Raw genomic sequence first — 57,668 nt, forward strand, 5'->3', positions numbered from 1 at the left:
GGTGCCGGTCCCCGTGGCGGCCACGATGGCGGGCTCCGCCTGCTGCAGCAGCCACTCGATGGTCTCGCCGTCCGTCTTGTGGCCCAGCTCCCGCGTGAGCTGGAACACCCGCGCCGCGCACAGCGCCGGCATCCGTATCCGCCGCCCGCGGCCCTCCACCTTGGTGTGCCGGTCCTTGGTGGGCCGCTTGCTGCCGCTCCCGGCCCCCGCCGCAGGCACCACGGCCACGGCCGCCTTGTTCTTCTTGTCCGCCGCGGCAGCAGCAGCGCCACCGCCGCCGGACGATCCTGCTGCAGGCGCCGCCGCCGACTGCTGCGCCAGCTGCTGCACCTCCCCCGCGCCGCCCCCGGCGGCGGCGGGCGCGATGGCCAGCGACCCCATGAACGGCGCCATCCCGGCCGCGTTTGCTGCTGCGGCGTAGTAGAACGGGTGGTGCGCCACCGCCTGCTGCTGCTGCTGGTGGTGGTGGTGGCGGTTCTGCTGCTGCTGCTGGTGGTGCTGCTCGGAGGCGCTCCGGCTGCTGTTGGTGCTCGTGCTCGTGCTGCTCGACGGCGCGTCCATGGTGCTGCTCGAGCGAAAGAAGCTACCTTTGGAGACAGATGAGAGCTAGCTACCGCTTTTGTTCTCCCGGCATGCAGCACGAGCAGCGACGCGACGGCGGCGCGCGTCGGCTCGCCGGACGGAGCGGAGCGGAGGAGGACACGGTGTTTGTGCACCGTTGCACGTGCGTGGCAGCAGACGCGGATGGGAGTGGGGGAGATCAGAGGTGTGTGTGGGGCTGGGAGGCGAAAGAGAAAGCTAGAGAGGGGAGACGTGGTGGAGAGAGAAGAAGCAGCAGGGAGGAGAGGATGGTGATGACTGATGACACTGACGAGCGAGAGAGAGAAAGAGAGTTTGGCTGCCGTTCTCTCTCTTGATTACCCTAATTTCCTAAGCAAGCAACAAAAAAAAAAAGAAGCCATTGCTGGCCGCCGGGACCTACCTACGACATCTCTCTCTCTCTCTCTCTAAGATTTTCTGGTGTACTCCGGGGTGATGGGGGATCCATGAGCATATATCTGCAGGTCCATGAGGTTAATTTGGAGGTTAATTAATTAATTAATCAACAACGGACGGACAGCTAGCTAGCTGATGCCAAGCGTTGTTAATTTCTTGCCATTTCAGATGGGCAGCACTAGTCATCGAGTTCAAATGATGGATCCATCGGTGTGAACGCGTGCATGGTGATGTTTCAAACTTGAGAGAGAGACGGCAGAGAGAGATAATAATGTACGTACTACGTATCCGAAGTGGAAAGTTTGTACGCTTGGAGAGAGCTGTGTATGCGTAATACTGTTGCGTGCACTACTCCTTTCCATGCTTATGATTCCATCTATAAACACCCCACCTCCCCCCCGTGACAGCACATTCTTGTTCATGTTCATATCATTCATCATTTCCCTTTCATACAAATACATACATATATTTGTATATAATATATATTCCGCAATTCCAACGGAGTAATCATCTCTATATAAGTAGCTAACATGCATGCAAGGTTCATGATAACCTGCTTGACCAGAATGCATGCTTTGTATTTTTGCTAGAGTAGTCGTAAGATTGTTTTGTGCATGCATGTTTTCTTTTTTTTTATTAAGGGTCTGCTCTGATTTTTTTGAGCAACAAGGGTTAATTAACTCGCGCTAATAATAATTATATGTTTTCCAAGAAAAAGGAATTAAATAGAATCAAATAGAGATTTGGCCTGTGAAGTGAAGGAGCCATATACGGAGGGAGGGTAATTAGCAGTTCTTTTTTTTAATCACCTAATTAGCAGCTGTTAGTAGTATGGCTGCTGGTAGGCCACTCACTCGTGGGGCCTTGGAATGATGAGCCCAAAGAGGAGCTAAAGAGGGCAGAGCGGCCCCTTTTCCCTTTGAGCCGAGACACGCCTGAGAAACGCTAGAAAGCCCCCAACAAACGCAACTGTCCTTCTTCCAATCACTTATTTTACTTACCAACAACCTGTGAGCAAGAAGAGTGCTGTCAAAGAGAAAAAAAAACTGTGAGCAAGAAATTGTCCCTTGATGATGCCTTAGGATAAACTAAGACCTTATGCATTAGTACGAGTATAAAGTTAACTATAGTGAAGTTCGGTATTATTATATATAATATAATAGAGGGAGGGGGTCAAGTTTCCTCTTATAATGCACACCACTACCAATAAAAACACCGATATGTTTTTCTACTATTCTCTATTAAACATAAGTTAGTTGTATAAATCATTAACTTATTGTTCTCCCGTCATCTTTGTAGTTCCGGCCTACTCTATGTGTCAAAAAATAAAGCAACTCTAGAAATAGTACCAAATCAAAACCATCTCAATAACTTTGACTGAGTTTATAAAAAAAAATATATCAATACTTACGATACAAAATAAGTATATATCGTGGTTTGATCATGAAACGTATTTGCATAGTATCTCTATTTTTTTTGCATAGAATAGAAAAACAGTAATGAGTTTACCTAGGTTTAATGTTTCGATTAAACACAACTAGCAGTGATGAGTTTATAATAAAAAAAAAAATGCTTGACTATATAACCGTGTCTATTTTTTTTTGTTTTATATTTTTTTGTTTTATCTAATGGAATCTGAGAATAGCATGCACAACCATCATATGTGGCTTGCCTAAAAAAAAAAAAAACCATCACATGTGTGGCTTTTCTTCAATTGAATGATGGAGTATGTGTTGTTGTTGTCCGTGGGTAGACGGGAGCGGGGGTAGCGGAGCCATGGGACGGGATGGGGGCGCGGGAGACATCGCAGGTGCGGGGTGTCAGAGCGGGGAGCATCTAATGCTGCTGACAGCTCATCCCCAACCAGGTCTCTTCACTCACCTCCACACACTACCACCACCTATAGCCCCTGAGCTGAGCTGCTGCTCCCCTCTCTCTCTCTCTCCCCCAAAGTTTCAAATAGAGATGTCAGCGACCTCTTATTTTTATAAAAATATTGTTTTAAAAAAAATTATTTATATAATTTTTATATTTGTAAACTCAAATAATTTAAAAATTATTAATAATTTATATTTTCAATATTTTACCTAAATCTTTTTCAAAATTAATCACATCTAAGGCCCTGTTTAGTTCCCCACCCAAAAAATTTCCATCCATCCCATCGAATCTTTGGACACATGCATGGAACATTAAATGTAGATAAAAAAATAAACTAATTACACAGTTTAGTTGAGAATCGCGAGACGAATCTTTTAAGTCTAGTTACTCCATAATTAGCCTTAAGTGCTACAGTAACCCACATATGCTAATGACAGATTAATTATGCTTAATAAATTTGTCTTGCAGTTTCCTGACGAGCTATGTATTTTGTTTTTTATTAGTTTCTAAAAACCTCTCCCAACATCCTTCCGACACATCCGATGTGACACTCAAAATTTTTTTCGTTCCCAATCCCTAAATCTTATACGCAGTAGTACGCTATCTACAGAGAGGCAACGCATGCTACTCCTGTCGTCTCCATTTTCCAAGGATCATCATGGGTTAATAATCACGAAACGATGCTCCACTCAGCTCTGAATCATATCTAACCGGCCTTGTTTAGTTCCAATTTTTTTTCAAAATGAGCACTGTAGCACTTTCATTTGTATTTGACAAATATTGTCTAATTATAGACTAACTAAGCTCAAAAGATTCGTCTCGTCAATTCCGACCAAACTGTGCAATTAGTTTTTATTTTCGTCTATATTTAATACTCTATGCATACGTCTAAAGATTCGATGTGACGGGGAATCTGAAAAATTTTGTAAAATTTTCTGGGAAGTAAACAAGGCCCAAGTCTAGCTACCCGGCCACGGACACGGCCACAGTATAGGCTCACTCTGAATTGAAGAAATATCGATGACAAAAGTGCTTGCTATATATCTTACCTACAACCTACTACCGGCCTCTATGCCTGCATTGGCACTTCATGCTCGAGCTAGCTGTCTGTCTGGCCGGCCGGCCGGCTCCAGTAGTAGTAGTCCTCCACACACCTTGCCTTGCATCATCACTCACTCACAAAAACAATGCATACTATGTTTTTTCTTAAAAAGGAAAATCATATACTAATATACTCTCTTCGTCCATTTTTAATTGTCGCTTGTGCTTCCCGAAAAACAACTACCGACAATTATATATTAAAAAAATATTACTATTTATAATACATAATTAGTATCATTAGAAAGATCTTTGAATCTAGTTTTTTAACAAATTTATTTTGAGATACAAATGTTGCACATATTTTCTACAAATCGAGTCAAACTTATGGCACGCACACCAACTGCGACAATTAAAAAGGGACAGTACACTCATCACTGCTACAGGAAACCATCTTTTACAAATGGCGATGAATGAACAGTTAATGTACACTGCACTCCCGGTTTTTGACCTAGAACGAGATTGATGTTTGACTCATCACATTAATAGTTTGGGACTTGTATATACGTATGCTCGATTTGTGACATAATACATGTTGGAACTCTCGAATGGTATAGGAATGTAGGATCGCAAAGCATAGCCCAATAAACTGGATGCATGGCAAAGCCGTAAAATCGTATCTTAGAATCACGATTTTGATAAACTATATATATGCTATGTTTGTTGCTAAAAGAAAGTCAGAGAATGAGTTATATTTGTACGGAGAGTAGCTTGTTTGAGCTTCAGAGAGAGAAGCAAGAGCCGGTCGTATGTAGCGGCGGCAAAGGCAACCATGGAGTACTTTTTTTCTTGATGTTGAAAATATATTACTCCACACTCTAAAATTGAGTCTTTCTCCCAATGTGCCGACATCCCCATGCACAATGGGTGGTAGATATGGTGGGAGCATTGTGCCCTTATGGCCACATTTAACTTTACCTTGATAACTACTCCTTTAGACACCCCTTACTAACAACAAAGTCATCAACTTGTGCTAACTCATATGAACTTAAAAAAAGATAAAAATAGCGGAACCAACTTATATGTAATTATAAAATAATATGCGGGCATAGACACATGAGTCATAGAAAAGTGTAAGTCGTTTATCTTTTTGTGAGTTATCTTATCATTCTCTCTTCTTTTTACTAAATAAAAATTATACGAACTAGCTGTTTGAACACTTATATTGTACCTGCCTTTACAACAGCATGCAATGCTCCCGGCGGTGGGAGCGATGCAAACGGGGTTATTACAAACCGGTTACGAAGCGCGTTACTATGGTAGTTACTACGCGGTTTAAATTACGTGTAGGTTAACACAGTGCTAGCTAGCACTATACGGTAATAAAACATTCAGCAGCAGCAGCAGCGCAGCAGATGTGGGATCACAACATGCACCATTCATTTTTTACGGCCTGCAGAAACATCGAAAAGTTCACTATGTATGCTTCTGTATACCATTATATATCATCCAGTGTTATGAATTTTGTCGTCGGATCGGATCTCGTCGACGATCATCGTCGGTACGTCTGTGTTTTTGCATGCATATTGTGGTCTGCATCAGCAGGATGCATGCATGCATATGGCATGAAATGTTGGTCGATCTCCCATAGCTATAGTATAACATCTACTGTTGCTCATCATGTGCACATCACAGTAATCACTAATACATGTGTACATTGTCGTTAACTTGTCGCTCTGGATCATCATCATCAGATTCAGTTCATCCCCCATGCATCAATGTTGTTAATTAATTAGTGAACAGTAGAGATCAGCCTTGCGATCAGTTAATGCGGATGGTAGCAACATGCATGTAGTATATAGTAACTTAATTACACACACACAAAGACAAGCTACTGTTCGTTGCATCGTATATATTCGTACATATCTGGGTTAATGTCTCTCGACAGAATGCGCAGAGAAATAGGCAATAGCAAGCTGACAAGGAATGGTCCCGGCCGGCCGGTCAAACAAGCATGTCTGTCTGCTCGATCGTCAAATAATATCGATCTAACCATAATGACTGTTTGCAGTGACTGTTTTTTTTTGAAGGATCATGCAGTAACTGTAATTCGTCCATGCATGCATTAATTTATAGTTACCGTGATGGAATTCTCACCATAGCATGCATTGCTGAAAGGCAAACTGGCAGTAGTATCTTTTTCCACGCGGATGTATGTTCTTTGTATATCCCCTGTCGAAAGCTTAAAAAAGGAACTTGCATTTAGCTAGTGTATATATCTGAATTAGTATTGTAAAATGTATTTTTAATTTACTGCAACTTACAAGCATAATCACATTCCTTTTGTGCCAATTTTGTTTGAGTTAAACTCTATGTTTACCTTTCGCAAATTTTCAAGTGTGTTGTTCTATATTAAGGCGGAAAACTAAGGGCATGTTCATTCATGGTCAAGCATTGCCACGCCGCACTTTAGACATGCCACAGTAACTTAAACTGTTGTTTGACGCAATTACAAACTTATCATACTTCTGGCCCACTTGTCATTGACAAATTTCTTTTCCTAATCATGCCCAATATGTGGCTAACACATTGTTAGCTACAGATTTCACAGATTATATTTTCTACAAGAAGTGTGACAATATGTAGTCACCATTCGAACAATTAAACATCACTCCCAATAGTAACCATTACTAAAAAGCACTCATGCTGACTCATTAGGGCGCATTTAGCGTAGATCCTCTGCGGCTGCTCCGCTGCCAATGACCCTAGAAAGCATCTTCACCTCATACATGCGAAATGGCTCCGGCTCCTCTTCCAAAGGCGGAGAAGCGCTTCTCCTCTCTTAACTCTTAAACATTCAGTGCATGCAGCTCCTCCGGCTCCAGTGCCGGAGCTGCTAGCAAATCCGGAGCCAAAGTAACACCAAAAATGCCCTTGTATTAGTGTACATCACTGCACATCATCATTATATTAATGACATCAAACATTTTTCTCTTATCTACCTAGAGCTAAGTATGACAATTGTGCATCACATCTACTCACTAGACTTAACTAGGTCAAGCTACCCATTCATATTCCCCTTTATAGTACAGCCATAAGAAAAATGAAGTCCCTAATAAACTGCTCTAAGTGTCTCTCAATGCCAAACAACACTTTAAACCAGTCCATCCTTAACCTTGTCACTCATCCTTTAAAAACTGAAATGAAAATGAATCTTATAGGGGCATAAAAACCATTGATTCCCCAATAATCAATCATCATTTTGACCTAAATTATAATTCCTCCACAAATTAAAACACACATTAGTCATATTGATTATGCCATCATTAATCGCCAAAACCAATAGGGGCCTAGACACTTTCACTCATGTCTCAAATTTAGTACTAACTTTAGCCATTAAACTTTAGACCATACAACTATTTGGATCATGGACTAAAGTTTAGATCTCATTCAACCAAAAGAGACTTTGTGTCCATGCGGGAGCAACACACGCTGAGGAGGCCAACACTAAAGGAGACGAGGACAAGAGGCGAAGCTACTTGGCTGCCTTCTAGACCCGGCTAGGCAGAGCTCGATGCGGCATAGGATCTCTGCCATGACCTCCCTAGCCACCGCAACAGGTGGCCTTGGACGAGGAGAAGGGGAGGTGGTGTGGGGTAGGCTTGCAGTGGCAGTGACGTGAAGGTTGTTGGGTCTATCGAGGAATTCTACAAACACGAGGAGGCGGGAGAAGGGCACGACGACGTCACCCTATTCGCTGGGCACACGGGTGGAGTGACGAGGTCCGAATAAGTAGCCCATGTGATCGCCATGGTAGAAGTTAGTGCAAGCAGAGTAGGTGTTTGGTGAACGATGGTCGTGCGGTTTTGATTCGAGCGTGTGTGTGTGTGGGAGGGAAGAGATAAGGTGCGGGTGTAAAATCATATTTTTGTCAGAGGAACCAAAACTTTAGACCACTTTATCTCACCTTTGTTGTCTAATAGTCTAGAGTGTCTTTGGGGGGATTCGCTAAAGTTTATGTCTACCTTTGGACTACCTATTTGGAGACTTTCATATGTAAACTTAGATGAGTGGATCCAAACAGGCCCTTAGCATATGTACCAATTGCATAACTGGTTGAGTGGTTGTTATACTTAAACTAGTGGCTTGGAATAAACTTCAGGGATGAGGCTTAAAAGGTGGCACTAAGTATCTATTTGGCACAACTCGATCATACGCTGGAGACAAAGCCGGCCGGCGCAGAGCCTCAAAATGTAGGTCCTCTGCCATAAAAAAAAAATGACTCCGTCAAAAATCGGCTTGGTACAGCTCCTCCGTCCCTTTTGTTGAAGCTGTCGTGGCGAAGCTAGAGAAAATTCAAGAGGGGTGCACTTGTCTTGTAGGTGCATTGTTTTATGTCATGGGGGTGCATATATGGTGAAAAATTGGTCACTATAACTGATTATTAAAATTTTGGGGGGTGCATAGGCACCCCCTAATGACACTACAGCTTCGCCATGTTCCTTGATTACACATACTTCCTCCTTCTCAAAATCGTAAAACGTCCTCTTTTGTTTATATTCACCAACAATATAATGCCGTCTATACATCATTCACAACATATGCACAAATAATCCCAACATATATGATAACAGCATGCATGGCGAAAATTAAATTCCTCCACGGCCGGATCGCTTTTTCATCTGTCAGATCAGCTAGGTCAGGTTTGCCAATAATCCTCTGTTGATCGAGAATTGCAATCAGCGTAGCTAGGTCGTAGCTCATTATAGCTAGCTAGCACGCATATATGGCACTCATGCATGCTAGTGATAAGATGAAAAATCGAAGAAAGCGATCGTCGCATCGCATATACTACTAGTACTGTACTGTATGTTTGGAGCAGCTAAGCTAGCCAGCCAGGCCACCACATGCAGTCATGCATGCACATCCGTCGTCGACAGCGCATGAAAAGCAGCTCCCTCGCTCTCATCAGCAGCTAGCCTTGGCTGGAGTATATATCTCGCTCTCTGGCTCCTCGTCGTCCATGAACAAAAGCTCCGTCAAGATTCCTCTGCCTGCTGCATTCTTGTGTGCAGCACACTCAGAGACTGCACTCCGATACCGAGTATCAGCTCGCACGTGTGGTGTGCCTGCCTGAACACGAGTTGACGACGCGTGCCTATCCGTGCACTGCGCGTACGTACAAATGTGCATATATTGGCACTTGGCTGAATAAGAAGCTTAGAAGTTTGATCCGGGTCGGAGTGGCTGCTATATGTTGGGCAATTTAGAAATATCGAAATGATGTTATTTTTAACAAACTCAAAAATAACTCTATTATGCAGGTCATTTCCATCGCTTCTGGCCCCGCTGCAGCGTGATGAGCAAACTAAAGACATCCTCTCGACGCTAAGCAAGAATTTAGAGACGATTGCTTTAGAGATTTCTAATAGAGGATGGAAATATTTTTATTGTTTGCTTTAGTACCATGGTTCTTTGTTTTTAAGACCATGTTTGCCCTTTCCTTTTTTTCAAAACTTTGTAATAATTAGCTGTGTACATCCTCGAATGTAGAGGCCGAATATTTATATCCATTATCTACTAAAAAAGGAAACTGGCCGGGGAAACAGATATAGTCCCTGCTGACTGGTAAACCATGCATTAGCGAGCAAAATTTTGAAACCTGGCGGAAAGTTTAGACTTTCAATTTAAAGTGACGTGGATCAGTTTTGTTTTGGATAATTGAATGTTGATATGTAGTGGTTAGGGTATGTATTTTATCGGTCGATTTAAGTGATTAAGGGGAAATAAAGGAGTTAAAATTAGGCCTTGTTTACTTCTGATTTTTTTTAAATTTTAGATACGGTAGCATTTTCGTTTTTGTTTAGCAAATATTGTCTAATCATAGACTAATTAAGCTCAAAAGATTCATCTCACGATTTACAGGCAAACTGTGCAATTAGTTTTTGTTTTGGTCTATATTTAATGCTCCATGCATGTGCCGCAAAACTTGATGTGACGGAAAATCTTGAAAATTTTTTGGTTTTTGGGTGAACTAAACAAGGCCTTAATGTACAAAGTTATGGGATCTTGATCCAAATCCACGTACATATTCCTTCCGGGTTACCAAAAAGAATGGCATCTACCTTCAAAATTTTCCATCTGCTTACTCAAACCAAAGTTGCTACAAAATGTCGTAGAATAATTTGTCTCTTCCATGTGGTAGATATTAACACTCTTCTTTATAAAGTTGGCCAAAGTTAGACAATGTATTATTTTACACAATATTAGTTGGGGGATATATAAAAGGATGGTTTGGCATAACTTAGGGCATGTTGAGATCCCTTCAAAATTTTAAAAGTTTATAAGATTCTCCATCACATCGAATCTTGTGGCACATGATTGGATACTGTTTTGCCAAATACAAACGAAAGTGTCACTGTGTCAAAATCCAAAAAGTTTTTAAAGTTAAACACGCCCTAGTAACCAAATAGCCAACATTAATCTTTCTAATGAGAATATCTTTCTAGGAGCATAAATCTGATTATTGACTACCTGCATTTCCTCTAGAAATACCTTGACAGACCGCATCAAAGTTGTATGATTAATTGACCACGAAACTACACCTTTAGTTTTGAGACAAGTACGTTTCGTTACCAATTCCATTTTTTATAATAATTAATTGTTATAGAAAATCTTCTAGCACCCACCACAAAAGTGATGCTCGATGGACTGCACGCAATCCAAAATGTCGCTCTTGGTTCTGTTATTATCAGACGGACGGCATGCATCATGCATGCATGCATGTATATATATCTTCTAGCTAGACTTGTACTGACATGTTTCCACTTTCTTTACACAAAGTCTCCATCCAAAGATTCCAATTAGCCATTGTTGGGCTGCTTTAGATCTTCGTCCAACTAAAGCGTTGAAAGTAGCTAGCTAGCTAGCAGCTGCTGGAAGGGATCGAACGATGGCTTTGAAACCCAAAGGCATGCAGCAGAAGGGGCACGAACGAATCTCTCCCGGCTGCCGTCTGCCAACCGCCGGCCGGCCGGATTGCGCCGCTAGCTGTGCAGTACTAGTCCTTTGCCTTAGGCCTTGTTTAGTTTGTAAATTTTTTTTTATTTTGACTACTGTAGCACTTTCGTTTGTATTAGATAATTATTATTCAATCATATTAAAAGATTCATTTCACAAATTATAAATGGACTATGTAATTAGTTTTTGTTTCTGTCTATATATTTAATGCTCTATGCATGTTTTTAAAGATTTGATGTGATAGAGAATCATGAGATTTTTTTTACAAGCCCCTAGCTAGCTGCATGCTCTCGCAAAGTCTTGGCACACATGCATGCTTTTGTTGACCCTGGCCATCAAGGCATCGATCGACCGACCTGACGAGTCGTCGACTCGTCAAAACCTTGTTGTCATGCTTTTATTTGCACTGCTGCTCTCGCTCCGACGTACAGCTACAGCAACTCTTCCTCCTTTGGTCCTGTCGCCCGCCCAGGAGGATCTTCTCCATGTGGGCTATCTTGTGTGTGATGCCATGGCACCATGCATCTGTCTTGTTATCGGTTATTAATCTTCTTCTTTTTTTCCTTGAAACAACTGGAGAACCGTCTTCAACAGCACATCATGTTGCTATTAGGAACATCATACTATTATATATAAATTAAAGTCGATTTGCTCCCCTAAACTGAAATTAGTCGCTGCATCCTCGAACTCTCTGCACGGGTCGAGTCGCACAGCACATAGTATCCATCGTTTACGGCTAGGACTACTGGGGTCTCTAATCCCATTTGCTCCCCTAGCTTTCGTCTCTCAGTGCCTGTGTCGGCCCAGCAGAGTGCTTTCGCCGTTGGTGTTCTTTCCGATCTTAATGCATTTCACCGCTCCACCAGAAATTCCCTCTACCCCTACTGTACTCCAGCTTGGTAGTTTCCACCGCCTGTCCAGGGTTGAGCCCTGGGATTTGACGGCGGACTTGAAAAGCCACCTACAGACGCTTTATGCCCAATCATTTCGGATAACGTTTGCATCCTCTGTCTTACCGCGGCTGCTGGCACAGAGTTAGCCGATGCTTATACCAAACAACTTATTACCCCCTTAACATATCCCTTTGTCCAAAATAGTTCGTTGTGGTTTGGCCCCATATATCTTCAGTTTTTTTTAGGCATGCCATCTTTTATTGAATATTTTGGGACCTAAATGATCTCAAACAAAAAAAAACTAGAAGGTTTATAGATCTCTTCAAGCACTATAAACTTGGTATAGGGCGTGTCATCCGAGGTTGTTTGAAAACTTCAACAAAAATTAAATTTCATAACTAGAGAACTTAAAATGAATATTTGGACATCTAAAGGATCTCAAACAAAAAGGCACATTGAAATCTATAATTTTAGTCTAGACCATGTCAATGTCTAAGGTCATTTTAAAAATTCAAAAAATTGAATTTTAAAAGTGAGAAATTTAAAACGAATATTTGGGATTCTTAAGAAATGATACTATTTAAAAATGTGTCAACAGTAAAGTTATAGATTGGTTGAGCTCTACAACCGTGGTATACACCACGTCAACATCCTAGGTCGTTTGGAAAAGTGAAAAGGTTTGATAAATTAAAAATGAATATTTGAGCCTCTAAAATATATCAAGTAAAAAGATCATAACTAAAAGTTGTTGATTGCATTGAGCTCTATAATTTTGATATAAAGTTCGTCTATTTGACATGTGGGTCCTGCTACCACAGCAGCAAAATCACACAAAAAACCACTTTGAAATGACGGTTTTTTTTTTGGGGGTGGGGGTGGGGGGGGGGGGGCTGTTTGTTGTCCGGATCTAAATTGAAGTTAAATGTGGTAAGTTGTCTGGTACTGAGTTCGAGAGTGGTTTTAAAATTTTGCCATAGCTAGGTAAAATCGGACATTACTCTTACTATATGGATTATATATGACGCTCGTGGAATGCGTGCATGTGTAGATTGTAGAAAGGACAGTGGGATGGATCAGGAGCTCGATGCACCGTTGTGTACACACTAGCTAGCTCGTGTGGGTGAGTCAGTAGACAGGAGGTAGCTGAGGACAAAGGCGTCACTGTTGGCGTCAGTAGACAGGAGAGCTAGCTGACTCCATAGCAGTATATATGTGGGTTGCATGCGTTGGGGAGTCGGAGATCAGCTCCATTAGAAAGTAAAATGTGCCCTTAAAGACACGTATCCTTAGCACATGGACCATATATGATTCACATCGGTAAACAACACGTCACTCTCCATACGTACTCCATATGTATCATGTATCTAACAAAGCTATGAATTCAAACTAACAAATAAATTTGAGCTTATAAATCACTACTAAACATATATTAATTTAGATACATCATAAAAATTCTTAAATAATTAATTATTACATAATATCTTTACAACCCACTGTTGTGCCTACTTGATAGTGGGTTGTAAAGATATTATATAATAATTAATTATTTGAGACTTTTTTTGACGATGGAGGATGAAGCTAGTTACCTATAAACACGAAGAGTTGATGGCGAAGTCAAAGAAGATCACCAATGGGTGCCAGTGGCGTCGATTCAAACTATAACCATTGAATTTGAGCTAAAAAACTGGCGGCAATATCACAAAGACAAAAACAACATGAAAATAACAAGAGAGGATGAAGTTAGTTACCCCTAGACTGGGGAAAACGATGGCGGCGTCGAAGATGATCACCAATAGGCGCCGGAGATGAAGAACAAGCAAGAACAAGTAAGAACTAGCAATGGCAAGAGCAAGAACAAGCAAGAACAGCTCACTAAAATTTGAATGGGCTCGATCGGTCTCGACCAGAAAGAAGTGACCGTGATTTATAGCGTGGGCTTTTAGTCCCGGGCTGAAGAAAGAACGGAGACTAAAAGGGGTCCCTTTAGTTCCGGAGCAAGCCACCAACCGGGGCTAAATCTTTAGTTCCGGCTGGTGGCTTGCCCCGGGAATAAAGGGACCCCTTTAGTTTCGGCCCGTAACACGAAGGGGACTAAAAGGTTCCTGCCCCGACAGCCCTGCCAGGTAGTCGTTAGGTAGCCGTTGGGTAGGACCCTTTAGTCCCGGCGTATGTTACGGGCCGGGACTAAAGGTTTTTTTAACCCGGGGCAAAAAAAGCCGAGACAATTGTAGATTTTAGACATCGTCCAAAGCGTTGTTTGTCTGCATGGATGAAGGTGATGACTGGGATAGATTAATTAAGGTGTACCACGGGTTAGCAGTAGCTGTTAGCTCTACTACGTAACCATGCAAATACTCTCTCAAACTAAAAAGCAGCGCACATGTGTATGGTAAATTAAAATTCCCATCTCTCTCGCACACACACACTTACGTATCATATATATGTATATAGAGGTAGGTGCAGACATTGATCCAGAGAGTAAATAATAAAGAGTAGTAAAATATTTCAGATGCATATGCCGCATGGCTCTATTATTTCCTTGCATTTGCAGCTGCAGCATTGTGCTATCGCTGCTTCTGCATATGCTGTGATCGATCGTCGACGAGTCCACAGACCACATGCATGCAGATGCATGCAGTAGTTCACCAATAATGCATGCTGGATCCCCATGCGAGTAAATGCGAAGCACCTGGGCCTGGACTGGAGCGCCAGCGTGTGCACGGCGACTGCATGTAAAAGGCCACTGCATGCAACTGGGGCGACTGGCGAGATCGATCTTCAAGTGGTCACGTGTGGTGTGCCCACTGCTCCTGCTCTCAGGCCTTGTCTAGTTCCCAAAAAAATTTACAAAATTTTTTAAAATTTCTCGTCGTATCAAATACATGCATGTAGTATTAAATATAAATAAAAGAAATAACTAATTATACAGTTTAGCTATAATTTACGAGACGAATTTTTTAAACCTATTTAGTCTATAATAATATTTGTCAAATACAAACGAAAATACTAAGGTATACGTTTTGTCAAATTTTTTGGAACTAAACGTGACCTCAGTCTCCATAGCTATTACTCTATTATAAGGATAAGAATAGATCGGCAGATATTATTAATATCATTTTATTTTTATATTTTTGTTTGAGTTCGGATTTCAAGTACAGATAATGTGGCCTTGTTTAGTTCCGAAAAAATTTCGGATTTCGCTACTGTAACACTTTTGTTTTTATTTGACAAATATTGTCCAAAGATTCGTCTCACGATTTAACAAACTATGTAATTAGTTTTTATTTTTTTCTATATTTAAGGCTTCATGTATGTGTCGCAAGATTCGATGGACGGAGAATCTTTTTGGATTTCGGATCGAACAACAAGGCCTTATCGTATAGAATGAATGAATAGCAGCGCATCATGCATGCATGGCCGGGCCCGCGCGCGACCTGCAGGGCTGGATGTGCAGGCCGTCCTGCATGTCGCTCGACGATATCAGCTTGGATCGATTGTCAAAAGGAACCTTAATCAGCTGGCCCTTCCTCAGACCAGCCCAGCCCAGCCCAATCTCAAATCAACAACAACAACAAGGATAGTCCCAGCCCGTATTATTCGCTTCAGCTTATCTATATCTCTCTCTTTATATGTACTCTGCATGTCTCTCTTTTAAGTTTGACCAAACTATAATGTTATATCTCCAATTAAGTTTTTATGAAAATATATTTCATGACTAATCTAATAATATTTGTTACATATTATAAATGTTAATACTTTTAAAATTATATTATATATAGGTTTTTTTTATTGCACAAGGTCAACGAATATACACCACTGGTCTCCATCAACTTTGAAAGTTCATTTTTACATCCAAAACCTTGTTAAGTGGTGCATAAATAATCATATCCTTTCGTTTCACGAATAGATCTGCGGTGGCAGGCCATGTCATCAACCAGCGTGGTAGCCAAAGCCAACATCCATGCTGTGTTCTCGTTCCCCATGTCGTGCACCTCCCTTTGCTCTCTCTCTCTCTCTCTCTCCAATGCACGCTTTGCTCCATCACTTTCATCTATATTAGAGTAAACCAAACACTCCCTATTCCAAATATATCGTAGCTATAGCTACAATTACTTGTGCGACTGGCATCATTTTATTTAAGTTTTAGAATGAATACAGTAACAAGGTACTACGGTGCACCGACCACAATCTGGGAACAATGCTGTACTATAGCTTGTGTCCTGCAACCGGCTCCACCATAAGCTCCTACAATATATACCAGCACTATATTACCCTCTTTTTTTCCCTCATCTTTTTATACAGGTCATCCAGCCGACGAGCTCACACTAGCTAATAACAAATCCAACATACAGCGGAGTTATCTTACTCTTACCCTGGCTGACAAGACCACGAAAATTAAAATCCGCAGCAAAGCCAAAACCACTACTCAGTTCGTCTGACACATGTTCTCCACATGGTTCTACGACGCAACCACAGCAATCTAAAGTTTTCTTCATCACTCTGCTTATGAGGTCGCCTAATCTAACAACCCAGCAAGGATGTCAATAAATTATGTGGATGATGACAAGAGGTGCGGCTACCGTCAGCAGCTGATCTCCCCTTCCTCCGTGTCAACATCCATCAAAGGTGATACGCTGTCCACCATCTCATGTTCAGTCTCTTCAGAATCTTTCTTTGTGTCAATAACTGTGGATGGTGATATGCTGTCTACTATATCATGTTCTCTCTCTTCTTCGGAACCTTTCTTTGTCTCAATGACTGTGGATGGTGATACGCTGTCCTCCATTTCATGCCCTTCCGCTCCCTGTAAGTCATTCTTCGTGCTAGTGACCGTCACGGGTGATATGCTGTCCTGCATTTCATGCCCTACGCCTTCCTGGAAATCTTTCCTCATGTCAACGTCCATCGAGGGTGATCCGCTGTCCTCCATTTCCTGTTCCACCTCATCCTCGAAATCATTCTTCATGAACAGGCCAAGCCTCTCCAACGGGCTCCCTAACCCCGGTGGCAAGTCCCCATCAATAAAGTCCACGATTAATTTGCCAGGTGGATTCGACTGCCACGTTTCGCTGAAGTTCTCCAGCTCCTTTAGGAAGTCACTGTTGTCAATATCAACAGTCTTCTTCATCTGCACAAGAGGAGATTTATCCCTTGCATACCATCAAGCATATAAACTTGCAGGTCAGAAAACCGCAAGCAGGTAGTACCATGCGTAGTGCCAGCCGTGCCGCTTCCCTTTCACGCTCTCTCTTCATCCTCATTTCTTCATCGAACTTCCGTTGTGCAGCTGCTTCAGCAGCCTTCACCTGGGCCTCAATCCTTGCTTTCTCTGTATTACAATGAAAAAAAATGAAGCATTAACCATGTTAACATCCACAGGGGCATAGCTCATGTCTGAATATGCCACAATATAAGATTCTTAACTGTACTGATTCTATTCTTAGTCCCCCAAAACAGAACTCTGTGTAGTTATTACTGTCTCACTATTCCTGAACCTCAAGATGCCTATTATTCTAGCAAATATATGTGCATAGATCATGTTTAAAGAGCACATAAAAGTAAATATGAAGTTTCATCAGCACAAATTGGTTGGAAGGTGTAAATTTCAAGTAAGTCATTTCTCTTAACTCCAAAAAAGAATAGTCAAGAGCTACCTTAGAAGTGAAAAAAAATAATCAAGAAGCTCAGGCGGTTTGGATTGGGCCCTAGGAAAGCTGCCTGGCCCAGGCAGCAATCCCAGGCATCCATTTTTGCATGGGACTAAATTTCAGCACAGTTTCTAACATGCTTTCGGTAGCAGGTTCCCAGATTTAACCCCACCAAAGAGATTAAGTCCCATGCAAGTTAAGTATTCTAATGATGAAAACCAACAAGAACAAAAAAAAGGCAGTATGAGGTATACAGAAAATTTAGTAGTGATAGTAAAAGGCATGTCATGTGTTGAGCACGTGGATCACTGATCTCCACACTCCTAGCTGAAGTTCCCAAATCACAACTGTATCCAGTCCACTAAAAACTAGCTCATACAGTGACCTGTGACTGACTTGTTGACTGAAGGGCAGATCAATCATTGGTTACAGCACTATTCGCCTACACGACCGTTTTAGCCTGTTTACATGCTATGTAAATGCTACACTACACAATGGCTTGTCGTGTCCATTTAATCAGCCATTTAATCTGTTTAAATTGTTGTTTAGCGCAAATAAATAGCAACACGATATTTGACCGTTTAGTCCGTTTAAATGTTTAGGCTAACCCTACTTATGGATTAAGCTTATTGTGCCAGCTCAGCACTGTAGCACAAAAAACAACAGGCAAAATGATCTTTTATACACAGTTTTTCATCTTGTCCATACTTAAGGGTCTTTCTTTCACATCTAATGACCTAGTGTCGATTCAAAACCTAAATCTACAGAATCTAAACACCCAGGTGAAAATAGCATGCCTTGTACTAAGTACAAATCAATGTGACAGTTGCGCTAAACACCAGACACTGCTGATACTTAATCAGGGACATTTTTGGAAAGTTAGGATTTCTCAAAGCTAAGAGTTAAGAAAGTGTCCAAGTATTTTTAGTTAAAAAATTATTTCACAAATACAAAACTATACCCTCAGAAGCGACCAGTCTTGGTAAGAGATCTACATCAGTCTCAGTGACAGATGTATACATATAAGATATTTGTTCTACTCACAGGAATTATAGAGGTAGTAAAAAGTAAAAAACAGATCCAGATCACAGTTTTATGAGACTCCTACCTTCTTGCTGCCTCTTTTCCAGCCTCTCCTTTTCCAATTTCAATTTTACAGGGTCTATATTCTTCCCCTGGGGCATCAAAACAGTATATCAGCAAGAGCTGCATCAGTGTTCAGAGATAAACTTGTCCTCTGCAAAGCCATAGCCAAATAGAAGACCACAAAGTTCAGAACATATTTTTGAAATATTACATGATCCAAAAGTGCCTTCTGTTGAGCCTTCACGATAGTCCCAGCAAAACGACTCCTGAGCATTGCTGCACGAAGAGCTTTGCTTGGTGATAAAGGTTCATCATGAAGGTAACTTTCCTCACCTGGAATTCACATGAGAGCGTGCAGTACATTAGCCAAGAATTATATGGACAAAATCAAGTACCCTAAGCTCCTAAATGTCAAGTTTTCATTGTTTCGAGAAACAGGAATTAAAAAATAAGAAGATGAATTAAGTATGGGAGAACACACAAAATAACCTTGCGCAGAGGAAGCAAGAGGCGAAGTAGAAGTGTCATTGCATAACAACGATCCATTTCCTATGATTTCAAGTATATTAGCAAAACAGAAACCCTGGAATAACATTGTGCAGAAATGCTCAACATACCAATTGAACCAGAGCTGCGGTCAGATTCTCGTATCCTTGAAATTTTAGCATTCTCCTGAAGGTAGAAGATATGGCTTTAGATGGGGAGTTACAAATTTGTTTATACCTTGAGCAGACAATGAGTAACCAAGAATGAGAAGGAAACTCATGGTTATAACCTTCGTGCAAGGAAGAGTACAATTTAAAGATGCCTTTTTGTTGCCAGTAGGAACAGAGTGATTTAAGGACCTCTCTTTGCTACCAGCTGCTTGAACAGGTATATCTAAATGAAAAGGAAAGTATCAAACTATTAATAATCACAAGAATGATTACTTTCAATTGACCTTAGGATGAAAACTTGTCATGTAATGCAAAGTAAGAAGTTATGCCATTGACACCTTTGGAAGAGGTACGCTCAGAGCTGCGCACGGAAAATTTGATTTTTACCTGTACAAACAGCAGATATCAGTACTTTTAAAATCACATTACCACCAGAGAAACAAATCAAGTGAATAAGAGCATGTGATCTCACTTTGGAGGATAACACGTCTGTCAGTGTCTTGTTTGCAATCAAATTTGAGCAAGCTACTGGCCCTCTAGCAACCAAAGGTTTTGAATTTGAGCATGCTACCAGCTCTCTAGGAACCGTAGACTTTGAATCCATGATACCTCGAACTTTTATGGCCTTCATTGTCTGCTGCTCTTGCACAGGGTTTTGGACCCTAAATTTCCTTTCTACTGATTCCCATTCTGAATCGAATATCCCATTCAATTCTTTAGCGACCTTATGTACATCATTTTCTGGAGGATTATACTTCATAGCATTTGAAAATGTTAGCCTCACATCTGCTGCGAACTCCTCAATGCTTACATATTGTTTTTTTGTGAGTTTATTCTTTACAGTACCCAAATCCATTGGGTTGTGGATAACATCAAAGTAATCGGGAATCCCATATAGCACTGGATCAACAGGTTCTTTGAAAAGCCAGCCACCTTTGTGATCGATGAGCTTCCTTACGATATTTCCACACAGCCTTATCATCCTGCTACTTTTCATACTTGCAGCCTTGACCTTATAAGATGACTGGTGCTGGCATGTAGAAATTGATGGCACCCCAGACTTTCGACAGAGTTTGATTCCCTCAACATCAGAATCTGTATCAGAGTCTCCCGATTCACTGCTTATATAAACCCCTCTCCTCTTCTTACAGGCTTGCGTCATCATTGTGTTTGGCTAGAGAGTTTGATTTCTTGTCTGACAGCAGAGCAATAACTCAAGACTTGGTAAATGGTGAAGCCCTGTCCAAGAAGCACAGAGCACAGCTTTTCCTCAGCCAAGCCTGTAGGTGAAGAATTCAGTTAGAACCAAGCTACTCAACACACCCAAAAGAAAAAAAAAATAGGCCCATAGCACCACATCGGACATCCAATAGAGTTAAAGAAATGGATTTAAATGAGTTATTTATTTAATTTTATCCAATTCAGGGGAAAAATTAGAATTGTTGACATGTTAAAAGAACTGCATGATCACTAAATTAATGTTTAGATGTTCAAATGAATGAGGAAACTCAAATGCAGAATGAAAAGAGCAAAATGTAGATTTTCCGGAAATGCTGGAAGCTAGATGAACGAACTACACAATCCACCCAAACTAAAGACAAAAAGCACATTATCCATTTGGGTAACCCGAATTTCCAAATACCCAAACTTCAAAATATTCAGGTCAGGTAGTTCAGGTTATTTGGAAGTTCGGGTCTTACAAACTGATACCCAATTTCATTCACTGAGAAAACACTACCAAAAATTTGGGGTATACCTGATGTGCTTGAATTTGACAAAACCAGCAAAATTGACAAAATTTCAATTGGGTTTTAAAGCAGTAAACGATTTTTGCCAGCATTCAATAGAGAAAATATATAATCCATCACACAGCTAGCAAATACCAAAGTACCAAACAGCATGTCTTCGACAACTACACAAATGTTGTTCAAACAGATAAACATATACTCTCAAACACATCAAAGATCACACAAAAACATAAATTTTGGGTATTATGGACCGTAGTTCGGATAACAGGGATCAATACCCAAACTGCCCAAATTAAATTCAGGTATGTAGAGTTAGTATCCAAAAGTGTAATCGGATATTTCAGCTATGGGTAGTTCTGCTCTGGGTCAAGGTAGTTCGGGTTTAGGAATCGGGTTTTGTGCCCACCCCTATGTGCTTTTAAAATGGCAATGGGCAGAGCTCTAACCAAGTAGTGAAACATATTTTTTGTTTTAAGCAATGAAAATATCATGTGACAAGTTGCTCTTTCAGGCAGGTCGAACTCCAATTTAGAAATAATCCATCCCAATTCTATTGGTTTAGCAGCCCGTCCCAAACATTTGAGATTTCTCAATGCTATATCTGATTCTCCCAAATAGTAACGGCATCATCTCCAACTGTTAAAATAATGATATTTCCCACTAATTAATATTGCACGTTGTCATAACAGTACTGCATGTTTCCGTTTCTGTAATTATCAAAATCAGCTAACATTTCATTTGAGCCTACCCGACAATAACGGAGTAACGGTCGCCTTGCAGGAAACAGAAACAACCATGAACCATACCGAGAACCCAGACGGGAACCATCTTTCTCAGGTAAGCGAGGATTCCATATATTACTATCAGTGTTCAATAGACGTAATCAAGCCAAAAGAGGTTACCTCACATGAACCTTACAAAAGGTGTCAAAACTAGAAAAAACTATTGATCATCATATGCCAATAACATTCCAGAAAAATGAATTTGGCACTTAAGAAATGTTATATTTGATTTCGCCAGTAGAAATTTGCTCCTTTAATTTATGCACTGAATTGTTATGTGTTATTTTGTTTATGTGACCTTTTTTTTGCCATTTGGGTTTAATATTATCAGTTATTCCCATAAATGGAAGCTTTTCAGCTTATATACAATGAGCCCAAAGGATGTAAACAGAAATGATAGGTAATTTGTTTTCCACTTGCAGAGGATGTACAAGCAAAATAAAGAAATGACAAAAACAGAATAACAAAATCAGATGAGAAACGGAAGCTGCATTTGAGATTTCTCAATGGTAAATCTGATTCTCTCGAATAGTAACGGTATCATCTTCAACTGCTAAAATAATGATATTTCCATTCCCACTAATTAATATTGCACGTTGCCATAATGGTACCGCACGTTTCCGTTTCCGCTAATTATCAAAATCAGCTAATGTTTCATTTAAGCCTACCCCCACAATAACGGTAGCCATGCAGGAAACAGGAACAACTATGAACCAGACCAAGTACCCAGACAGAAACCATCTATCTCCAACGAAGTAACCATCAAAGAAGCACTGTAATGCATGCTGATGCAATTCTAAAGCACTATGGAGGAACCACAGGATAAGGCACGCAACCCATTAAGCAAACCCTAGAATCCCAAACTAGCCCTAGAGACAAACAACGATTCTAGGGAGGTCAAGGTCCCATAAACGTTGCTTTGGAATTCGCTTTGGTGAGGAATAAGGTCTGGCCCTTCTGTATTGGCCACGCAACGAGATCAATTTCCCTGCAGATCGGAAAGGAATGGGTCCATTTCGCTGATGGCACAAACAAACCAAAACCTATCTCAAAGAGCCCCAAACAAGGCACGCCAATTCCCTAATCATTCCACGCGAACCGATGGGAGAAGAACACATTCTCCCCACGCTTGGAAAATGAATACCCTAGCTAGGATGAGGACAGGATAGAAATGAAATCCTAACCATTAAAATAATGATATTTCCTTTTCCACTAATTAATATTGCACGTTGCCATAACGGTACTGCATGTTTCCGTTTCCACTAATTATCAAAATCAGCTAACGTTTCATTTGAGCCTACGCTACAATAATGGTAGCCATGCAAGAAACAGGAACAACTATGAACCAGACCACGTACCCAGATAGAAACCATCTATCTCAAAGAAGTAACCATCAAAGCACTGTAATGCATGCTGATGCAATTCTAAAGCGCTATGGTGGAACCACAGGATAAGGCACAAAGACACACAACCCATTAAGCAAACCCTAGAATCTGAAACTAGCCCTAAAGGCAAACAACGATTCTAGGGAGGTCGAGGTCCAATAAACGTGCTTTGGAATTCGGTTTGGTGAGAAATTCGGCCCAGTCTTTTCATATTAACCACGAAACGAGATCAATTTCCCCGCAGATCCGAAAGGAATGGGTCCATTTCCCTGATGACTGAAACAAACCATAACCTATCTCGAACAGCCCCGAACAAGGCACGCCAATTCCCTAATCATTCCATGCAAACCGATGGGAGAAGAACACATTCTCCCCACGCTTGGAAAATGAATCCCTAGATAGGGTGAGGACATGATAGAAATGAAATCCTAACCGTTAAAATAATGATATTTCCTTCTCCACTAATTAATATTGCACGTTGCCATTACGGTACTGCATGTTTCCGTTTCCGCTAATTATCAAAATCAGCTAACGATTCATTTGAGCCACCCCACCCCACAATAACGGTAGCCATGCAGGAAACAGGAACAACTATGAACCAGACCAAGTACCCAGACAGAAACCATCTATCTCATCAAAGAAGTACTGTAATGCATGCTGATGCAATTCTAATCTAAAGCACTATGGAGGAACCACAGGATAAGGCACGCAAGCACGCAACCCATTAAGCAAACCCTAGATAGAATCCCAAACTAGCCCTAGAGACAAACAACGATTCTAGGGAGGTCGAGGTCCCATAAACGTTGCTTTGGAATTCGGATTGGTGAGAAATTCGGTCCGGTCCTCTCGTATTGGCCACGAAACGAGATCAATCTCCCTGCAGATCCGAAAGGAACGGATCCATTTCCCTGATGGCAGGAACGAACCATACCCTATCTCGAAGAGCCCCCGAACAAGGCACGCCAATTCCCTCATCATTCGACGCGAATCGATGGGGGAAGAACGCATGACCGGAAACCCTAGCTAGGATGAGGACGTGATTGACAAAAACGAAAGCCTAGACCGCCAGCTCGAAGGAAAAGAGATACGAGGAAAGGAAGAGGAGCACACCAACCTGTGGGGGGGGGAACGCCTGGCGCTCGCCGGCGCGGACGAGAGCTGGTGCGGCCGGACGTGGCTCCCTCCCCTCCTCTCCCCTCCCAGATCCTTGGCCTCACGGTGAGGGCGGATCCGGGGTGGACGCGGGCGCCTCGCCCACGGCGCGGAGGGAGCCCGGGACGGGAAAGGGAGGGGCGCGCGTGCTCGCCGGCCACGCCGCTCGCGGCTCCCTCTCCTTTCTTCGACGGCGAGAGGCGACGGGGGGGAGGAGGGGATTAGGGTTGCGGGCCACGGGCAGGGACGGGCTCGGCCTTTCGGCGGCGGGCGGGAGGCGAAACGACGCGCGGCCAGCTCGGTTGGAGGTGGCGGTGGACGACAGACAGGTGAGGTGGGTGAGCTCGTGCGAGTCAAAGCGGTGGGCTCGAATGGCAATGACGAGGCGGTTGGAAAAAAAAATGGTTGGGCTACATTTTTTTGTTTTTTTTTTTGGAGAAAAAAAAGTTTGGGCTAGATGTGGGGAAAAACTATGCAGGCCCATAACGGCCCCTTGCACCGTCTTATAATTTCATGCTCATGTATAACTTAGTTATAGAATTATTTACGGTTTATGCTTGTTAAATCTAAATAAATTTATAACTAAGTTATACATTATCTAATGACTATAAAATTTTTATTACAGTTTAAGCATATAATAATTAGACCACCATAAAAATTTATCTAATAGGACCACGGAAACTGCAGTTGTGATTTATTCTAATTAACTATAGAAAAGAATAGATCTAAATCTACAGCAAAAACTTTATACTAAAGCATATCATATTATGTTCATTGTGTAGATCTACTCATGTTGAGTCCAAGAAAATTAGATTTTCTATTTTATGATTTATTGTGATTTACTCTGATTTTTCAAAGATTCAATCAAAATAGACAAAAAATACAAAATCACCATAGTTTTAAAAGTTGAAGGAGGTGCTTTGTCCGGTTTTGGAATTCAGAAAGTAAAAACGGACTTTTGCAAAAGTTGAGGGAGAAAAACTGGAGTTTTTCTTTTTTTTTACGTCATATATGGATTCGATATCTAAAACAATACAATACTAGGTGAATTCCTCGCGTCTTGCTGCGGGATTTTTCTTAAAAGTAAATCGTTGTATATGTATAACATTACTATATGGTATTCAGTATATATATAGTTAGTTTGAGTCAAACATTGGGAATATATAAATCATCAATAACTTTTAAATTGTTGAGTTTACAAATATAAAAATTATATTAATAGATTTTTCTTAAAAACTATTTTTATTAAAATAAAGAGGTCAAAGTTGTGTTTTGGAGACTATGTCGCTGTCCTAAATTACTTTTAAATCATGTATGGAGGAAGTATATGAATTTGACTTGCATGTTATTTTATTGTATTAGATCTGGTAAACAATCACAAAAGCTAATAGAAGAAAAATAATAGAATATTTGATTACATTATAGAGGAATAGATGATAAAATAAACAATATTTGTAGATGACTTATATATTAATACATTAAATATTTAAAATATTTTCACATGATATAGATGCTATGGATATTTTTAGTAATTAATATGGGACGATATAGATTTAGTGGGAAATGGTATGAACACCTTGCATGAAAGAGAGAGAATATTTAGTGGGTCACTTAGTAGAGAATGATGTAGATATCTTGCATGAAGAGAGCAATCATTTAGTGAGGTTTAACTTTATAAGAGTATATGATTTGTTATTTGGAATTTTGGATTTATATATAATATAAATACAGATTTGGATTTCTTAGCTAGATAGCAGATTTAGATACATAATAATAATATATATATATACACTTATGTTGTACGATATATTTGACTAATATTCTCGATAAATAAAATATCTACCTAATATACAAATAGAGTTTAATTAATATTTTTCCTTACATATATGCTAGTGTTTCTTTTCTTCTAGTGAATTTTGTGTAGTCTCTTGGTGAAAATGAGTTTCTCTTGGGACATGCTACCTAACTCAATCAGAATTAGTAAAAGCATCTCTTGAATTCATAAATTAATCAGAATTAAAAAAATGTTACACATAATTTTGTTCATAGAAAACATCTTCATTTGGAATTAAAATCTAGCCCACCTGCCAAATAATTTCACAAAGTGATTCCAATTCACCACCCGAAATGTTTCTTAAAAAAATCTAGAACTGAAACGTTTGTCAGAGAATCTGGATCCCTACCAAACGGTCCTTCCTCCAACTAAACACACCCTTTATTATCGTGATTATTTATCGTTATCTGTGTGTGCACACTTATTCCTTAATTAATTAACTTATTGTCGTTATTTGTGTGGGTGGGAGATAGCCTTAAGTTCGATTGTCAAGCAAACGCAGGCTTTAGGCGGAGCAAAGCAAGCTGTGGCACACTCTGAACAGGAGCCAAACACTTAGGGCAGTTCAGGTGGTACTGTGCTACTAAACATTCCACCACACTTCAATATCCACAGAAAATTCATCTAAAAATACTGTTCGATAGATCATGCAGGTATCTACTACAATGGAAATTTTGAAGTTTATAAAAGCAAGGACAAATAAAAGAAACTGGTCACGATGCAAATACTTGCTGCTACAGCTATCCATGTCCTTTATTTTTTTTACCATGGACGAACCGAAGAGCAACAAAGTCACAAAAGTTTAACAATCCATAGTACTGACCTCCCAGGGCTTTAGACAAAAAGCACCCAAAACCACCAAACCCCAGCACAGCCAAGGGATACAACACCCATGAGGCCATGACCAAGTCTATTTATTTCTCACCACCCTGGCTAAGATGACTACGACTTATTACAAGCCCAGACCAGCTATTACAGCTCAATGGCTATTTCCAAACTACACACCTTTCAGACGCACTGCAGGATGCTTGACTTGATCGCGAGGCCGTTGTCTCCTTCCTTCTGACCTTGCTAATGAAAATGCAGGACCACCGACTTCAGGACCTCTTAGTGTACTCCACCTGGGAAGAAACCTCATCCTTCTGGATTCCTGCCCAATATATTAACAAGGAGCAAACAAACATATGACCTTCGTGGGGGATTAACTCTCTTTCCTTCAAACATATGATCAGCATGCAAACACTTGCTGCTGCAGCTATTCATATCTTTTTTCTTTCTTTCTTTCTTTCTTTTTTACCATGGACGAACCAAATTTCACCCAAGAGCAACAAAATTACAAAAGTTAAACAATCCATAGTATGTTCTTAACTAGAGCTAACCAAGCTGACAATTGTACTCAACTCCCAGGGTTACGACAAAAAGCAACCAAAACCACCAAACCCCAGCACAGCCGAGGTATAGAACACCAATGACCAAGTCTAATATTTCTTGCCGTCATGGCTAAGATGACTATGACTTATTACAAGCCCTGTGCAGCTGTTACAGCACACAGGCCGTTTCCAAACTGCATGCCTTACACACTCACTGCAGGCTGCTTGACTTGATCGCAAGGCTGCTGTCTCCATCTTCTTTTTGACCTTGCTGATGAAAATGCAGGGTCACCGACTTTAGGACCTCCGTGCCATGCTCCACCTTGGAAGAAACCTCATCCTTCTGGAATTCTTACTGGCAGGGCATTCAAAAAAGGGATGCGATACTCTCTCCCTCCCTCCCTCACTCAAAATAAGTATCCCCCTCCACTTTCTTTTTATGAGATTGTCTTTAGTCAGAATAGAATTTTATAAAAAGTCAAGGCAGCTTGGCCTTCCATATTTGTAGAGGCAGCTATTCATGTCTGATACACAACACTCAACTATTTATATGTTGATTTCTTTTTCTTTTTCTGTTTCTCCCTGCATAATTTGGTTTAATCCCACTTTTTTTTGTAAAAATGGTAGATGCTTACATGTTCAGTTGCTCGTATCCTTATATTTTAGCATTCTCCTAAAGGTAGAAGGTGTAGCTTTAGGTGGTTCATATGCCCAAAGCCTTAGTGAACATACCATAACAAGTCAAAAATAATGAGAAGGGTACCAGGATCTAATGGTTCATGCCAGCAGGAACTAAGTGATTTAAGAACCCCTATTTGCTAAATATACTTGAATACCAAAAGGAAAATGACAAAGCATTAGTAATCACAGTAACAAGTCTTAATTGGCCCCAGGAATAAAAGCTTGTTGCGTGTAATGCAAAGAAGATATGCCATTGGCACCTTTGGAAGAAATCTGCTTATCGCTGCCCACGAAAGATACGATTTTTACCTGTACAAGCAACAGATGACAGTACCTTTAAAATCATATAACCACCAATTAAAGCAAACCATAATTTTAAAGTGAATAAGAGCATATGTGATCTCACTTTAAAGGATAACACATCTGTCAATGGCTTATTTGCAATCGAATTTGAGCAAGCAACTGGCCTTCTAATAACCGAAGGTTTTGAATTTGAGCACCCAATTGTAGACTTTGAATCCATTAGAGCTTGAACTTCTGTGAATATTGTCTTCTGCTCTTGAACTGGGCTTGGGCCTATAAATTTCCTTTCCATTGATTCCCATAATAAATCAAATACTCGATTCAGTTCTTTAGCGACAGTATGGACATCATTGCCTGGAGGATTATACTTCATAGCATTTGAAAATGTTAGCCTCACATCTGCTGCAAACTCCTCAATGCTTACATATTTCTTTTTTGTGAGTTTATTCTTAACAGTACCCAAATCCATTGGGTTGCGGATAACATCAAAGTAGTCAGGAATCCCAAGACGAACTGGATCAACAGGATCTTTGAAAATCCAGCCACCTTTGTAAGCAATGAGCTTCCTTACGACACTTCCACACAGCCTTATCTTACTAGCATTCATACTTTCAGCCTTGAGTTCATAAGATGATTGGTGCTCACATGTAGGAATTGGTGTCACACCATCCTTTTTAGAGAGTCTGCTTTCCTCAGCCTCAAAGACTGTACTCGAGTCTCCCAAATCACTACTTACACAAACTTCCCTCCTCTTCTTACAGGCTTTTGTGAATATTGTCTTCTGCTGTTGAACTGGGCTTGGTCCTCTAAATTTCTTTTTCACTGATTCCCATTTTGAATCAAATATTCCATTCAGTTGTTGAGCGATAGCATGGACATCATTCCCTGGAGGATTATACTTCATGGCATTTGAAAATGTTAGCCTCACATCTGCCGCAAACTCATCAGTGCTCACATATTGCTTGTTAGTGAGTCTCTTCTTAACAGTACCTAAATCCATCGGGCTACGGATAACATCAAAGTAATCAGGAAGCCCATACAGCACTGGATCAACAGGTTGATTGAAAATCCAACCACCTTTGTGATCCATGAGCTTCCTTAAGATTTTTGTGCACCACCTTATCTTCCTAGTATTCATACTTTCAGCCTTCAGTTCATAAGACGATTGGTGCTCACATGTAGGAATTGATGTCACACCATCCATTTCAGAGAGTCTGCTTTCGTCAACCTCAAAGATTGTACTCAAACTCAAGTCTCCAAATTCACTGCTTACACAAACTCCCCTCCTCTTCTTACAGGCTTTTGTCATCGTTGTGTTTGGTTAGAGAGCTTGGTTTCTTGTCTGTGTCTGACAGAGGATCACTAGTTCAAGACCTGGCAAATGGTGAAGCACTGCCAAGCCAAGAGAAACGGAGCAAAGGTTTTCCTCGGTGAAGCCTGTAGGTTGTGCATTCATTTAGAAGGAAGCTACACAACATGCCCAAAGAAAAAAAAACAATAGTATGCACATAGTCCCACACTGGAAATCTAACAGAGCTACCACAATTGATCTAAATGAGTTACTTGTTTAACTTCAACCAATTTGAGGAAATAGTGAGAATTGCTGGCATATTAAAAGAACTGCATGACAACACCACTAAACTGCATGATCACTAATTTAATTTAATGTTTAGATAGAAATTCAAATGAATTAGGAAACTCAAATGCAGAAGAAAAGAGTTACTAACTGTATATATTCGATTGGGCATATACGCCCAGGTGTCCTGTACGCAGGCTAATTAGCCCAGGTGGCAACTTTGCCCATTCAGGTGGTTAATTTAATTAGAGAGAGATTAAATAAAAGGATATAAAAAACGCATGTAATGAGTGGTGATACTGCGAAGTGTAGGATGGCAATGTAAAGAGAAATGTTAACGATGGCAATCGTTTCGGATTGGAAAGAAAATGAGTGAGATCGATTTCTCCCTGCAAATCCGCAGGGAATGGGTGCATTCCCTCCCTGCCGACACAAGCGAAGCATAACTTATCCGACTATCAATCAATGAGCCACGAATAATACGGCAGGGCAATTCCCCCAATAATCCCACGCGAATGTACGGAGAACCAACCAATTCTCTCTCTCTACATATAGGCTGTGGACACGACACGATACGATAGAAATGAAAAGCCTACTCCTCCGGCGGCTCGCGCAGAGAAAGAGAGAGACGAGGAAGAGAGAGAGAGGGGAGAACACCAACCTGGGGGTGCGCTCGGCGGATGAGGGCGAGGGACGCCGGCCGGACCAAGCGAAGGTTCCCTCCCTCCCCTAGTCCCCTCCCAGACCCTCCGGCTCCGGCTCCGGGCAGGGCGTTCCGAGGTGGACGGACGGGACTCGTCCACAGCGAGAGGCGGCGAGTGAAAGGGGTTTAGGGTTGTGGGCAAAAATGGGCTCGCTCGGCCTTTCGGCGGCGGTGGCCGTTAAGCCCGTAACGAACGTCGGTCGGCCGTTGGAGTCGGACGAAGAGAAGAGAAGAGAAGAGAAGAGCCTAATGGGTGAGCTCGTGAGGGTCAAAGCGGTGGGCTGCCTCGAATAGGAATCACGGGGCAGCTCGCGAATAATATAATAATAAAAAAAACAGTCTATTTTGCCTTACTCAACTGTTGAGAAAGTCAGTTTTTTCTTCCTCAGCTACCAGACCGGAAATACTTTCTCCGTCGTCTCTCAAAACGGGTCACTCGACCTTCATGGCTGTTTCCGTTAATAGATTTTTTTTCTTTTATGTTTATTATTTTGGCTCGATTTTATAAAAAAAAAACCCGTAGTGATTTATTTTATGTTCAGTGTGTAGAGTCCAAAACAATTGGATTTTCTACTTTATAATTTTTCTATGGTTTACTATATTTTTTCAAAGATTTAGCCAAAATAAGCATAAATGGAGAAAAAGAAAAAAAAAAAACCACCAAGGGAAACAACCACAGAGGTTAAGTGACTGGCTTTGAGAGATGAGAGGGAAACTGTTTCTAATTTTAGAGTTGAGGAAGAAAAAAACTGATCTTTGCAATAATAAGGAGGCAAAATGAACTTTTTTAAAAAAAAACTTGACTAGTGTTTTTTAGAGGAAGAGACGACTATCTCTGTAATCACACAGTCCATAGAGGCTCTTATTGCCCTCCCCAGTCGCCAGGGATGAGGTTCACATAATAAATTAATAATGTAGGGATAGCACATAGCAACAAGCATCGTCAACATTAATTTCTTTAGATTTCAAAAAAGGAAACCTTTTCCTTTTAGTGGCCAATCGATCTAGTTTTTAGCACGGACTCTCTTCAATATCATATGTACAACTTTGGTTTGTTTATATATATGCTACTAGTACTTGGCAATATGAATCTATAATGAATCATTTATCCATCTCAAGTGGCATTATCATGCATCATCTTTCCAAATTATTTCCCCATGAACTAATAGCGTGTTTGGTTCACGCCACGAAATGGTGCTAGATGATCTGAACCTATATCCGAGCCTAAGGGTGCCATTTGGTTGGACGCATCGGTTCAACTCATCCATCATCGAGTCGTTCCACCACCAGACAAAATTTAGGACCACCTCATTCTCATCGAAGCCATCAGATGAGCACATTATTCTCAAAAGCCAACACTCGCTCCAATGCACTAACCAAATACTCATTTATGACGGGGCTTGAAATTCTAAACCATCACAAAGAAATAGCAGATTGAGTACAATCAAAGCATCATCTGAACCTACAAGGAATTATGTCATTCTAGATTGATCCATTCTAGATGAGATACTCCCCCAAACCAAACACACCTCATTCATGTAACCTATTCATCCAAGAATTTCAAGGAAACTAATATCCATCAAATCACTTATCCATTATTCCTCTAACATATCCATCTCCACCCATCCATGAAACAATAACATATATCCATTTATTCATCAATGATAAGAGCGCAGACTCTATCATAGAGTCTAAAGTTATTTATTACCTCGAATAATGTGGACTTAGAGTCTAAATAAGACTTAGAGTCTTATTTTTTCTACCTCTTTTTTCAATAAATATGCTGCCACATCAGCAAAATATCATAAATAATATGTAATTAATTATCTTAAATTGATAGAGTCTTGCATTGTGAGTGCCCTAACCATGCATGAATCCATCTATTTATCTCTATAGAAGAAGTCTATTTATGGCCATCCAAAGTTTGTTTTTGGCCATGCAACTCTTAAACCAAGAATCGTAGATCGCCGAACTATCAATACCACACAATTTTGTCCAAGATGGTTTAGGGGGTGGTTTTATAAATCCCAATCTGCTGAAAGGTGACGGGCCAGGTGTCCGTGTTCTAAGCCCCGTCATTAACAAAGTCATCAGTGACGCGCAAGAAATGACTCACATTTTTCTCGTCGTCACTGTAGTGAAATTTTCACGCAGTGTCAATGGACCCCGATAGAAAATTCCTAATCTTTCTTATTTATCATACATCAATCATATCTAGGTTCCGTTTCAAAAGGGAAAAAAAAACAAATCCTTAATAAAATTCATCAAACTATATAGCACAAAAGCTGAAAAGCATTCAATTTCCTCGATCGGCAAATGACAAGCGCATGCAACATTCTGTTTCTCATACTCTTTCTCCAATTAACTAACGCAGAGATCACCGTTGGTATGCGCGCCGCCGCCGTCGTCGTCGTCACGGACCGCAGGGCGTAGCAGCCTCCATCTCCGGGCGATCAGGAACCCGGCGGCGTGGCCGGCGACGACGGCGAGGAACACCCCACCGTTGAAGGACATGACGGCCAGCATCACCAGGTACGACAGGCCCACCTTGAGCACGTGGATCCACGCCACCTGCAGCGTCGCCCACCACGGCGCGTCGTCGGATGAGCCGGAGCCACGGCCGGCCCCGGCGAGGGCGCGGGACCACGCCGCGAGCACCTCGGCGAGCGCGGCCAGCGCGGCCACGGCGAGGAGGCAGAGCACGTACATGCCGGCGCCGGCGCGGTGGTCGCCCGGCCAGTTGGAGAAGAGCACCTGCGCGCGGTGGCCCCAGAAGAAGGCCGCGTGCATCGTCGGCATGTTGTTGTCCATAGGCGGCATCGCTCCGGAGGGCGGCGGCATCGGCATCGGCGCCATTGTCGTCGTCTATCTCTGCACGTACCGCTACAGCTTAATTTCTTGGTGATGGGAGCCGTAGTTAGAGTGATTGTAACTTGATTGCTAGCTACCAGGAAATGCTGAAGATTTCACAGCGTAGGTGGGGTAAATAGGAAGAGATGAGAGAGGCTCTGCCACGAGCTGTGGAAAGCTGTATACTATGTCCTCTGAATGGGAGGAAAATGGGGGGTAGCGACGAGGACGAGGAACAGGTAAGCATTGTTCTTGGCTTAGTCGCGTGCTTTAACGCTTAATTCGCAGGGAATGGACTTGGGAGATGACGAAGAAATTAAGAGAGGCAGCGTTTTTGTCTGTGACCTAGGCGGCGGTGTGTTTAAGGATGGGTAAACGGAGACAAAGAGACGTAGAGAATTGTTATCCCCGGAACACCACTTGTCCTAACTCAGTGCTTGTTAGTCACAAAAAAAAAAAAAACTCAGTGCTTGTTTACTCTGGAACTATCTTGTCCGGCTGAAATGATAGGCTTATATTTGTATTAACATTGGTTAGCTAGAATAGTTCTTTTTTTAATAAGGGATATAAAAATATTTGGCCTCTACATCCGTGGATGTACACAGCTAATTATTACAACTTCTTAGTTCAAAAAGAGGGAATAAGCCATGGTCATAAACATTGATCAGGAAACAAGAGCAAACAATAACCATGCTTCCATCCTTTATGCGATAACTCTAAAGCAATCATTCACTACTGGAAACGCGTTCTTTGCCAAGAGCTTGAGGCTTTGCCGAGGGCTAAATCTCGAGCACTCGGCAAAGACACTCTTTGCCGAGGGCCAGTCCCAGGAGCCCTCGGCAAAGTCTGGCCCTCGGCAAAGACGCCATTAGCAAATTTGGCCTATTGGGTCACGGCGGCTGAGGCCCGTCAGGCTTTGCCGAGGGCCAGCCGTTAGGCGCTCGGCAAAGTTTTTTTTATCTAGTGTTTAGACCCAAAAAATATGAGGCCCTCGGCAAAGGCCCCTTTGTCGAGGGCCTTAGGCCTGGCCCCAAGGTTTTGGGATTCTTTTTTGAAAAAAATTCGGAGCTCACCGAATTGGACGAAATTTGAAAAATTCGGACCGGTTCCCACTCAAAATTTGAATGAAATTTGATCAAATTTGAATAGGATTTCTCCAAACAGTCAGAATTGGTGGTGGGCATGAAGAGGATAGATACAGGACCAGCGTTGAACATGTAGGCAGCTCGGAAGATGGCAGAAGGGGCAGTTCAAGCGGAGGGAATTGATACAGAGCCAGTCGGCGAGCGTTGAACTGTAGGCAGCGAAGAAGATGCAGATGGCAGCGCAACAACATGTGAGGGGCAGTAACGAACTGACCATGCGACGTTGCGGCGCCAAGGAGTATCCATGAGACCATGACCGAGCTCTGATGTTTGCGGGGAGGCGACCATGGCAGCAGGAGCCTAGTCTCGACGGGGAGCGAAGACGGCGCGGCGCCGCTGGCGGCGACGTAAGTATCGTGAGGAAGCGGAAGGGCAACAGTTTCAGCGTTGAATTGGTTCAGGAATGTATGTAGGCTTATGTTGGGCCATAGAACAAGTTGGAAATTCAAATAGGGCCAAAATATTTTGGCCGAATTCATTTTATTTCGGGCTGGACCGAAATAGACGAATTTCGGTGAAATTCGGCCCATTCGGACTGAATCCTAGAACCTTGATCCCTCGTTCCCTCTTTTTTGCCTATTCTGCTACTTTTTGAATATTGTTGTGAACATGTTTTGGCTTTTCTATATTTATATTATGGTTTTTTCTATGCACTTAGATATACACTATGTCTAGAGATGTATATATAGTAAAAACAATATATTTAGAAAATAAAAAACGTGATGTCTTATATAGTTTGAAACTGATGGAGTAATCTGCTTGGAGAGAGTTTGTCGAACACAGACTGTTCTTCATCCATTGGCCCATTCATTCATTATCTCTAGTATGATGTTGTGCATACACAAGCTGAGTTCTGATCGACCGAGGAATGGGCAAGTATATATATATATACTGTATCAGGCAATAATGGTACTATTACAGTTGTTCCACCATGCACATTCACATGTTTGCGTTAGTTTTTGGTTTTATTATCTGGTCTTTGTGTAATAGTCACTACCAGGAATAACTGGTCGGTAACATGTAAGAGTTTCATGGGAGCAGAAAAAGTTTTATGACGATGAAACTCTTCTACGCTGTTTCTAAAATATAGATATATTGAAAACTGAGTCATGAACCCCGCTGATGATGGCCCAACTGCTCTCCTCTCCCGCGGGTAAAAGCGCTCAACCCTTCCTACCCTTTGTCGAGGCTGCCCGCCGCTTGCTGCTAGTGTCTCTGCATCGCACTATCGATTGCTCCCTCCTGTATTCGCTTCTACTTTGCTTTGGTTGGTACAGCTAAGCCAGTTCGTCCGGTGAATACTGTGAGTGAAGTTCACAAATAAGGCTCTGTTTGGCACTGAAGTTATTTTTTAGAAAAGGAGCTTCATCAGCAACTTTTTAAGTAAAGTTGAGCTGTTTTAAAAAAGTTGTTTGGCAAAACAGCTTTACCAACACCTTTATGCATGGATAAAAGAATAAAATGGGGGTGAGAGCTAGGATAAGCTACTTTTTTCAGTTCTATTCCAACTCATGTCTTTGTGAGAGGAGAAAAAAATAGCTTCACCCATAAAGTTGTTTTGGAAAAGAGTGTTTGGGAAAAAAAACCAAACATGCCCTAAAAAGGCAGCATGAATTCCATTCAGCTTATGCTGCAGTGACAGCAGCAGCTACAGCTTTGAGTTTGAGCCTGCCAGCCTCGGCTCATCGCATCCTAGCTGCTGCTTTGCTCCAGTCTGTCTCGTGTTGCTCTCTGGTGTGGTGTGGTGTGTGATTTCTCAGTTGTGTGAGGGCTGCTGTCATCCTGTGTGAATTATAGTTTATCACTCTTTTTTTTTGAAGAGAATATTTGATCACTCATATTGTTACTCATCTTATGATTTTAAATAAATAAACTATATGTGGTTTGTTTGTGCAATGGTCATGGGTGCATATATGGAAAGGTACTTCTTTATTTGGCATGCATAGATAGATATGTGCTCACTGCTAGTCACTACCAGGAATAAGCAGCATGCAGCCTACATCCTGGCAGCACACACTAGCCGATGGGATTTGCGTCCACAACATTGAGAAAAGCCGATGGTGTTGTGCTTTCAATATTTCAGATGACGATTGTGTAATCAACCAACAACCTTTCCAGTACTGAAAGCCCATATAAGGCCTTGTTTAGTTCCCAAAAAATTTTGCAATGCATGGAGCATTAAATATAGATAAAAATAACTAATTTCACAGTTTACATGTAATTTGCGAGACGAATCTTTTGAGCCTAGTTAGTCTATGACTCCATGATTGGATAATATTTGTCAAATACGAACGAAAGTGATACAACATCTATTTTGCAAAATGTTTGGAACTAAACAAGGCCTAAGTATTCAAACATGTCATGTCATATTGAGAATTTGCTAGGACGTTACTAATAGATGAACTAATATCAAAGAATTTGGAATAATCTATCGAAAATTGACTAGCTTGCTCTGTTTAGTTGTAAAGCTGGTAACTTGTAAGTTCTGGCCAGTTACCAGTCCAAAATTTAAAACAAAAAAGAAGGCCAGCCACCAGCAACAGGATGGTTTTCATGCCAGCCTAGATACGTTTTTTTTTTATGTTTCCAGTTTTGAATCCATGCACCAGACTGACTAAACTAATTGCACACTGCACTTCATGCATAAGTGCAGAAACCAAGCAATCCAAAACTACACATGTCGAAGATAAAAGTGATGAAAGCAATACCTTGATCAGCAGGAAGCCTGAGGAAAACCTGTAGATGGCAGGCCCAACAATGCAGTCCACAAATACCAGAGAAGAAACGCCAGAGACAGAAGCCCCTGCAACCTCAGGAGCGAAAAAAACTGACAACTAAATACCACATATACCATCAATCATACAGGGCAGAAAATTTTGGTTCACAGAAAACAAATTCACTGATCTCCTGACGATTCATGATAGTCATGAAAACGTACTAGAATCGGCAATGTACATGCGCTATGTAAAATAGTTTATACTTGCACAAAGCCACAAACACACTATTTTTTCACTAACTTGCAAGAGAGCTGTGTATCTTTGTATTTATATAAGAAAGAAAGAATGTCTGCAGTACAAGCCTCTGCATAAAGGGATGTTCAGAGCCACCAAAACAACAGAACCAACTACATCTGTGCCACTAAACAAAAACACACAACCCAGTTACTATTGATTCCACCATTTTACAAATAAATGAAGGTTAGCCTTATGGTACAACAAAATTTTCTGCTGTCTTGTGAAGAACAGTAGATTGTTCATATGAAATAAATGGAAATACAATAGATCAGTGCTTGCATTATCAGCTGATTGCCAGAGTTTGTCTTTTAGACCAAAAATACAGAACTTTGCAGCGTCATGCCTGTCTATCGGCATGGCTATGTACTTAGGTTTTGTGTCTTTAATTGGTATAGAATTTGCTTCAGACATATAAACGTTGTCAGATAAGGTATCACCCAAAGGAAGATTCTTCATAAATGCTCAAAAAGAATTAATGAACCAAACAAAAAACATTAGCAAACAGATTGCTTTGTACTATGCTGCAACATCTTCATCTTTTGACCACATACTGTACGTCCATCCAACTGGGGGCATCTCTGTTCTGAATAAAATCAATACCTGCCAACAGCACAAAAGACGGCACAGTTAGTATTATGCTCCACAGAATTTAACTGTTCCAAAAGTTCTATACAATATAGCAAACAGAGACTATTTACTTGAAATCATTAAAGCTATAACTACCTTCTGCTGAAATTTAGAATAGTTTTATATCACCGAGAGTTCATTGTAACACCACAAACCAATAAGATGAAAGGTGAAGTTTTAAACCATGGAAGTTATGGAGGGATCACTTCCTGCACATTTGGGGCTTGTAACATCTGGCAACTAATGGTAAGGAATGCAGCTGCCTGTACCAAGTAGTGACCATCTCTGTTTCAAAAGTGTCACCTAGGCATCCAGGCGGATCCAGCTCGCTTTGGAGGCCTAGTTACACCTTGCCGCCTAGGCATACCCAGCTCGCCTAGGGTCGCCTAGTTGCATTTGGGACCATGGTGACCATGTTTGCATCAGCCTTTGTTGTTCATTGACGCTCAATAAACATTTTACTTGATGGCGACATGTCTTTCTGTGCAACATCACCAGCCTATGGAGCCTCAGGGAACTGATTTATAGGAGCAGATCGTTTCTCAAGATAACACAGTTCTGCTTCCTTGCTGTGGAGCATGATGCACCGATTGAGTAGCTAGGTGCTTCATCATACATCTTCGTAAAGTACCATCTACTCATCCACACTATATTGTTCATTTCACAGGATCACCTAATCAGGATGCAGATCTTTTCTCCTTGGATTAAGACCGCAACAGCCTAGCCATATATAATGCTGATCGGACTTTCCTCAGATCATTTTTAAACCCTGCACTACGAAGCCCAGAAATAACAGCACGCTTTGCAGACGCAAGAACGTTGTTTCCTTCATGCAAACAGATCCGCAAGAATTTGGATGCCATATGGTATCTACCCACCTTACATAGACCATGGACTAGTGATGTGTAAGTAAAATCATCTTTTAGCCTCATGCTGTGCAATATTTTTATGGCTGCATCAACCTCATGACATTTGCATAGCGCATCAATCAAGCAATTATATGCTACCACATTTGATTGCATGTCCATCATCTCCATGGACCATATCTGCTTCTCGGCAGCCTCGATTTGCCCCATCTTGCATAGACCATTGACCAAAATTGAGAATGTGTATTCATCACTCTCCAGACCACCTTCTTCCATCATGTTCAACAGCTCAAATGCGTCATCAATCTTCCCTTCTTGGCATCGCAGGTGAATCAGCGTGTTGTAGCATGCATTGTCAAGCGTGGAACCACTTTGTATCATGAGCTCACAATAGGTATTGGCTTCTTGCATCCGGCCCTTTTTGACAAGCGCACTGATCACTGTCGTGTATGGGAAGGCATCCGAAATGTACCCTCCTTCAAGCAGGGACAAGAATGTCTCCAACCCTTGCTCAAACCTGCCATACCTAAAGCAGCACTTCATAACTGTTGTGTACGTGACAGCGTTCGGGGCATGCTCTGTCCTCCCCAGCTCCTTAAGGACCATGCGGGCATAACCCACCTTGCCTGACTTGCACAGCCCGTTGATCATTGTGTTGTAAGTCACAATGCCCACGGGAAGCCCCGCCCTCTGCAGGTACCTGAACATCCTGTACGCATTGGTCGCATGGCCAGCCTTGAACAGCCCATCCAGAAGCGTGTTGTACGTCGTGGCACATGGTGCCACGCCCTTGTCAGCCATATCGGCAAACACCCTGTAGGCGTGCTCCGGATGGCCGGACCGGAACAGGCAGTGCATGAGGGCGTTGTAGCTCCACGAATCGGGGGCGACCCCCGACCTCAGCATTTCGTCGAACAGGTCAAGGGCGCGCACCGTGAGCCCGCTGCGGTCGGCACCCGTGATGAGGGAGTTGTAGGTGACGGCGTCGGGTCTCACCCCGGCCTCCCGCATCCGGTGCACGACGGCTATCCCGGCGTCGAGTCCGGCGACCCGGCAGTGCGCGGCGAGGAGGGTGTTGTAGGTGACGACATCCGGGGGCAGGCCGAGGCGGATGGCGTCGACGACGACGGACTCCGCGCGGTCGAGCCAGCCGCCCCGGCAGAGCGCAGCCAGGCCGACGTTCATCAGCCGCGTCGACAGGGCCAGCTGCGCCCGGGACCGGACCATGGTTCCGCTCCCTCCTTTCCCCCGCCGCCGCGAGACTCTCTTCCGGGCTCGGCTGCGCTCCGCTTGCTACCTCGACTCCCATACAGCTCCCTCGCTGTTTGCTGGTTCGCTACGAGCAAGGCGGACGCCTTGTCATGGAGAGACAGCCAGCCAACCAGCCCAGCTGCACGCGGCGGCGTGAAGGTGACTCGGTGGCGCCGCCGCCGGGTGGTAAACTGGGGAGAGAGGGGATGGCTGCTAGTGGGCCCCGCGTGTCATTGAAAGTAAGTAGAACAGCTGTGCCCTACCTGTCAGTGGGTAGTAGAGACTAGGAGTAATATAATCATAACTGTACATCATTATGCTAAGTCCACACGTCTTTCATGACATTTTCGAGAGAATCCTTTAATCACAATACATTTCTTTCATTAGAAAATCGGGAGGACAACAATGGTATCTGGATTCTCTTGTACTCCGTACAATTGATCTTCGCACCAAAACTTGAAAAGTGCTACTATGTTACAAAACACTTTTGTTCGTGACACAACAAATATCTGCGAATACAATGAACAAATCGGCGACGGTATACAGCGAGTGAAATCAGCAGCATAGGTACGCAAAAAAAAAAAAAATGGAAGGCGGAAAAAAAATACAAAATTATACAGGGGTGTAAGATCCACACGGTCCAAATCGACCTCACTGCGCTTTCATGGCTTTCTCCTTGCACAGCTGGTGCCACTCCTGCAGCACGGCAGCCTGGAGAGCGCGGTGCTCCGCTTCCTCGGCGGTGAGCTTGGAGAGCGTCGAGGGGCCCTTGGGGTTTCCAAACCCATCTAGTTCCTCGCTCTGCTTCCGCTCCTCTTCCTCCTCTTGCTCGGTCTTCGCGGGTGGGACCTTTGGCTTGGCCGCCTTGAGCAGGGCGATCCTCTCCATGGAGATCTTCAGCCGCTCCGCGGCCGCACTCTTCACCTCATCCTCGGGCATGTATTCCACAGCACCGTCGGTGATATCGTCAAGCCAGCCCTGGAGATCGGATTCGATCTCTCTCGTGATGGATTCATCGGATGCACGCATGACGAATTTGCAGATCATTGTGGTGGTCTCGTCACCCAAATCAACGTTCCTGCTGACTTCACTTGCCCCAAATATCATCATGCCCACAAACCCACCAAACCATGTCTTTGCTGCATAACATAACTGTAGGAGATGTAAATTATTAGTCATCATTCAAAATGTTTACTAGTTATGAATAGGAAATAAATACAGCATATCAATGGTTACCTGGAATCCAGCTACTGTTCGGATGAAATGTGAGCAGACTTGATGGAAGGGTTTAGAAGAAATTGACTTCAATCCACTGAGGAAGGGAGAGCTGTCATACTGCTGAGCAGCGGTGGCCTTGAAACCACTGCCTTCGTATGTGTATGTGCCAGTGCACTCAACCATGGCTGGCAGGCTAGGCCATAGCCGGAAATACTCAACTGGAGAGCATTCTAATGGTAGTAGAAGCTCGGCAAGAGGGAACTTGTAGGGTTGGCACCGCAAAACAACTGGTTCCCCAAGCTCAGGCCGAAGTGAGCGCTTCTGCCTCATCATCTGTGAATCCTCTTCTGCATAATCTCCTTCATAGTCTGCAGATCCACCAGTTCCATAAAACGGATAATACAAAACTTGAACCCAGAGTGAGCATCTCTCAAAATGTGAAACCCCAACAGTCACACTACTTTGGACCGGATCCTGGAGAGTTAAAAAAGCATTAGGAGATCAGTAATGCAAGTGTTTGCCCAAGCATAAAATTCTACAGTAAGTTTTTAGTTTGTAAATAGATCAATATTTGTTTCATGTTGGACATAATCTATCTAGAAACAAGATATGAAACCCATTCTGTCTGCTGGTTATTCCAGGCAATAGTAGTAAATACTCCATCTGTTCCAAACTATAAGACATTTTGGCTTTTCTAGATACATTGATTTGACTATGTATCTAGACATAGCAAATATCTAAGTACATAACAAAACTATGTATCTAAAAAAAAGTCAAAACAGTCTTATAATTTGTTGAAATGAAGGGAGTAGAAGGCAAGAGAGAGAAACAAAGATCAGAACTACTAAAAAACAATGTAAACATGCTGGATTTCAGTCATAACTGATATATTTTCCCCAGTGGATCACAAAATATTGAGCTTTCAACTGGATGCTGGATAGTCAGATACATGGGTTGTTCCAGTATACAAATTAAGGCAGAAAAAAGACCGTAATGTTTACTAACTAACAAAAAACATCTCACACTAAACTATATTCAAATCATATTTTCATAGGAAAATGTAATCAGTAGACAAATTGTTGAAGTTCTTCCATCAAAAAAGGAATTGTAAGTCACCTGGGAAACAAGATTCCGAAGGTGACGAACAGTGCGAGAGAAACCATCCATATAATACAGTGCTCCAGAGAGGCCAACACGGATGTCCACCCTGTTGAGTTCCAGCTCGGTCAAATTTAAAATCTGCATCAGCGCACGCTAGTCAAAAGACATGATAATATAGTTCCTAATCAAATAATTTGACCTTTGAGCAAAGCAACATGTGAAGAATCATTCATAGTTGTTTTAGTTAATACTATATCAGATGCAAGACATCAAGACCACTTTCTTTTGAAGTTCATCTACTTGTATGTGAACATTAATCATATCAAGTTTCAGTACTTTGTCTATTTGTATACATTCATTCCTAATAAAACTAATGTAGCAGCAAGTAAGTGTTCAAAAACAGCTTCTTTTATTAAAAAATCCTTTGATGTTAAACATGAACATTAGAATAATTAAATTAAATTCAGAACTCGAATGTGAGGTCCCAAAGTAGCATTAGCAGTAACCGTGACTGAAAAGTATATTTCAAGTTAATAGTATAGAGAAAGATGCATCAATCAGGCCATACCTTTAGATGTAGAGTGATTCTGCCATCAGTTGGATCTGCCAAATGATATGCTTCGATGTAGCACGGATCACTGCTGCCAGTCAAAGTACAGGCTTTTGGAAGCTCTTTATGTAAAGCACCAATTCCCTTTGTTTGTAGGAGAGTTAATTGACTGGGATTCGGCCTCCAAAGCTCCCGAATGGCCTTATGAACTAATCCCTCCAATTTTCTATCTTGGGCAGCAGACGCCTCTGAAAATTGAACTGTAAGTTTGTGGTGACTAAATGGATAATCCCCTGTAGCATCACCTACACCAACCCACCTGAAACAACGGAAAGTATTACATTGTCATTTCCATTTCCCAGTGCAAACAGTCAAACACTATGGTACCACAAGTGACAAAATTAGTAACCTAAGTATAGAAATGCACTCACCTGTTATCGGGATGGTTTGTTACATATTTTATTACTTGCAACACATAACGTGATTGATGCTTGGTGACAGAATCAGCTGAAGTACTTGCCCTAAATTCTTCCAGTTCTTTAGTCAGAAGTTGCCCTGCTCTTGCATTTCTTGCTCCCAGACGTTGAGCGCAAATTAGGACAGCCTGCACATCTTGTATCCTATTTGATGTAGTAGCAGATGAATCGGTGTTGAATAATATCTTGTGCATGTTAGATATGATAATATTCAGTGGGTCCTCTGGGTCATCAGCTAAAAGGGGATCCAGACCTTCAAGATCAAAGTGTTCAGAAATTGCCCATATCAAGCGTGAAGATATACGTGGAGTGTGAACCTGGAAAAATACAGTTAATCAAATTTAATAATCTTCGACCATTCTGAAAAAGAAAACAAAGAGCATGGATTTTGTTTGTATTCACTGTTTAAAGAGTCAGCACTGGTCTGCTTAGTCAGTGCCTAGGCGCTAGTAGGTGCCAGCCGAGTACCCACCTAGCACCAAGTAGGCTTTTTCAAACACTGCTTTTATTAGGAAAGCGGCTTTAAGAAATGATGCAGTTTCAGTGTTTACCAGGAAAGATGAAGCATAGTAAAAACAGGCATAATCAGATCTAAACAAGACAAAGCTTTGGCAAAGCAGAAGCTTTCATCTATCTCTATCCTAAATAACATCCAAAGACTTGTTTATAAAGAAGATGTCTATGGGTTCAAGTTTTACAAGAGTCAGATATATGCAACAAGGAAAGAGTATAAACTATGGGGAAAAAGATGCCATATGTGCTATGCTAAGAGTAAAGAACACTGAATTTAATTCTAAAACATTGTTTAGTTGATAACTCAAGCAAGAACAAATAAAGAACTATATGACATCATGAGAAAAACAGGGTCACTCATGCCATTGAGTTGTCAAACAGCAATGAATAAACAGTCTTCTTAGATTTCAACTAGCATTTAGGAGCACACAAAGGTATAATTAAAATTTAACATTCAGAAATAATAAGAAGGATCACAACCTCACGAAGGTCCCTAATAAGCTGTAGCTGCAAATTTCTAAGCCGGGTCTCATTCAGAATCTGATCTTGAGATGCACCAGCTTTAATTGTCTTCACACCACCTCTGGTGTCGTATATATGACAAAGCCTCACAAGCAACTTTAGATAGCAATCAATTGCATAGGTACGACCATCACAATCCCAAAGAACACATGGCCTGCAAACTTCCACCACATCCAAAGCAGGTTCTGTCCAATTAAGGGCACCATAACCAGTTCCATAGGCTAACGCTCCTATAACTCTGCTCTCTGTCCCAGAATTCTTCAACTCTGGTAGTGGAAGAGATAGCTGGAAACAACTTTCGACCAGGGAAGCCACTAGCTCTTCTCTGAACAAGTTTTTGCTTGTTACACTGTTTAGATCTTCCTTCACCCTCACATCCTCAAAGAGCGATATCACATCTGTTCCTGGAACAGGCTTCTGACCTCTTCGAACACTCTCCTTTGCAAAAAGATCAACACAAAGAGCAGTCCGACAAATACATGCCAAAGCATGCATACGATCTGATTCGGCTCTCAGGTTTCTCACCATCTGAAGCAGTCTTTTGAACAGAGAGACCTGTGTCATAGCACATGCTCACGTAAATACATCTTGAACATAAATTCGCAATATTGTCCACTAAATTAAAAGTTATTGCTCCAAACATAGCAACATATCTATCCAGTGGTATTGTGAAGAAGTAAAGAAACTAGTAGAATTCATCAATAGCTTTATCTTTTCTACAGTCAGATACTCAGATTCAATCATAAAATGGCCCAGCGAAAGAATAATCCAAAATTATGAGATCTAAATGTCAAATAGTTAAATTTAATTCAACAGCAAGCGTACAACATTGTATCATTTATGGTCTCAAGTTGAAGGACTTATCACAAAATGACCAATTACAGATCATTGCACAGCCTATAAGAATATACAAATGTCGAGGATTGTAGCTATGGTTATGATAATATAATTACAATGAAAAATCAGAAATAAACACAATTAAAAAAGTTATGATATGCATACAGTGCATAAATCATTAGTTTATGTGTGGGAAATACTTTATTTGATTGTATAGAGTTTGGAGTTTGGACACCCAGATAAGACATGGGCCCCTTGTATTTTCTACTCTCAACGTCTGAGTCTGAAAGAGAATAACTAATTCACTAGGTAACACACATTTGAATGAACTAAGGCCTTGTTTACTTCCACCCCAAAACACAAAATTTTTCAAGATTCCCCGTCACATCGAATCTTTAGACGCATGCATAGAGTATTAAATATGAACAAAAATAAAAACTAATTGCACAGTTTAATCAAAATTTACGAGACGAATTTTTTGAGTCTAGTTAGTCCATAGTTGAACAATAATTATCACAAACAAACAAAAGTGCTACAGTGTCACGAAATTTTTTCCTACTGGAACTAAACACGGCCTAAATAGAAAAGAAGCATAATTTAACAACAATGCAGGAAATCAAGTTCTAGTTAATGTAGATAGACAACAATAAGGGCATGGAGGTCCAAAAGGAACTAATCTGTCATTCATTTGCCAATTTTATGCCATGCTTGAAAAAAAAAAGGAAACTGGTTTTTAAAAGGTTGAGATAAGAGTGAGATTGCAATTAAGTCGATTTAGGATATGAGTTAGTCCAAAATCTAGATTCTATCACCAATATATAAATAATAACTATTTAGATTAAGGGCCTGCTTGTTTTGTTACCCAAATTTGCCTTCGCAAAGATTTGGTAAGGAAAAGTTGGGCAAAAATGTGTGTCAAAGATTTGGCAAGCTAAATGTGAGATATTAGCGGACTTTGGTCGCAAACCAAATGGTTGCCAAAATCTTGGCTTACCCACATTTTGGTAATGAAATTTGGCCTTCAACCAACCAGGCCCTAAGAGAACAGAACTAGTACTACTAAATTCATCATTAAAAGCATTTCCTAGATATATTTCCTTCATTTGAATCAGGATGTTAAAGTACCACCTTGGAGACCGTGTCATTGTCCTAATGATTTACATTTGCAAATTGCAACCAGAGGTATTTGATTGAATAATTTGGTAGCTTCAAGGAAGAACCTAGAAATACACTGAACCTGAGTGGTTCTAACCTTGTGTTCATTTCAAGCCCATGTATTTATGTGTCGGCACACTCAAACAAACAGTAAATGGACAGAACTACATGTTATTGGAATAGGTTTGCAAACTTCTAATAAAATAGGACTCTATTATCAATAAAGAGGTCAGGCTATGATTAACTACAAATTAGATCAGCTATAAGTTATGAAAGTAAGCTATTATGGTGAATGATTCAGTACCTGCATTCCAAGATCCAGCAAATGAAGATTGGTCACAACAGCCCTGACAATGGTCTCCCTCATCGACGAGAATTCTTGCCGGTCCCATAGTGTCAGGATTGCAATAATGGCAGCTGAAGCCCACTCTGGCTTGCCTCCAGGGACATCTGCAAGTGCCAGCATATTGATCCCAACCTCAAACACCAGTGGCGGGTCAAGTGAACTAAGGAATGGCAGCAAGTGCGAGACGATGTCTGACACTCCTACCAATTTCTCCGCACTCGACTCCACACTATCAGCAATTGTAGTGTCCCCTGGCTTGGCAATCCGCCGCAGCGTGTTTACAACACCAGAAGCAACCATTTTCGCTGCGTGCACTAGAGGGTACACAGAAACTCGGAAGCTCTCCACAGGCATCACCATGGAGCGCGCAATCAGCATGTTGCGCCTTGACCAAATGAAATCAATGGCATCAGCCGCCCACTGGGCACGCACTGCAAGCGCACCTTCTCCATCAACAAGCTTGTCACCAGCTAGCCTGCTCATACGGCGCCCCTCTAGCTCCTGGAACAGCCGTGCAAGGGCCTCAAACGCACCGGCGGAAACCGCGTCTGCAGAGTCCAACGCAAGCTCGGCCAGGCGGCCCCACCACGTGGTGGCGTGCGCCATGAGGGAGGGGTTCGTGGAGCACATGAGCGCGAGGTCATCGCGCGGGAGGAGCGAGGACAGAGATGTGACGGCGGCGAGGCGCAGCGACTCGGCGGGCGAGGAGAGCGCGCCAGCGATCTCGGAGTGGGCGGAGGAGAGGAGCGAGGGGAGAAGGTGCGAGGGCAGGGACGGGAACGAGGCGATGGAGGAGGCGGCGACGTCGGGGTCCGGGAAGGAGAGGTCGGAGCGGAGGGAGGAGAGGAGGAGCGGGTCGAGGAGGTCCGGCGGCAGCGGGAGCGCGCGGAGGAGGTCGAGCGCAAGGCGCTTGCAGACGGCGGAGGAGGGCGCGGACAGGATCTCGGTGGCCGCGGTTCGGGCGAGCGCGGAGACGTCCCGCCCCGCGGCGCACTGCTGCAGGGCCTGCAGCAGCGCCGACGACTGCCGGAGCGCGTCAGAGGAGCGGAGGTCGGTGGTGATCTGCGCGATGAGGAGGTCCATCGCGCCCCCAAGGCGGAGGGGCTCCGGCGATCGCCGGAGCTGGGGGAGGGGACGGTGGCTTAGATCTGAGGAAGACGAGTGAGTCTGAGAAGCAGCGGGCTTTGCTAGGGAGATTTTGGTAGTAGTGATGCGGGAGGTGGGAATGGCTTGGACCGTTTCGGTGACTCTGGGCCGGTTAATAGGCCGGCTTGGGCTGAAAAGAAATTCCCAAGAGTTAATTGGAGACAAAAAAAAATAACTTTCTTACTCATCCTATTTTTCTCCTCTTTGTTAAGGGTCCATTTGGTTTCTATTGCTAAATTTTAGTCAGCTAAAATTATTTTAGCTACTCGTAGATAATTAGTGGGACTAAACTATTTGGGCTAATTGTGCAACTGCCCCTATTCTGGAGTCCACTTGCTCGTTTGCCCCTATTTTTTAAACTTTGCTTGTTCGTCCTTGTTTTTGAAACCGAAGGCTCTAGTTGCCCCTGTCCCGTGAAGTGGAGTTAACGGTGTTAAGTCCAGGCTAAAAAGACTAAAATACCCTCGACGTCCTCGCAGCTGTCATTCTTGGCGAGCCGTGTCCACCGTGCGCGGATAGCCCGGCCCAACGGTGCGCGCGGTCGCCCGCCTGCTGCGACGGCGCGTGCGGCTCCCGCCTCCCGCAACGGTGTGCACGGCCGCCCCCCTCCAGTGACGACGCCCGCGGCCACTCGACTCCCGTAGCGGTGCATGCACCCCTCGCCTCACGCGAAGGAGCGTGCGGCCCCGGCCTCCTACGACGGCTCGCCTGCTGCAACGCCTGCTCCTATCTTTGTTGGACCATAATGTCCTTCGAGCTAGGTGGTTATAGGGGCGCCTTGGAAATGTGTAATAGCCGCAATAAGGAGGAAGGAGGGCTGCCCCAAGAGCTCTGACCTCTTCAACTTTTCATTTCACAAAACTTTGTCTCTAGGATTTGCTTTACAGGTCCTCAGATGATTCATCTCATGTAATCTAAGTTTGTGAACCTATGATTTGAGTAGGAAATGGAGGCTCGAATCCTCCTCTTGTCCTTCGAGTTCATCACTTTTGTCTATGATTTCCATGCTAGTGTGTTCTAGTTTTTTTTCCTTTTTTGTTCTTGCTTCGATCTGTTTGATTCAAGTTTTTGGAGGTGTTTTGGTTAGCTAGATTCATGCAATGATATGTACTGATGCGGCTCTATAAATGAATTTGAATGAATCAAAACGAGCGCGATGAATCAAGTTGACTTTCATTTTTGGAAAAGAGCTTCGTTCTTGGCCTCGATCTGAATTTCTCAGAATTTAGATCAATCTCAAGCGATGGTTTTTTAGGGATTGATTTGCTCCTAATTGGATTTTATGTGAGCAAATTTTGGGAATGGTTCATGGAGTATTTGGTCAAGTTCCACTCGATTTTGGAGTCAACTGTTTTCTACTCGAGCATTGTTAGTGTCTAGACTCATGATCAAGTTCTACTCATTGGTGTTGATTTGTGTTGATCCGTGTTTGAGTGAGGCCCTTCATCCTCTTTATAGCTCCAAGGGAAGGTAGGGGTACATGTTTTTATGTTATGACATCATGACTGATCCGAGGCATGGATTAAGGTATGGCGTCATATGGAGTGGCAAGGTGCTCCATTCCTGATACTGTAGTTGACTACGGTCATGGTTTGGATGCTCCTATTGTTGTAGCATTCGTGTCGAGCCATGCTGATGCTATTGACAAGATGCTCGTGCCTGTATCTACCATGCCTACCCCTATTCCATGTCTGTGTTGACCTCTGAGGCCTCTTTCCCATGGTCCGTACCCACGAGTTGTGGCAGATTCATGGCTGCAGAAGCTAGGATTGATGCTGCCCATTCCTCTTAACCTGACCATACGCACAGTGATAGGAGACAGGTGCTGCAGTAGCAGGAGTAGGCGGCATAGTGTGCGTCATGCCCTGCTCTACACGATGTGGTGTGGGTGTGAGAATGTGCCCTTGTCCCATCCATCGTATGGCGGTGCCTAGCGTGTACGAGAAGCTTTGAGTGCTTTATTGGGAGAAGCTCTGAGTGCTTTATTGGGTGAAGCTCTGAGTCCTCGCTACTGCATGGTTTTTAGGCTCAACATAGACCTAGCCTTTGCTCCTACTTCTTCTTGTAGATCTCTATTGCTCGCCGTCTCCTAGGTTTGTACTCTGCTCTGTTCATTGGCAGCTTGGATGCTTGTCTATTCGACAAGAGGCCAAGCCATGTGTGAGCACGATGCTCATCCAAGTAGTGGAGCCAGCACCACTTAGTGCTCGCTGTGAGGGGGGCGCTTGCCCACAGTAGCTACGCTGCTTATTCAATCCGTGCATGGCTCTCTAGTGCCTTAGTCCTATCTCTTCTCTCTCTCTCTCTCTCTCAATTTTCAATTCTGACTCTTGAAATGTTTGATCCGGCAAACCATTTGGTTTGAGCTTTGAATCGTATTCTATCTTATGTGTCAATTTTTTAATAAAGAGTTTGAAAAAAGAAAGCCCATTTTCGCTAAGGCATGAGATGAAGCAATTGAGGGCTGCCATACAACCCATCAATTCCTGGACATCCTTCAACGAAATGTGGGGGACATCTTTGTTATTGCTCTAATCTATTTTGTATTGGCTTTGATTCCTCAATGGCTTACCAAACAGAGTAGTTGTCTTTATGGGATGCCAAAAATGTATTTGTTTGGATTTAGTTTCCACTTCCACTTCTTTAAGTTCTCAAAAGTTTGCTTCAAGTCTTCGATTAGTAAATCTGGATCTTTGGTCTTCACCACTACATAATCAACATAGACTTTTACATTTTTACCAATCTGATTGCCTAGACATGTTTGGATGGCTCTCTGATAAATAGCACCTGTGTTATTTAATCCAAATGATATGGTTTTGTAGTAGTAAGCGCCAAACGGTGTGATGGAAGATGTTTTGGTTTGATCTTCTTCTTGTAGCACAATTTGGTGATACCCTAAGTAACAATCAGGAAAAGACAGTAATGTCAATCCTGGTGTTGCGTCGATGTTGACATTTCTTGGTGTCACTACTAAGAATAAAGTTTTAAATCTATCCCTAATAAAAATGCTAAAAATATTTGTTGGTATAAATTAATGTAGCACTTGTTAACAATAATAGTCACTAGCAAACTCTACAACCCAACTGTATACTAGGTTGTCATCCCTAGCAATGGAGTTAGACATGTATTATAAATTCAACAATCATCTCATATGACTAATAGATAATATAAAACAACGAATCTGCAAGCGCATAGATTAATCCTACCATTGTAGCACTTCACTAGGAGTATTCTAGGTATCGTTATTTATATTTTACCCTAGGGAAAAGCTATTAGGTTGAAGTAGCAAACAAATAATAAATCATTGTGGATTTCTTATGATAGAACTCAATCACATAGGTCATATCTAAAACAGAAGTAAGCCAATGATTGATAAAAGATGATAAATAATCATTTTAAGCATAAATATTGATAACCCTAGAGAAAAGACTTAGTTAATACAGTAAACTTGATGGGAGATTAATTAAGAGGTTGAATCCCTAAATTAATTACTACTAATTCATTAAGTCTATCATCTACACTAGCAAGAATACAATCATATATAACATAAAGGACTCTTCATCTATGCATAAGGATCATCACTCTAGGGAGGTCTAGGACCATAATAAGACAACCCTAGGTGACCATATTCTACTAGCCCTACATATAGGGAGTGGACTACATAGGACTCAATAGGATTATTGTCACACTCATGATCTACCATGTGGCCCGACATATATTGGCTACCACTTAACCCACTCGAGTAATATCTATGCACCACGCTTAAATATTGGCTACCACTTAACCCACTCGAGTACTAGATTAAGCGCTTACGAGCATATGCATAAACTTGTAATCAATCATAGCTATATCAAGTACTCTACTAGAGCAAACTAAGAACATAATAAATAGAAATAGAATATTGAAATAGAACAAAATCATAACAAATAGAGAGAGATGCAAAAAGATATACTAGACTCTAGACGAGTGCAAATCTAGAATCCTCAAGCGAGAACCCAAACTCTACTTAAACCTAGCTAGCTAGCCTATACTAAGCTTTGAGTAGTGAGGTTTCTCTTGGGCTTCAACTGAATTCCTCTTGGCTTCTCCTTCTGAGGAGGGTGCCTCTACTTATATAGACTAGTGGGCTGAACCATGACCCTTGGATCAAACCGACTTGAAAGGATGGTGGAGATTAAAACACAAGATCGGTGGAACATTGTGAGAGGGGCCTGTTTGTCGTGTTGGACCAAGCTAGGGCAGCTGACCTAGGTTGCCTCTAGGTGGGCCCCACTTTTGAGGGTCTGCCTTCTCATACCTTTTAGAATCTTCTCCTTCCCATGTTGTCGTGGAATATACTTTTTGCATCGACATTTCCTATTTATTCCATTATTTTCTAGATAACACCCTACATAACATTGATTCATCAAAACTTGTGGAACTCTATCGGTTAAACACCTATTACTATGTTGTATTTTATTATTTTTTCATGGTTAATTGCCAGTTTGAAATGAATAGTGACAAACTGACAACCATCAACAGTCAACAATCTAGTCGATGCGTGGGAGTCTGAACGAGTCTTTTAGGCAATGCTTGTTAAGATCCGTGTAGTATAAGCACATGTGCCATTCAACCAAGTTCTTTTTCTACACTAGAATTGGGTTAGCTAACCAATTAGGGTGGATATTTTCTCTTATGAACCTAGCTATCATGAGTTTTACAATTTACTTATTGATTGTTGCCTTCTTGTCAAGAGAAAATGTCATAATCATTGCTTAACAGGCTTTGAGCCCTCGTTGACATTGATTCTGTGCTTAGCCAACTCTTTCACGACACTTGGCATGTTGGTCACCTTGCAAGCAAAGATATCTTTGTTGTCCTAAAGAAAGTTGGTGAGCGTGAGTTCCTATTTTTTAGAAACTTGGGCACTCATGGTTGTCGTCTTGGGGGATCACTAGTACCTAGGTCGTTTTGCTTGACATCTACTTCTTTAGGTGGTGCTAGGATGCTCGTCTTTTAGCCAGGATCTCAAATCTTCCAAGTTCAGTTTTGTAGCAATAGTAGTGATTCTCCTTTCTCGTTGGCTACCTTTACCTTGGTTGTGATCTTCTCGGTTTAGCTTTGCAATGACAGCGGTGATTTTGCCTCAAGTTGCCTCAGAGAGAGAGAACACCATTGGGTCCTGGCATCTTGAGTAGGAGGTATGGGTAGTGCGGTATTACCATGATCTTGGCTATCACTGGTTGTCTAAGGATGGCGTGATATGATGATTCAAAGTCCGCCACTTCAAACTTGATGAACTCATGTGGTAATTTATAGTGCTTCTGAAGGTAACGGATAGAGTGGTCTATCCAAGAGGCATGGCTACTTCCCCGGGTACTATCCCACATAACAGAACACTTGTCAAGGTGATCATATTAGAATACTCCAACCCATCATTCTTAGTGTATCACAAAATATGATGTTAAGTCCTCTTACTCCATCGATTAGGACTTTGGTGATGGTCATTGTTGACGGTCCTTAACTACAAGTATAAACCATCAACCAAACATGGAAAAGAGCATATAATGAAATATCTACCTAGAATAGGGGTTATACTGATAGAATTTCATAGTTTTGGTGAAACACTATTTTTGTAAAGTTTCATTAGAAAAAGAGGAGAAGGAATGAAGGACGTCGAGCTAAAAGGCATATTTACCACAAAACTAAGTTAGAAAGGATACAGAAGACATGAGAAGACACGTCACCTAAGGCGGGACCCTCCTTGAAGGGAGCCAGGTCGGTCGGCCTAGCAGTGGCGTCAACCAACCCCTAGCTCACTTGTCATCCATCTTCTAACGTCAATTCTCTGCCACCTTAGGGTTTCCATCTACACCATTGATTGAAGTCGGTTTGATCCGAGGGCCCTAGTTTAGCCTACTAGCCTATATAAGGAGACCCCTATCCACTGGGAGGAAGGGAACCAAGTCATTTTATCAAGTCATCAGAGATAGAAACCCTAGTCTCCTTAGAGCTCCACCAATTGTAGAGCATAGCTACATAGGTTAGAAGTAGAAGTCAAGCTTTGCTTGGATTCTAGATCTTGTCAAGAGTGTTGCTCGATAATTCCTTATAATCTCTCTAGTTGTATCTTTCTACTTATATATTTGCTAGATACTACACATATATGCTCTATTCAATATTTATGCTTTCAATTATATTTTTCATCGTCTACTCTGATTATATGCTTATTATAGTTGGGTTATTATCATTTTTATGCATAAGTTCGTATAACATTCACCTTTTGGTATCATGAGTTGATGGTAGATGTCATGTAAGCATGGTGCTTAGGTGGTATTTACCTGAGAATGCACTCTATATGTCGAGCCGTGTGATAGATCACGAGAGTTACAGCCCTGTTGAGTCCCTATGGAGTCCACCCCCTATATATTGAACTATTAGAACACAGTTGCGGAGGAAAAGTCTTGCTGAATCCTGGCTCTTATTTTAGCAATGTTCCTTATGAAAGCATCTCGACCCCTAGAATGGGTTTTGATGATTGATGACAATCATTGATTACTATGACTAATGTGTATTTTGTAGAAACATTAGAGAGTTAGGTCATGGTAATGAAAATCTAGGGCAATATGGTTTTATATCGTTCTGGTTTTCAAAGGATGGATGACAAAGTTAAGAACAGTTAGTTCCAAACATTGAAAGGAGTTTAGTAACGTTCGAATTAGTCTTAGGGCTTTGTTTTTCATTTGGTTGTACTATTAAGGGGGGTGCAAATAGGTAGCTTGACCTAGATGAGTCTAATGGTTAGGTGTGGTGCACACTTATCAAACTTAGCACTAGGTAGCTTCATTTTGTCCCTTAGATTGGCTGAAGTCATCTCGGTCCAGAAAGAAATTGAATTGGAAGTGAAACGAGCACTTTATGCTGCGTTGAACGCTGAAGAGCTAAGCGTCGAATGCTGACATCAGTGTCTGAGCTGTACATCACATGCGTAGCCAAGGTGAAGAAGAGCATCAGACGCACCAACGCTGAGGCGTCAGATGCTCCTACGTTTACACTATAGCAAAGGAAGAACCCTGCAACATGTCAGACGCTGTTAGGGTGTAGCGTCGGACACTGCTAGGGTGTAGCGTCGGACGCTGGACCTAGCATCGGACGCTATGCAGGGAAGTTTGAGTTTGCTCCCAGGGGCGTTGGATGTGTTCGATGGGTAAGCATGAGACGCTGGCTAGAGTCCGACGCGCCCCTAATGGTCAACTATACAACACTCAATTTGAACGCGTTCGACGCCTGTCGTTGGCGCGTCCGACGACCCCGACATGTGCTGAATTGGAGGGTAATGGTTGGATTTAAAGGCTTGGCCTATAAATACAACTCCTACTTGTCCAAAATACCTCTCTTGCCTATTTGATTAGCCGAAGCATCCGTTTGAGTGCAAGGGAGGGCAAGAGCCTAGTGACGTGTTTGAGATTTGTTAATCCAAGATTAAGGACCTCATTAGTGCATAGGGAGTACCAAGTGTGCATGTACCTTTCTCATTAGGCTTGTTGTAGTCAAGTGAGAGTTTGTGCTTGTTACTCTTGGTGATCGCCATCACTAGATGACTTAATGGTGATTAGGATCTTGGTGATCATCCGGTGGAGCTTGTGGATGACCCAACACATCTTGTGAGTGGTTTTAGGTGATTCACCGTGTTAGAGTGATGAAGATTCAGCTTATAGAGAGTACTTGATCCTTTTATGGATCAAGGGGGAGCTATACCTTACACGAGTGCTCCAACGAGGACTAATGGGGAGTGGCAATTCTCCGATACCTCGACAAAACATCATGGTGTTCCTTTCCTCTTTACTTTGAGTATTTACTTTGAAGTATTTCAATTCTTGTATCTACATTTCTAGAATTGCCATGCTAGAATAGGATTAAAACCTAGGGTGCAAAACTTTTATCCCGGTAGAATTGATAGGAAACACACTTTAGGGACCTAAGGGTGAAGATGGGCTAATAGGTTTTAATTACCGCTTTAATTTTTAGAATTAGCCTATTCACTCTCTCTCTTGGGCAACTTGATCCTTTCACCTTATTTATGGATATAATGATGATAATAACAATGATTGCTAGGTAATTGTACTAATCATAGTATTCTTTGACATGTAGTTAAAATGAGTTAGGAATATTCCTTTACTCTACCTAATACCATTCTAGTGCCATAGAATAGAGTGCTCTAGGTGCATTTATCTTTATTATGACTTGGTTATTTATCATTTATTATATATTTATCTTGTGACTTGTGACACTTATTTCTATTATAAGTAGATTGATAGACATGCTCCATTGCATGTGCAAGTGAATAATCATATCATATAATAACAGGCATAACCATAAGTATAGAACCTTCCTTTGTCGCCTGACTCAAAGAAAGGTACAACTAAACTGTAGCATAGCTAAATCCTACTAGATGGTTTGTCTCTTCATGTAAGATGTCCATATTATTTCTGACTGAGTGGCACACTAAATATTCTATCTCTTCATGCAAGGTATCCATAACATTCTCCACTAAGTCTATATCATCCCATATCAATACAAAATATATATATCATCTGAAATACTTTAAACATTTAATCTATTAATATACACTTCATCTATATATGCTATTTGTTTTATCACCTATTCCTATATAATATAATCAAATATTCTATTATTTTTCTTCTATTAGCTTAGCGATTGCTTGTCAAATCTAATACAATAAAATAACATGCAAGTCAAATTCATATATATATATATATATATATATATATATATATATATATATATATATATAGTTATCCCTTCCTAGTAGTAAAGTATAAATCGACAGTCTAGTATACTCTAGGTAAAATGTTACAATGATATATTTAATCTGTACGCTTGCGAATAACATTTCTCTCTTATCTCGATATTCTATTTAGTCACATGAAATAATAAACTACTTAGTAGTAATGCTACGTAATGCCAACAAACATCTTAAGCTCAATTACCGGGGATGACAACCTGGTTCGCTAAGCTAGAGGTGTAGGTAGTTAATAAGTGACTAGTTAAAATAAGTGTTGCATTAATAAATACCATAAGCATTTCTGATACCATTACTAGGGATAGACTTAAAACTCTATTCTTATCAGTGACGCTAAAAAATATCAACAGTCATGCTAGCAATAGTCAGATACAAAGACAAAGTGGATAGTGTCCAGTATTTCTCATGTTATTCCATTAATCTTCTCTTGAGAATTGAATCGGGTACTGCGACCAATTGAGGTATCTGGAAGTAGTCGGTTCTGCCGCCATGATGGATC

At 41.7% G+C, this 57,668-nt stretch overlaps 6 protein-coding genes across 7 annotated transcripts in view; all 6 read right to left on the reverse strand.

Moving 5' to 3' along the window:
- Positions 1-1,152, reverse strand: part of LOC8072755 (transcription factor PCF3) — a 2,190-nt gene extending 1,038 nt beyond the window's left edge. Inside the window, exon 1 of the mRNA XM_002450359.2 lies at positions 1-1,152. This exon is cut by the window's left edge and continues 1,038 nt beyond it. Coding sequence (XP_002450404.1) covers positions 1-561 — 561 coding nt within the window. The 5' untranslated portion in view covers positions 562-1,152.
- On the reverse strand, positions 15,935-24,583 carry LOC8077574 (transcription factor GTE10). Its single transcript, XM_002450360.2, has 10 exons — positions 24,245-24,583; positions 19,688-20,495; positions 19,554-19,602; positions 19,335-19,438; positions 19,177-19,231; positions 19,049-19,108; positions 18,771-18,892; positions 18,582-18,648; positions 17,033-17,154; positions 15,935-16,953 (listed from the first exon to the last, which is right to left on the reverse strand). Exons 2-10 carry the CDS (start codon positions 20,378-20,380, stop codon positions 16,408-16,410), a joined length of 1,818 nt encoding a protein of 605 aa, XP_002450405.1. The 5' UTR covers positions 20,381-20,495; positions 24,245-24,583; the 3' UTR covers positions 15,935-16,407.
- LOC110435814 (bromodomain testis-specific protein-like) lies at positions 26,811-31,015 on the reverse strand. 2 transcript variants are annotated; one of them, XM_021461866.1, is made up of 4 exons: positions 30,708-31,014; positions 28,574-29,907; positions 28,428-28,476; positions 26,811-27,266 (listed from the first exon to the last, which is right to left on the reverse strand). In XM_021461866.1, exons 2-4 carry the CDS (start codon positions 29,777-29,779, stop codon positions 27,214-27,216), a joined length of 1,308 nt encoding a protein of 435 aa, XP_021317541.1. In that variant the 5' UTR covers positions 29,780-29,907; positions 30,708-31,014; the 3' UTR covers positions 26,811-27,213. The 2 variants fall into 2 exon arrangements, with proteins under 2 accessions (XP_021317541.1, XP_021317540.1); XM_021461865.1 differs by lacking the exon at positions 26,811-27,266 and having other exon boundaries at positions 28,334-28,476; positions 30,708-31,015.
- LOC8079714 (copper transporter 4) lies at positions 33,031-34,045 on the reverse strand. Its single transcript, XM_002450361.2, has one exon. The coding sequence runs from the start codon at positions 33,603-33,605 to the stop codon at positions 33,111-33,113; it is 495 nt and encodes a 164-aa protein (XP_002450406.1). The 5' UTR covers positions 33,606-34,045; the 3' UTR covers positions 33,031-33,110.
- Positions 37,782-40,971, reverse strand: LOC8079715 (putative pentatricopeptide repeat-containing protein At4g17915). The gene is made up of 2 exons (XM_002450362.2): positions 38,482-40,971; positions 37,782-38,358 (listed from the first exon to the last, which is right to left on the reverse strand). Exon 1 carries the CDS (start codon positions 40,476-40,478, stop codon positions 39,090-39,092), a length of 1,389 nt encoding a protein of 462 aa, XP_002450407.1. The 5' UTR covers positions 40,479-40,971; the 3' UTR covers positions 37,782-38,358; positions 38,482-39,089.
- LOC8079716 (protein TPLATE) lies at positions 40,977-48,417 on the reverse strand. The gene is made up of 7 exons (XM_002450363.2): positions 47,179-48,417; positions 44,841-45,437; positions 43,803-44,164; positions 43,390-43,690; positions 42,837-42,959; positions 41,739-42,194; positions 40,977-41,654 (listed from the first exon to the last, which is right to left on the reverse strand). Exons 1-7 carry the CDS (start codon positions 48,301-48,303, stop codon positions 41,154-41,156), a joined length of 3,465 nt encoding a protein of 1,154 aa, XP_002450408.1. The 5' UTR covers positions 48,304-48,417; the 3' UTR covers positions 40,977-41,153.

Source organism: Sorghum bicolor, chromosome 5 (assembly GCF_000003195.3).
Source record: "Sorghum bicolor cultivar BTx623 chromosome 5, Sorghum_bicolor_NCBIv3, whole genome shotgun sequence".
Classification (NCBI taxonomy): Eukaryota; Viridiplantae; Streptophyta; class Magnoliopsida; order Poales; family Poaceae; genus Sorghum; species Sorghum bicolor.

Coding starts and splice junctions, on each gene's coding strand:
- LOC8079715 (XM_002450362.2), bottom strand. CDS start 40,478: ATGGTCCGGTCCCGGGCGCAGCTGGCCCTGTCGACGCGGCTGATGAAC.
- LOC8077574 (XM_002450360.2), bottom strand. CDS start 20,380: ATGATGACGCAAGCCTGTAAGAAGAGGAGAGGGGTTTATATAAGCAGT. Junction 19,439..19,553: donor TGAGCGTACCTCTTCCAAAG/GTGTCAATGGCA, acceptor CTTTTCATTTAG/ATATACCTGTTCAAGCAGCT. Junction 17,155..18,581: donor GGAAAAGAGGCAGCAAGAAG/GTAGGAGTCTCA, acceptor ATTGTAATACAG/AGAAAGCAAGGATTGAGGCC.
- LOC110435814 (XM_021461865.1), bottom strand. CDS start 29,779: ATGACAAAAGCCTGTAAGAAGAGGAGGGGAGTTTGTGTAAGCAGTGAA. Junction 28,477..28,573: donor CAGATGTGTTATCCTTTAAA/GTGAGATCACAT, acceptor TTGCTTGTACAG/GTAAAAATCGTATCTTTCGT.
- LOC8079716 (XM_002450363.2), bottom strand. CDS start 48,303: ATGGACCTCCTCATCGCGCAGATCACCACCGACCTCCGCTCCTCTGAC. Junction 44,165..44,840: donor TTATTAGGGACCTTCGTGAG/GTTGTGATCCTT, acceptor GTATTTTTCCAG/GTTCACACTCCACGTATATC. Junction 43,691..43,802: donor ACAAACCATCCCGATAACAG/GTGAGTGCATTT, acceptor CCGTTGTTTCAG/GTGGGTTGGTGTAGGTGATG.
- LOC8079714 (XM_002450361.2), bottom strand. CDS start 33,605: ATGGCGCCGATGCCGATGCCGCCGCCCTCCGGAGCGATGCCGCCTATG.